Below are 72,089 nucleotides of genomic sequence, written 5' to 3'. Positions count from 1 at the left end.
GCTGCTCCTTTGCTCTGCTTCTCTGCTGAAAAAAGATGCATAAGAAATACTTAATACAATAAACATGTTAAATCATTTTTTTGTATGTATTTTTCAGTAGGTTTTTTAACATATGTATTGTATTATGCATTTTTCAGCAGAGAAACAGAGGACGAGCAGAGCAGAGGACAGGCAGAGGAGCAGAGCAGCTGAGCAGGAGCAGAGAAACAGAGGAGTAACATTTTTTAGGTAGGTTTTTTTTAACCCATGTATTGTATTATGTTGCTGATGCATTCTTTTTTTTTCATGCATGTTTGTATTTCTTTTTTAACATTTTTTCTTTTGCTTTCTTTTTTTTGTGCATTTTTGTTTCTTTTTTTACCTTTTTTCTTTTGCATCTTTTTCTTTTTTTCATGCATGTTGGTATTTCTTTTTTTTAACATTTTTTTTCTTTTGCATCTTTTTCTTTTTTTTCATGCATGTTGGTATTTCTTTTTTTTTCTTTTTTTCATGCATCTTTGTATTTCTTTTCTTTTGCATTCTTTTCTTTTACTCCTCTGCAGAAAAAAGGATGAAAAAAAAACACAATACAGTACATTGGTAAGAAAAAAACCTACATTCAAAGATGATTCTGCTCTGCTTCTCTGCTCCTGCTCTGCTTCTCCTCTGCTCTGCTTCTCTGCTGAAAAAAGATGCATAAAAGATACTTAATACAATATACATGTTAATGCATTTTTTTGTATGTATTTTTCAGTAGGTTTTTTTAACATATGTATTGTATTATGCATTTTTCAGCAGAGAAACAGAGGACGAGCAGAGCAGAGGACAGGCAGAGGAGCAGAGCAGCTGAGCAGGAGCAGAGAAGCAGAGGAGTAAGATTTTTTAGGTAGGTTTTTTTTAACCCATGTATTGTATTATGTTGCTGATGCATTCTTTTTTTTTCATGCATGTTTGTATTTCTTTTTTAACATTTTTTTCTTTTGCATTTTTTCTTTTTTTTGTGCATTTTTGTTTCTTTTTTTTACCTTTTTTCTTTTGCATCTTTTTCTTTTTTTCATGCATGTTGGTATTTATTTTTTTAACATTTTTTTCTTTTGCATCTTTTTCTTTTTTTTCATGCTTTTTTGTATTTCTTTATAAAGATTTTTTGTTTTGTATTTTATTCTTTTTTCATGCATTTTTGTATTTCTTTTTTAGGTAGTTTCTTTTTTTCTTTTTACATAATTGCAATATGTAACGCATCTTAGGCCGCAGCCCGCACACCGAAACTCCAATTGACACAATTTGGTACACATGTGCAGGCAACTGTGTTCTACAAAAAAAGCCTCTTGTTTTAATAATTTTTTGGGAAAATTTAATATTTTAGTGTACAGTATCCAAAGGCGTTTTAATTAAAAATCCCACAGTGAAAAATTCTGTAAGTTTGTGAGAAGATACTAGGGCTGGACGATTAATCGAATTTTGATCGGGAGTACAGTTAGAAAACAGGCTTCAAGACACCTGTCAACATCAGTACAGTTAGCAACCAGGCTTCAAGACAGCGGTCAACATCAGTGCAGTTAGCAACCAGGCTTCAAGACACCGGTCAACATCAGTACATTTAGCAACCAGGCTTCAAGACACCAGTCAACATCAGTACTGTTTGCAACCAGGCTTCAAGACACCAGTCAACATCAGTACAGTAAGCAACCAGGCTTCAAGACAGCGGTCAACATTGGTACAGTTAGCAACCAGGCTTCAAGACACCAGTCAACATCAGTACAGTTAGCAACCAGGCTTCAAGACACTAGTCAACGTCAGTACAGTTAGCAACCATGCTTCAAGACACCAGTCAACATCAGTACAGTTAGCAACCAGGCTTCAATACACCAGTCAACATCAGTACAGTTAGCAACCAGGCTTCAATACACCAGTCAACATCAGTACAGTTGGCAACCAGGCTTCAAGACACCAGTCAACATCAGTACAGTAAGCAACCATGCTTCAAGACACCAGTCAACATCAGTACAGTTAGCAACCAGGCTTCAATACACCAGACAACATCAGTACAGTTAGGAACCAGGCTTCAAGACACCAGTCAACATCAGTACAGTTAGCAACCAGGCTTCAAGACAGCGGTCAACATCAGTGCAGTTAGCAACCAGGCTTCAAGACACCGGTCAACATCAGTACATTTAGCAACCAGGCTTCAAGACACCAGTCAACATCAGTACTGTTTGCAACCAGGCTTCAAGACACCAGTCAACATCAGTACAGTAAGCAACCAGGCTTCAAGACAGCGGTCAACATTGGTACAGTTAGCAACCAGGCTTCAAGACACCAGTCAACATCAGTACAGTTAGCAACCAGGCTTCAAGACACTAGTCAACGTCAGTACAGTTAGCAACCATGCTTCAAGACACCAGTCAACATCAGTACAGTTAGCAACCAGGCTTCAATACACCAGTCAACATCAGTACAGTTAGCAACCAGGCTTCAATACACCAGTCAACATCAGTACAGTTGGCAACCAGGCTTCAAGACACCAGTCAACATCAGTACAGTAAGCAACCATGCTTCAAGACACCAGTCAACATCAGTACAGTTAGCAACCAGGCTTCAATACACCAGACAACATCAGTACAGTTAGGAACCAGGCTTCAAGACACCAGTCAACATCAGTACAGTTAGCAACCAGGCTTCAAGACACCAGTCAACATCAGTACAGTTAGCAACCAGGCTTCAAGACAATGGTCAACATCAGTACTGTTAGCAACCAGGCTTCAAGACACCAGTCAACATCAGTACAGTTAGCAACCAGGCTTCAAGACACCAGTCAGCATCAGTACTGTTAGCAACCAGGCTTCAAGACACCAGTCAACATCAGTACAGTTAGCAACCAGGCTTATAGACACCAGTCAACATCAGTACAGTTAGCAACCATGCTTCAAGACACCAGTCAACATCAGTACAGTTAGCAACCAGGCTTCAATACACCAGTCAACATCAGTACAGTTAGCAACCAGGCTTCAATACACCAGTCAACATCAGTACAGTTGGCAACCAGGCTTCAAGACACCAGTCAACATCAGTACAGTAAGCAACCATGCTTCAAGACACCAGTCAACATCAGTACAGTTAGCAACCAGGCTTCAATACACCAGACAACATCAGTACAGTTAGCAACCAGGCTTCAGACACCAGTCAACATCAGTACAGTTGGCAACCAGGCTTCAAGACAGCGGTCAACATCAGTACAGTTAGCAACCAGGCTTCAGACACCAGTCAACATCAGTACAGTGAGCAACCAGGCTTCAAGACACCAGTCAACATCAGTACAGTTAGCAACCAGGCTTCAAGACACCAGTCAACATCAGTACAGTTAGCAACCAGGCTTCAAGACACCAGTCAGCATCAGTACTGTTAGCAACCAGGCTTCAAGACACCAGTCAACATCAGTACAGTTAGCAACCAGGCTTCAAGACACCAGTCAACATCAGTACAGTTAGCAACCAGGCTTCAAGACACCAGTCAACAGTTAGCAACCATGCTTCAAGACACCAGTCAACATCAGTACAGTTAGCAACCAGGCTTCAAGACACCAGTCAACATCAGTACAGTAAGCAACCAGGCTTCAAGACAGCGGTCAACATCGGTACAGTTAGCAACTAGGCTTCAAGACACCAGTCAATATCAGTACAGTTAGCAACCACGCTTCAAGACAGCGGTCAACATCGGTACAGTTAGCAACCAGGCTTCAAGACACCAGTCAACATCAGTACAGTTAGCAACCAGGCTTCAAGCAACCAGGCTTCAAGACAGCGGTCAACATCAGTACAGTTAGCAACCAGGCTTCAAGACACCAGTCAACATCAGTACAGTTAGCAACCAGGCTTCAAGACACCAGTCAACATCAGTACAGTTAGCAACCAGGCTTCAAGACACCAGTCAACATCAGTACAGTAAGCAACCAGGCTTCAAGACAATGGTCAACATCAGTACAGTAAGCAACCAGGCTTCAAGACAGCGGTCAACATCAGTACAGTTAGCAAACAGCCTTCAAGGCACCAGTCAACATCAGTACAGTTAGCAACCAGGCTTCAAGACACCAGTCAACATCAGTACAGTTAGCAACCAGGCTTCAAGACACCAGTCAACATCAGTACAGTTAGCAAAGAGGCTTCAAGACACCGGTCAACATCAGTACAGTTAGCAACCAGGCTTCAAGACACCGGTCAACATCAGTACAGTTAGCAACCAGGCTTCAGACAGCGGTCAACATAAGTACAGTTAGCAACCAGGCTTCAGACAGCGGTCAACATCAGTACAGTTGGCAACAAGGCTTCAAGACACCAGTCAACATCAGTAGAGTTGGCAACCAGGCTTCAAGACAGCGGTCAACATCAGTACAGTTAGCAACCAGGCTTCAGACACCAGTCAACATCAGTACAGTTGGCAACCAGGCTTCAAGACAGCAGTCAACATCAGTACAGTTAGCAACCAGGCTTCAGACACCAGTCAACATCAGTACAGTTAGCAACCAGGCTTCAAGACACCAGTCAACATCAGTACAGTTAGCAACCAGGCTTCAAGACACCAGTCAACATCAGTACAGTTAGCAACCATGCTTCAAGACACCAGTCAGCATCAGTACTGTTAGCAACCAGGCTTCAAGACACCAGTCAACATCAGTACAGTTAGCAACCAGGCTTCAAGACACCAGTCAACATCAGTACAGTTAGCAACCAGGCTTCAAGACACCAGTCAACATCAGTACAGTTAGCAACCAGGCTTCAAGACACCAGTCAACATCAGTACAGTTAGCAACCAGGCTTCAAGACACCAGTCAACAGTTAGCAACCATGCTTCAAGACACCAGTCAGCATCAGTACAGTTAGCAACCAGGCTTCAAGACACCAGTCAACATCAGTACAGTAAGCAACCAGGCGTCAAGACAGCGGTCAACATCGGTACAGTTAGCAACTAGGCTTCAAGACACCAGTCAATATCAGTACAGTTAGCAACCACGCATCAAGACAGCGGTCAACATCGGTACAGTTAGCAACCAGGCTTCAAGACACCAGTCAACATCAGTACAGTTAGCAAACAGGCTTCAAGACACCAGTCAACATCAGTACAGTTAGCAACCAGGCTTCAAGACAGCGGTCAACATCAGTACAGTTAGCAACCAGGCTTCAAGACACCAGTCAACATCAGTACAGTTAGCAAAGAGGCTTCAAGACACCAGTCAACATCAGTACAGTTAGCAACCAGGCTTCAAGACACCAGTCAACATCAGTACAGTTAGCAAAGAGGCTTCAAGACACCGGTCAACATCAGTACAGTTAGCAACCAGGCTTCAGACAGCGGTCAACATCAGTACAGTTAGCAACCAGGCTTCAGACAGCGGTCAACATCAGTACAGTTAGCAACCAGGCTTCAAGACACCAGTCAACATCAGTACAGTTAGCAACCAGGCTTCAAGACACCAGTCAACATCAGTACAGTTGGCAACAAGGCTTCAAGACACCAGTCAACATCAGTACAGTTGGCAACCAGGCTTATAGACACCAGTCAACATCAGTACAGTTAGCAACCAGGCTTCAATACACCAGTCAACATCAGTACAGTTAGCAACCAGGCTTCAATACACCAGTCAACATCAGTACAGTTGGCAACCAGGCTTCAAGACACCAGTCAACATCAGTACAGTAAGGAACCATGCTTCAAGACACCAGTCAACATCAGTACAGTTAGCAACCAGGCTTCAATACACCAGACAACATCAGTACAGTTAGCAACCAGGCTTCAGACACCAGTCAACATCAGTACAGTTGGCAACCAGGCTTCAAGACAGCGGTCAACATCAGTACAGTTAGCAACCAGGCTTCAGACACCAGTCAACATCAGTACAGTGAGCAACCAGGCTTCAAGACACCAGTCAACATCAGTACAGTTAGCAACCAGGCTTCAAGACACCAGTCAACATCAGTACAGTTAGCAACCAGGCTTCAAGACACCAGTCAGCATCAGTACTGTTAGCAACCAGGCTTCAAGACACCAGTCAACATCAGTACAGTTAGCAACCAGGCTTCAAGACACCAGTCAACATCAGTACAGTTAGCAACCAGGCTTCAAGACACCAGTCAACAGTTAGCAACCATGCTTCAAGACACCAGTCAACATCAGTACAGTTAGCAACCAGGCTTCAAGACACCAGTCAACATCAGTACAGTAAGCAACCAGGCTTCAAGACAGCGGTCAACATCGGTACAGTTAGCAACTAGGCTTCAAGACACCAGTCAATATCAGTACAGTTAGCAACCACGCTTCAAGACAGCGGTCAACATCGGTACAGTTAGCAACCAGGCTTCAAGACACCAGTCAACATCAGTACAGTTAGCAACCAGGCTTCAAGCAACCAGGCTTCAAGACAGCGGTCAACATCAGTACAGTTAGCAACCAGGCTTCAAGACACCAGTCAACATCAGTACAGTTAGCAACCAGGCTTCAAGACACCAGTCAACATCAGTACAGTTAGCAACCAGGCTTCAAGACACCAGTCAACATCAGTACAGTAAGCAACCAGGCTTCAAGACAATGGTCAACATCAGTACAGTAAGCAACCAGGCTTCAAGACAGCGGTCAACATCAGTACAGTTAGCAAACAGCCTTCAAGGCACCAGTCAACATCAGTACAGTTAGCAACCAGGCTTCAAGACACCAGTCAACATCAGTACAGTTAGCAACCAGGCTTCAAGACACCAGTCAACATCAGTACAGTTAGCAAAGAGGCTTCAAGACACCGGTCAACATCAGTACAGTTAGCAACCAGGCTTCAAGACACCGGTCAACATCAGTACAGTTAGCAACCAGGCTTCAGACAGCGGTCAACATAAGTACAGTTAGCAACCAGGCTTCAGACAGCGGTCAACATCAGTACAGTTGGCAACAAGGCTTCAAGACACCAGTCAACATCAGTAGAGTTGGCAACCAGGCTTCAAGACAGCGGTCAACATCAGTACAGTTAGCAACCAGGCTTCAGACACCAGTCAACATCAGTACAGTTGGCAACCAGGCTTCAAGACAGCAGTCAACATCAGTACAGTTAGCAACCAGGCTTCAGACACCAGTCAACATCAGTACAGTTAGCAACCAGGCTTCAAGACACCAGTCAACATCAGTACAGTTAGCAACCAGGCTTCAAGACACCAGTCAACATCAGTACAGTTAGCAACCATGCTTCAAGACACCAGTCAGCATCAGTACTGTTAGCAACCAGGCTTCAAGACACCAGTCAACATCAGTACAGTTAGCAACCAGGCTTCAAGACACCAGTCAACATCAGTACAGTTAGCAACCAGGCTTCAAGACACCAGTCAACATCAGTACAGTTAGCAACCAGGCTTCAAGACACCAGTCAACATCAGTACAGTTAGCAACCAGGCTTCAAGACACCAGTCAACAGTTAGCAACCATGCTTCAAGACACCAGTCAGCATCAGTACAGTTAGCAACCAGGCTTCAAGACACCAGTCAACATCAGTACAGTAAGCAACCAGGCGTCAAGACAGCGGTCAACATCGGTACAGTTAGCAACTAGGCTTCAAGACACCAGTCAATATCAGTACAGTTAGCAACCACGCATCAAGACAGCGGTCAACATCGGTACAGTTAGCAACCAGGCTTCAAGACACCAGTCAACATCAGTACAGTTAGCAAACAGGCTTCAAGACACCAGTCAACATCAGTACAGTTAGCAACCAGGCTTCAAGACAGCGGTCAACATCAGTACAGTTAGCAACCAGGCTTCAAGACACCAGTCAACATCAGTACAGTTAGCAAAGAGGCTTCAAGACACCAGTCAACATCAGTACAGTTAGCAACCAGGCTTCAAGACACCAGTCAACATCAGTACAGTTAGCAAAGAGGCTTCAAGACACCGGTCAACATCAGTACAGTTAGCAACCAGGCTTCAGACAGCGGTCAACATCAGTACAGTTAGCAACCAGGCTTCAGACAGCGGTCAACATCAGTACAGTTAGCAACCAGGCTTCAAGACACCAGTCAACATCAGTACAGTTAGCAACCAGGCTTCAAGACACCAGTCAACATCAGTACAGTTGGCAACAAGGCTTCAAGACACCAGTCAACATCAGTACAGTTGGCAACCAGGCTTCAAGACAGCGGTCAACATCAGTACAGTTAGCAACCAGGCTTCAGACACCAGTCAACATCAGTACAGTTAGCAACCAGGCTTCAAGACACCAGTCAACAGTTAGCAACCATGGTTCAAGACACCAGTCAACATCAGTACAGTTAGCAACCAGGCTTCAAGACACCAGTCAACATCAGTACAGTAAGCAACCAGGCTTCAAGACAATGGTCAACATCAGTACAGTAAGCAAGCAGGCTTCAAGACAGCGGTCAACATCAGTACAGTTGGCAACCAGGCTTCAAGACAGCGGTCAACATCAGTACAGTTAGCAACCAGGCTTCAAGACACCAGTCAACATCAGTACAGTAAGCAACCAGGCGTCAAGACAGCGGTCAACATCGGTACAGTTAGCAACTAGGCTTCAAGACACCAGTCAATATCAGTACAGTTAGCAACCACGCATCAAGACAGCGGTCAACATCGGTACAGTTAGCAACCAGGCTTCAAGACACCAGTCAACATCAGTACAGTTAGCAAACAGGCTTCAAGACACCAGTCAACATCAGTACAGTTAGCAACCAGGCTTCAAGACAGCGGTCAACATCAGTACAGTTAGCAACCAGGCTTCAAGACACCAGTCAACATCAGTACAGTTAGCAAAGAGGCTTCAAGACACCAGTCAACATCAGTACAGTTAGCAACCAGGCTTCAAGACACCAGTCAACATCAGTACAGTTAGCAAAGAGGCTTCAAGACACCGGTCAACATCAGTACAGTTAGCAACCAGGCTTCAGACAGCGGTCAACATCAGTACAGTTAGCAACCAGGCTTCAGACAGCGGTCAACATCAGTACAGTTAGCAACCAGGCTTCAAGACACCAGTCAACATCAGTACAGTTGGCAACAAGGCTTCAAGACACCAGTCAACATCAGTACAGTTGGCAACCAGGCTTCAAGACAGCGGTCAACATCAGTACAGTTAGCAACCAGGCTTCAGACACCAGTCAACATCAGTACAGTTGGCAACCAGGCTTCAAGACAGCGGTCAACATCAGTACAGTTAGCAACCAGGCTTCAGACACCAGTCAACATCAGTACAGTGAGCAACCAGGCTTCAAGACACCAGTCAACATCAGTACAGTTAGCGACCAGGCTTCAAGACACCAGTCAGCATCAGTACTGTTAGCGACCAGGCTTCAAGACACCAGTCAACATCAGTACAGTTAGCAACCAGGCTTCAAGACACCAGTCAACATCAGTACAGTTAGCAAAGAGGCTTCAAGACACCGGTCAACATCAGTACAGTTAGCAACCAGGCTTCAGACACCAGTCAAAATCAGTACAGTTGGCAACCAGGCTTCAAGACAGCGGTCAACATCAGTACAGTTAGCAACCAGGCTTCAGACACCAGTCAACATCAGTACAGTGAGCAACCAGGCTTCAAGACACCAGTCAACATCAGTACAGTTAGCAACCAGGCTTCAAGACACCAGTCAACATCAGTACAGTTAGCAACCATGCTTCAAGACACCAGTCAACATCAGTACAGTTAGCAACCAGGCTTCAAGACACCAGTCAACATCAGTACAGTAAGCAACCAGGCTTCAAGACAGCGGTCAACATCGGTACAGTTAGCAACCAGGCTTCAAGACACCAGTCAATATCAGTACAGTTAGCAACCACGCTTCAAGACAGCGGTCAACATCGGTACAGTTAGCAACCAGGCTTCAAGACACCAGTCAACATCAGTACAGTTAGCAACCAGGCTTCAAGCAACCAGGCTTCAAGACAGCGGTCAACATCAGTACAGTTAGCAACCAGGCTTCAAGACACCAGTCAACATCAGTACAGTTAGCAACCAGGCTTCAAGACACCAGTCAACATCAGTACAGTTAGCAACCAGGCTTCAAGACACCAGTCAACATCAGTACAGTTAGCAACCAGGCTTCAAGACACCAGTCAGCATCAGTACTGTTAGCAACCAGGCTTCAAGACACCAGTCAACATCAGTACAGTTAGCAACCAGGCTTCAAGACACCAGTCAACATCAGTACAGTTAGCAACCAGGCTTCAAGACACCAGTCAACAGTTAGCAACCATGCTTCAAGACACCAGTCAACATCAGTACAGTTAGCAACCAGGCTTCAAGACACCAGTCAACATCAGTACAGTAAGCAACCAGGCTTCAAGACAGCGGTCAACATCGGTACAGTTAGCAACTAGGCTTCAAGACACCAGTCAATATCAGTACAGTTAGCAACCACGCTTCAAGACAGCGGTCAACATCGGTACAGTTAGCAACCAGGCTTCAAGACACCAGTCAACATCAGTACAGTTAGCAACCAGGCTTCAAGACACCAGTCAACATCAGTACAGTAAGCAACCAGGCTTCAAGACAGCGGTCAACATCGGTACAGTTAGCAACTAGGCTTCAAGACACCAGTCAATATCAGTACAGTTAGCAACCACGCTTCAAGACAGCGGTCAACATCGGTACAGTTAGCAACCAGGCTTCAAGACACCAGTCAACATCAGTACAGTTAGCAACCAGGCTTCAAGCAACCAGGCTTCAAGACAGCGGTCAACATCAGTACAGTTAGCAACCAGGCTTCAAGACAGCGGTCAACATCAGTACAGTAAGCAACCAGGCTTCAAGACACCAGTCAACATCAGTACAGTTAGCAACCAGGCTTCAAGACACCAGTCAACATCAGTACAGTAAGCAACCAGGCTTCAAGACAATGGTCAACATCAGTACAGTAAGCAACCAGGCTTCAAGACAGCGGTCAACATCAGTACAGTTAGCAACCAGCCTTCAAGGCACCAGTCAACATCAGTACAGTTAGCAACCAGGCTTCAAGACACCAGTCAACATCAGTACAGTTAGCAACCAGGCTTCAAGACACCAGTCAACATCAGTACAGTTAGCAAAGAGGCTTCAAGACACCGGTCAACATCAGTACAGTTAGCAACCAGGCTTCAAGACACCGGTCAACATCAGTACAGTTAGCAACCAGGCTTCAAGACACCAGTCAGCATCAGTACTGTTAGCAATCAGGCTTCAAGACACCAGTCAACATCAGTACAGTTAGCAACCATGCTTCAAGACACCAGTCAACATCAGTACAGTTAGCAACCTGGCTTATAGACACCAGTCAACATCAGTACAGTTAGCAACCATGCTTCAAGACACCAGTCAACATCAGTACAGTTAGCAACCAGGCTTCAAGACACCAGTCAACATCAGTACAGTTAGCAAAGAGGCTTCAAGACACCGGTCAACATCAGTACAGTTAGCAACCAGGCTTCAGACACCGGTCAACATCAGTACAGTTAGCAACCATGCTTCAAGACACCAGTCAACATCAGTACAGTTGGCAACCAGGCTTCAAGACAGCGGTCAACATCAGTACAGTTAGCAACCAGGCTTCAGACACCAGTCAACATCAGTACAGTTGGCAACCAGGCTTCAAGACAGCGGTCAACATCAGTACAGTTAGCAACCAGGCTTCAGACACCAGTCAACATCAGTACTGTTAGCAACCAGGCTTCAAGACAGCGGTCAACATCAGTACAGTTAGCAACCAGGCTTCAAGACACCAGTCAACATCAGTACAGTTAGCAACCAGGCTTCAAGACACCAGTCAACAGTTAGCAACCATGCTTCAAGACACCAGTCAACATCAGTACAGTTAGCAACCAGGCTTCAAGACACCAGTCAACATCAGTACAGTAAGCAACCAGGCTTCAAGACAGCGGTCAACATCGGTACAGTTAGCAACTAGGCTTCAAGACACCAGTCAATATCAGTACAGTTAGCAACCACGCTTCAAGACAGCGGTCAACATCGGTACAGTTAGCAACCAGGCTTCAAGACACCAGTCAACATCAGTACAGTTAGCAACCAGGCTTCAAGCAACCAGGCTTCAAGACAGCGGTCAACATCAGTACAGTTAGCAACCAGGCTTCAAGACACCAGTCAACATCAGTACAGTTAGCAACCAGGCTTCAAGACAGCGGTCAACATCGGTACAGTTAGCAACCAGGCTTCAAGACACCAGTCAACATCAGTACAGTTAGCAAACAGGCTTCAAGACACCAGTCAACATCAGTACAGTTAGCAACCAGGCTTCAAGACAGCGGTCAACATCAGTACAGTTAGCAACCAGGCTTCAAGACACCAGTCAACATCAGTACAGTTAGCAAAGAGGCTTCAAGACACCAGTCAACATCAGTACAGTTAGCAACCAGGCTTCAAGACACCAGTCAACATCAGTACAGTTAGCAAAGAGGCTTCAAGACACCGGTCAACATCAGTACAGTTAGCAACCAGGCTTCAGACAGCGGTCAACATCAGTACAGTTAGCAACCAGGCTTCAGACAGCGGTCAACATCAGTACAGTTAGCAACCAGGCTTCAAGACACCAGTCAACATCAGTACAGTTAGCAACCAGGCTTCAAGACACCAGTCAACATCAGTACAGTTGGCAACAAGGCTTCAAGACACCAGTCAACATCAGTACAGTTGGCAACCAGGCTTCAAGACAGCGGTCAACATCAGTACAGTTAGCAACCAGGCTTCAGACACCAGTCAACATCAGTACAGTTGGCAACCAGGCTTCAAGACAGCGGTCAACATCAGTACAGTTAGCAACCAGGCTTCAGACACCAGTCAACATCAGTACAGTGAGCAACCAGGCTTCAAGACACCAGTCAACATCAGTACAGTTAGCAACCAGGCTTCAAGACACCAGTCAGCATCAGTACTGTTAGCGACCAGGCTTCAAGACACCAGTCAACATCAGTACAGTTAGCAACCAGGCTTCAAGACACCAGTCAACATCAGTACAGTTAGCAAAGAGGCTTCAAGACACCGGTCAACATCAGTACAGTTAGCAACCAGGCTTCAGACACCAGTCAACATCAGTACAGTTAGCAACCATGCTTCAAGACACCAGTCAACATCAGTACAGTTGGCAACCAGGCTTCAAGACAGCGGTCAACATCAGTACAGTTAGCAACCAGGCTTCAGACACCAGTCAACATCAGTACAGTTGGCAACCAGGCTTCAAGACAGCGGTCAACATCAGTACAGTTAGCAACCAGGCTTCAGACACCAGTCAACATCAGTACAGTTAGCAACCAGGCTTCAGACACCAGTCAACATCAGTACAGTGAGCAACCAGGCTTCAAGACAGCGGTCAACATCGGTACAGTTAGCAACCAGGCTTCAAGACACCAGTCAACATCAGTACAGTTAGCAACCAGGCTTCAAGCAACCAGGCTTCAAGACAGCGGTCAACATCAGTACAGTTAGCAACCAGGCTTCAAGACACCAGTCAACATCAGTACAGTTAGCAACCAGGCTTCAAGACACCAGTCAACATCAGTACAGTTAGCAACCAGGCTTCAAGACACCAGTCAACATCAGTACAGTTAGCAACCAGGCTTCAAGACACCAGTCAGCATCAGTACTGTTAGCAACCAGGCTTCAAGACACCAGTCAACATCAGTACAGTGAGCAACCAGGCTTCAAGACACCAGTCAACATCAGTACAGTTAGCAACCAGGCTTCAAGACACCAGTCAACATCAGTACAGTTAGCAACCATGCTTCAAGACACCAGTCAACATCAGTACAGTTAGCAACCAGGCTTCAAGACACCAGTCAACATCAGTACAGTAAGCAACCAGGCTTCAAGACAGCGGTCAACATCGGTACAGTTAGCAACTAGGCTTCAAGACACCAGTCAATATCAGTACAGTTAGCAACCACGCTTCAAGACAGCGGTCAACATCGGTACAGTTAGCAACCAGGCTTCAAGACACCAGTCAACATCAGTACAGTTAGCAACCAGGCTTCAAGACACCAGTCAACATCAGTACAGTAAGCAACCAGGCTTCAAGACAGCGGTCAACATCGGTACAGTTAGCAACTAGGCTTCAAGACACCAGTCAATATCAGTACAGTTAGCAACCACGCTTCAAGACAGCGGTCAACATCGGTACAGTTAGCAACCAGGCTTCAAGACACCAGTCAACATCAGTACAGTTAGCAACCAGGCTTCAAGCAACCAGGCTTCAAGACAGCGGTCAACATCAGTACAGTTAGCAACCAGGCTTCAAGACAGCGGTCAACATCAGTACAGTAAGCAACCAGGCTTCAAGACACCAGTCAACATCAGTACAGTTAGCAACCAGGCTTCAAGACACCAGTCAACATCAGTACAGTTAGCAACCAGGCTTCAAGACACCAGTCAACAGTTAGCAACCATGCTTCAAGACACCAGTCAACATCAGTACAGTTAGCAACCAGGCTTCAAGACACCAGTCAACATCAGTACAGTAAGCAACCAGGCTTCAAGACAGCGGTCAACATCAGTACAGTAAGCAACCAGGCTTCAAGACAGCGGTCAACATCAGTACAGTTAGCAACCAGGCTTCAGACACCTGTCAACATCAGTACAGTTGGCAACCAGGCTTCAAGACAGCAGTCAACATCAGTACAGTTAGCAACCAGGCTTCAGACACCAGTCAACATCAGTACAGTTAGCAACCAGGCTTCAAGACACCAGTCAACATCAGTACAGTTAGCAACCAGGCTTCAAGACACCAGTCAACATCAGTACAGTTAGCAACCATGCTTCAAGACACCAGTCAGCATCAGTACTGTTAGCAACCAGGCTTCAAGACACCAGTCAACATCAGTACAGTTAGCAACCAGGCTTCAAGACACCAGTCAACATCAGTACAGTTAGCAACCAGGCTTCAAGACACCAGTCAACATCAGTACAGTTAGCAACCAGGCTTCAAAACACCAGTCAACATCAGTACAGTTAGCAACCAGGCTTCAAGACACCAGTCAACAGTTAGCAACCATGCTTCAAGACACCAGTCAACATCAGTACAGTTAGCAACCAGGCTTCAAGACACCAGTCAACATCAGTACAGTAAGCAACCAGGCTTCAAGACAATGGTCAACATCAGTACAGTAAGCAAGCAGGCTTCAAGACACCAGTCAACATCAGTACAGTAAGCAACCAGGCTTCAAGACAACAGTCAACATCAGTACAGTAAGCAAGCAGGCTTCAAGACACCAGTCAACATCAGTACAGTAAGCAACCAGGCTTCAAGACACCAGTCAACATCAGTACAGTTAGCAACCAGGCTTCAAGACACCAGTCAACATCAGTACATTTAGCAACCATGCTTCAAGACACCAGTCAGCATCAGTACTGTTAGCAACCAGGCTTCAAGACACCAGTCAACATCAGTACAGTGAGCAACCAGGCTTCAAGACACCAGTCAACATCAGTACAGTTAGCAACCAGGCTTCAAGACACCAGTCAACATCAGTACAGTTAGCAACCATGCTTCAAGACACCAGTCAACATCAGTACAGTTAGCAACCAGGCTTCAAGACACCAGTCAACATCAGTACAGTAAGCAACCAGGCTTCAAGACAGCGGTCAACATCGGTACAGTTAGCAACTAGGCTTCAAGACACCAGTCAATATCAGTACAGTTAGCAACCACGCTTCAAGACAGCGGTCAACATCGGTACAGTTAGCAACCAGGCTTCAAGACACCAGTCAACATCAGTACAGTTAGCAACCAGGCTTCAAGACACCAGTCAACATCAGTACAGTAAGCAACCAGGCTTCAAGACAGCGGTCAACATCGGTACAGTTAGCAACTAGGCTTCAAGACACCAGTCAATATCAGTACAGTTAGCAACCACGCTTCAAGACAGCGGTCAACATCGGTACAGTTAGCAACCAGGCTTCAAGACACCAGTCAACATCAGTACAGTTAGCAACCAGGCTTCAAGCAACCAGGCTTCAAGACAGCGGTCAACATCAGTACAGTTAGCAACCAGGCTTCAAGACAGCGGTCAACATCAGTACAGTAAGCAACCAGGCTTCAAGACACCAGTCAACATCAGTACAGTTAGCAACCAGGCTTCAAGACACCAGTCAACATCAGTACAGTTAGCAACCAGGCTTCAAGACACCAGTCAACAGTTAGCAACCATGCTTCAAGACACCAGTCAACATCAGTACAGTTAGCAACCAGGCTTCAAGACACCAGTCAACATCAGTACAGTAAGCAACCAGGCTTCAAGACAGCGGTCAACATCGGTACAGTTAGCAACTAGGCTTCAAGACACCAGTCAACATCAGTACAGTTAGCAAATAGGCTTCAAGACACCAGTCAACATCAGTACAGTTAGCAACCAGGCTTCAAGACACCAGTCAGCATCAGTACTGTTAGCAACCAGGCTTCAAGACACCAGTCAACATCAGTACAGTTAGCAACCAGGCTTCAAGACACCAGTCAACATCAGTACAGTTAGCAACCAGGCTTCAAGACACCAGTCAACAGTTAGCAACCATGCTTCAAGACACCAGTCAACATCAGTACAGTTAGCAACCAGGCTTCAAGTCACCAGTCAACATCAGTACAGTAAGCAACCAGGCTTCAAGACAGCGGTCAACATCGGTACAGTTAGCAACTAGGCTTCAAGACACCAGTCAATATCAGTACAGTTAGCAACCACGCTTCAAGACAGCGGTCAACATCGGTACAGTTAGCAACCAGGCTTCAAGACACCAGTCAACATCAGTACAGTTAGCAACCAGGCTTCAAGCAACCAGGCTTCAAGACAGCGGTCAACATCAGTACAGCTAGCAACCAGGCTTCAAGACACCAGTCAACATCAGTACAGTTAGCAACCAGGCTTCAAGACAGCGGTCAACATCAGTACAGTTAGCAACCAGGCTTCAAGACACCAGTCAACATCAGTACAGTTAGCAACCAGGCTTCAAGACACCAGTCAATATCAGTACAGTAAGCAACCAGGCTTCAAGACAATGGTCAACATCAGTACAGTAAGCAACCAGGCTTCAAGACAGCGGTCAACATCAGTACAGTTAGCAACCAGCCTTCAAGGCACCAGTCAACATCAGTACAGTTAGCAACCAGGCTTCAAGACACCAGTCAACATCAGTACCGTTAGCAACCAGGCTTCAAGACACCAGTCAACATCAGTACAGTTAGCAAAGAGGCTTCAAGACACCGGTCAACATCAGTACAGTTAGCAACCAGGCTTCAAGACACCGGTCAACATCAGTACAGTTAGCAACCAGGCTTCAGACAGCGGTCAACATCAGTACAGTTAGCAACCAGGCTTCAGACAGCGGTCAACATCAGTACAGTTGGCAACAAGGCTTCAAGACACCAGTCAACATCAGTACAGTTGGCAACCAGGCTTCAAGACAGCGGTCAACATCAGTACAGTTAGCAACCAGGCTTCAGACACCTGTCAACATCAGTACAGTTGGCAACCAGGCTTCAAGACAGCAGTCAACATCAGTACAGTTAGCAACCAGGCTTCAGACACCAGTCAACATCAGTACAGTTAGCAACCAGGCTTCAAGACACCAGTCAACATCAGTACAGTTAGCAACCAGGCTTCAAGACACCAGTCAACATCAGTACAGTTAGCAACCATGCTTCAAGACACCAGTCAGCATCAGTACTGTTAGCAACCAGGCTTCAAGACACCAGTCAACATCAGTACAGTTAGCAACCAGGCTTCAAGACACCAGTCAACATCAGTACAGTTAGCAACCAGGCTTCAAGACACCAGTCAACATCAGTACAGTTAGCAACCAGGCTTCAAAACACCAGTCAACATCAGTACAGTTAGCAACCAGGCTTCAAGACACCAGTCAACAGTTAGCAACCATGCTTCAAGACACCAGTCAACATCAGTACAGTTAGCAACCAGGCTTCAAGACACCAGTCAACATCAGTACAGTAAGCAACCAGGCTTCAAGACAATGGTCAACATCAGTACAGTAAGCAAGCAGGCTTCAAGACACCAGTCAACATCAGTACAGTAAGCAACCAGGCTTCAAGACAACAGTCAACATCAGTACAGTAAGCAAGCAGGCTTCAAGACACCAGTCAACATCAGTACAGTAAGCAACCAGGCTTCAAGACACCAGTCAACATCAGTACAGTTAGCAACCAGGCTTCAAGACACCAGTCAACATCAGTACAGTTAGCAACCATGCTTCAAGACACCAGTCAGCATCAGTACTGTTAGCAACCAGGCTTCAAGACACCAGTCAACATCAGTACAGTGAGCAACCAGGCTTCAAGACACCAGTCAACATCAGTACAGTTAGCAACCAGGCTTCAAGACACCAGTCAACATCAGTACAGTTAGCAACCAGGCTTCAAGACACCAGTCAACATCAGTACAGTTAGCAACCAGGCTTCAAGACACCAGTCAGCATCAGTACTGTTAGCAACCAGGCTTCAAGACACCAGTCAACATCAGTACAGTTAGCAACCAGGCTTCAAGACACCAGTCAACATCAGTACAGTTAGCAACCAGGCTTCAAGACACCAGTCAACAGTTAGCAACCATGCTTCAAGACACCAGTCAACATCAGTACAGTTAGCAACCAGGCTTCAAGACACCAGTCAACATCAGTACAGTAAGCAACCAGGCTTCAAGACAGCGGTCAACATCGGTACAGTTAGCAACTAGGCTTCAAGACACCAGTCAACATCAGTACAGTTAGCAACCAGGCTTCAAGACACCAGTCAACATCAGTACAGTTAGCAAAGAGGCTTCAAGACACCGGTCAACATCAGTACAGTTAGCAACCAGGCTTCAGACACCAGTCAACATCAGTACAGTTAGCAACCATGCTTCAAGACACCAGTCAACATCAGTACAGTTGGCAACCAGGCTTCAAGACAGCGGTCAACATCAGTACAGTTAGCAACCAGGCTTCAGACACCAGTCAACATCAGTACAGTTGGCAACCAGGCTTCAAGACAGCGGTCAACATCAGTACAGTTAGCAACCAGGCTTCAGACACCAGTCAACATCAGTACAGTTAGCAACCAGGCTTCAGACACCAGTCAACATCAGTACAGTGAGCAACCAGGCTTCAAGACAGCGGTCAACATCGGTACAGTTAGCAACCAGGCTTCAAGACACCAGTCAACATCAGTACAGTTAGCAACCAGGCTTCAAGCAACCAGGCTTCAAGACAGCGGTCAACATCAGTACAGTTAGCAACCAGGCTTCAAGACACCAGTCAACATCAGTACAGTTAGCAACCAGGCTTCAAGACACCAGTCAACATCAGTACAGTTAGCAACCAGGCTTCAAGACACCAGTCAACATCAGTACAGTTAGCAACCAGGCTTCAAGACACCAGTCAGCATCAGTACTGTTAGCAACCAGGCTTCAAGACACCAGTCAACATCAGTACAGTTAGCAACCAGGCTTCAAGACACCAGTCAACATCAGTACAGTTAGCAACCAGGCTTCAAGACACCAGTCAACAGTTAGCAACCATGCTTCAAGACACCAGTCAACATCAGTACAGTTAGCAACCAGGCTTCAAGACACCAGTCAACATCAGTACAGTAAGCAACCAGGCTTCAAGACAGCGGTCAACATCGGTACAGTTAGCAACTAGGCTTCAAGACACCAGTCAATATCAGTACAGTTAGCAACCACGCTTCAAGACAGCGGTCAACATCGGTACAGTTAGCAACCAGGCTTCAAGACACCAGTCAACATCAGTACAGTTAGCAACCAGGCTTCAAGACACCAGTCAACATCAGTACAGTAAGCAACCAGGCTTCAAGACAGCGGTCAACATCGGTACAGTTAGCAACTAGGCTTCAAGACACCAGTCAATATCAGTACAGTTAGCAACCACGCTTCAAGACAGCGGTCAACATCGGTACAGTTAGCAACCAGGCTTCAAGACACCAGTCAACATCAGTACAGTTAGCAACCAGGCTTCAAGCAACCAGGCTTCAAGACAGCGGTCAACATCAGTACAGTTAGCAACCAGGCTTCAAGACAGCGGTCAACATCAGTACAGTAAGCAACCAGGCTTCAAGACACCAGTCAACATCAGTACAGTTAGCAACCAGGCTTCAAGACACCAGTCAACATCAGTACAGTTAGCAACCAGGCTTCAAGACACCAGTCAACAGTTAGCAACCATGCTTCAAGACACCAGTCAACATCAGTACAGTTAGCAACCAGGCTTCAAGACACCAGTCAACATCAGTACAGTAAGCAACCAGGCTTCAAGACAGCGTTCAACATCGGTACAGTTAGCAACTAGGCTTCAAGACACCAGTCAACATCAGTACAGTTAGCAAATAGGCTTCAAGACACCAGTCAACATCAGTACAGTTAGCAACCAGGCTTCAAGACACCAGTCAGCATCAGTACTGTTAGCAACCAGGCTTCAAGACACCAGTCAACATCAGTACAGTTAGCAACCAGGCTTCAAGACACCAGTCAACATCAGTACAGTTAGCAACCAGGCTTCAAGACACCAGTCAACAGTTAGCAACCATGCTTCAAGACACCAGTCAACATCAGTACAGTTAGCAACCAGGCTTCAAGACACCAGTCAACATCAGTACAGTAAGCAACCAGGCTTCAAGACAGCGGTCAACATCGGTACAGTTAGCAACTAGGCTTCAAGACACCAGTCAATATCAGTACAGTTAGCAACCAGGCTTCAAGACAGCGGTCAACATCAGTACAGTTAGCAACCAGGCTTCAAGACACCAGTCAACATCAGTACAGTTAGCAACCAGGCTTCAAGACAGCGGTCAACATCAGTACAGTTAGCAACCAGGCTTCAAGACACCAGTCAACATCAGTACAGTTAGCAACCAGGCTTCAAGACACCAGTCAACATCAGTACAGTAAGCAACCAGGCTTCAAGACAATGGTCAACATCAGTACAGTAAGCAACCAGGCTTCAAGACAGCGGTCAACATCAGTACAGTTAGCAACCAGCCTTCAAGGCACCAGTCAACATCAGTACAGTTAGCAACCAGGCTTCAAGACACCAGTCAACATCAGTACAGTTAGCAACCAGGCTTCAAGACACCAGTCAACATCAGTACAGTTAGCAAAGAGGCTTCAAGACACCGGTCAACATCAGTACAGTTAGCAACCAGGCTTCAAGACACCGGTCAACATCAGTACAGTTAGCAACCAGGCTTCAGACAGCGGTCAACATCAGTACAGTTAGCAACCAGGCTTCAGACAGCGGTCAACATCAGTACAGTTGGCAACAAGGCTTCAAGACACCAGTCAACATCAGTACAGTTGGCAACCAGGCACCAAGACAGCGGTCAACATCAGTACAGTTAGCAACCAGGCTTCAGACACCTGTCAACATCAGTACAGTTGGCAACCAGGCTTCAAGACAGCAGTCAACATCAGTACAGTTAGCAACCAGGCTTCAGACACCAGTCAACATCAGTACAGTTAGCAACCAGGCTTCAAGACACCAGTCAACATCAGTACAGTTAGCAACCAGGCTTCAAGACACCAGTCAACATCAGTACAGTTAGCAACCATGCTTCAAGACACCAGTCAGCATCAGTACTGTTAGCAACCAGGCTTCAAGACACCAGTCAACATCAGTACAGTTAGCAACCAGGCTTCAAGACACCAGTCAACATCAGTACAGTTAGCAACCAGGCTTCAAGACACCAGTCAACATCAGTACAGTTAGCAACCAGGCTTCAAAACACCAGTCAACATCAGTACAGTTAGCAACCAGGCTTCAAGACACCAGTCAACAGTTAGCAACCATGCTTCAAGACACCAGTCAACATCAGTACAGTTAGCAACCAGGCTTCAAGACACCAGTCAACATCAGTACAGTAAGCAACCAGGCTTCAAGACAATGGTCAACATCAGTACAGTAAGCAAGCAGGCTTCAAGACACCAGTCAACATCAGTACAGTAAGCAACCAGGCTTCAAGACAACAGTCAACATCAGTACAGTAAGCAAGCAGGCTTCAAGACACCAGTCAACATCAGTACAGTAAGCAACCAGGCTTCAAGACACCAGTCAACATCAGTACAGTTAGCAACCAGGCTTCAAGACACCAGTCAACATCAGTACAGTTAGCAACCATGCTTCAAGACACCAGTCAGCATCAGTACTGTTAGCAACCAGGCTTCAAGACACCAGTCAACATCAGTACAGTGAGCAACCAGGCTTCAAGACACCAGTCAACATCAGTACAGTTAGCAACCAGGCTTCAAGACACCAGTCAACATCAGTACAGTTAGCAACCAGGCTTCAAGACACCAGTCAACATCAGTACAGTTAGCAACCAGGCTTCAAGACACCAGTCAACATCAGTACAGTAAGCAACCAGGCTTCAAGACAATGGTCAACATCAGTACAGTAAGCAACCAGGCTTCAAGACAGCGGTCAACATCAGTACAGTTAGCAACCAGCCTTCAAGGCACCAGTCAACATCAGTACAGTTAGCAACCAGGCTTCAAGACACCAGTCAACATCAGTACAGTTAGCAACCAGGCTTCAAGACACCAGTCAACATCAGTACAGTTAGCAAAGAGGCTTCAAGACACCGGTCAACATCAGTACAGTTAGCAACCAGGCTTCAAGACACCGGTCAACATCAGTACAGTTAGCAACCAGGCTTCAGACAGCGGTCAACATCAGTACAGTTAGCAACCAGGCTTCAGACAGCGGTCAACATCAGTACAGTTGGCAACAAGGCTTCAAGACACCAGTCAACATCAGTACAGTTGGCAACCAGGCTTCAAGACAGCGGTCAACATCAGTACAGTTAGCAACCAGGCTTCAGACACCAGTCAACATCAGTACAGTTGGCAACCAGGCTTCAAGACAGCAGTCAACATCAGTACAGTTAGCAACCAGGCTTCAGACACCAGTCAACATCAGTACAGTTAGCAACCAGGCTTCAAGACACCAGTCAGCATCAGTACTGTTAGCAACCAGGCTTCAAGACACCAGTCAACATCAGTACAGTTAGCAACCAGGCTTCAAGACACCAGTCAACATCAGTACAGTTAGCTACCAGGCTTCAAGACACCAGTCAACATCAGTACAGTTAGCAACCAGGCTTCAAAACACCAGTCAACATCAGTACAGTTAGCAACCAGGCTTCAAGACACCAGTCAACAGTTAGCAACCATGCTTCAAGACACCAGTCAACATCAGTACAGTTAGCAACCAGGCTTCAAGACACCAGTCAACATCAGTACAGTAAGCAACCAGGCTTCAAGACAATGGTCAACATCAGTACAGTAAGCAAGCAGGCTTCAAGACACCAGTCAACATCAGTACAGTAAGCAACCAGGCTTCAAGACAATGGTCAACATCAGTACAGTTAGCAAAGAGGCTTCAAGACACCGGTCAACATCAGTACAGTTAGCAACCAGGCTTCAAGACACCGGTCAACATCAGTACAGTTAGCAACCAGGCTTCAGACAGCGGTCAACATCAGTACAGTTAGCAACCAGGCTTCAAGACACCAGTCAACATCAGTACAGTTAGCAACCAGGCTTCAAGACACCAGTCAACATCAGTACAGTAAGCAACCAGGCTTCAAGACAATGGTCAACATCAGTACAGTAAGCAAGCAGGCTTCAAGACACCAGTCAACATCAGTACAGTAAGCAACCAGGCTTCAAGACAATGGTCAACATCAGTACAGTTAGCAAAGAGGCTTCAAGACACCGGTCAACATCAGTACAGTTAGCAACCAGGCTTCAAGACACCGGTCAACATCAGTACAGTTAGCAACCAGGCTTCAGACAGCGGTCAACATCAGTACAGTTAGCAACCAGGCTTCAGACAGCGGTCAACATCAGTACAGTTGGCAACAAGGCTTCAAGACACCAGTCAACATCAGTACAGTTGGCAACCAGGCTTCAAGACAGCGGTCAACATCAGTACAGTTAGCAACCAGGCTTCAGACACCAGTCAACATCAGTACAGTTGGCAACCAGGCTTCAAGACAGCAGTCAACATCAGTACAGTTAGCAACCAGGCTTCAGACACCAGTCAACATCAGTACAGTTAGCAACCAGGCTTCAAGACACCAGTCAACATCAGTACAGTTAGCAACCAGGCTTCAAGACACCAGTCAACATCAGTACAGTTAGCAACCATGCTTCAAGACACCAGTCAGCATCAGTACTGTTAGCAACCAGGCTTCAAGACACCAGTCAACATCAGTACAGTGAGCAACCAGGCTTCAAGACACCAGTCAACATCAGTACAGTTAGCAACCAGGCTTCAAGACACCAGTCAACATCAGTACAGTTAGCAACCAGGCTTCAAGACACCAGTCAACATCAGTACAGTTAGCAACCAGGCTTCAAGACACCAGTCAACATCAGTACAGTAAGCAACCAGGCTTCAAGACAATGGTCAACATCAGTACAGTAAGCAACCAGGCTTCAAGACAGCGGTCAACATCAGTACAGTTAGCAACCAGCCTTCAAGGCACCAGTCAACATCAGTACAGTTAGCAACCAGGCTTCAAGACACCAGTCAACATCAGTACAGTTAGCAACCAGGCTTCAAGACACCAGTCAACATCAGTACAGTTAGCAAAGAGGCTTCAAGACACCGGTCAACATCAGTACAGTTAGCAACCAGGCTTCAAGACACCGGTCAACATCAGTACAGTTAGCAACCAGGCTTCAGACAGCGGTCAACATCAGTACAGTTAGCAACCAGGCTTCAGACAGCGGTCAACATCAGTACAGTTGGCAACAAGGCTTCAAGACACCAGTCAACATCAGTACAGTTGGCAACCAGGCTTCAAGACAGCGGTCAACATCAGTACAGTTAGCAACCAGGCTTCAGACACCAGTCAACATCAGTACAGTTGGCAACCAGGCTTCAAGACAGCAGTCAACATCAGTACAGTTAGCAACCAGGCTTCAGACACCAGTCAACATCAGTACAGTTAGCAACCAGGCTTCAAGACACCAGTCAGCATCAGTACTGTTAGCAACCAGGCTTCAAGACACCAGTCAACATCAGTACAGTTAGCAACCAGGCTTCAAGACACCAGTCAACATCAGTACAGTTAGCAACCAGGCTTCAAGACACCAGTCAACATCAGTACAGTTAGCAACCAGGCTTCAAAACACCAGTCAACATCAGTACAGTTAGCAACCAGGCTTCAAGACACCAGTCAACAGTTAGCAACCATGCTTCAAGACACCAGTCAACATCAGTACAGTTAGCAACCAGGCTTCAAGACACCAGTCAACATCAGTACAGTAAGCAACCAGGCTTCAAGACAATGGTCAACATCAGTACAGTAAGCAAGCAGGCTTCAAGACAGCGGTCAACATCAGTACAGTTAGCAACCAGCCTTCAAGGCACCAGTCAACATCAGTACAGTTAGCAACCAGGCTTCAAGACACCAGTCAACATCAGTACAGTTAGCAACCAGTCTTCAAGACACCAGTCAACATCAGTACAGTTGGGGGGGGTTTAGCTCAGGAGGGTTTAGCTCAGGAGGTAGAGCGGGTTGGCTGGCAACCGCAAGATTGCCGGTTCGATCCCCGGCTCCTCCTAGCTGAGTGCCTGGTGTCCCTGAGCAAGACACCTCACCCTAATTGCCCCTGACGAGCTGGCTGTCGCCCTGCGTGGTTGACTCTGCCGTCGGTGTGTGAATGTGTGAATGAATGGGTGAATGTCAGTCATTGTTGTAAAGCGCTTTGGACAAAAGCGCTATATAAATGAGGCCATTTACCATTTACAGTTAGCAACCAGGCTTCAAGAGTCAAGACACCAGTCAAAATCAGTACAGTTAGCAACCAGGCTTCAAGGCAGCGGTCAACATCAGTACAGTTAGCAAGCAGGCTTCAAGACAGCGGTCAACATCAGTACAGTTAGCAACCAGGCTTCAAGATACCGGTAAACATCAGTACAGTTAGCAATCAGGCTTCAAGACAATGGTCAATATCAGTACAGTTAGCAACCAGGCTTCAAGACAGCGGTCAACATCAGTACAGTTAGCAACCAGGCTTCAAGACAGCGGTCAACATTAGTACAGTTAGCAACCAGGCATCAAGACACCAGTCAACATCAGTACAGTTAGCAACCAGGCATCAAGACACCAGTCAACATCAGTACAGTTAGCAACCAGGCTTCAAAATTAGTACAGTTAGCAACCAGGCTTCAAGACAATGGTCAATATCAGTACAGTTAGCAACCAGGCTTCAAGACAGCGGTCAACATCAGTACAGCAGTCAACATCAGTACAGTTAGCAACCAGGCTTCAAGACAGCGGTCAACATTAGTACAGTTAGCAGTCAGCAGTTTTCTCATGAAACATCATTGAATGAAGATGGTTTTTGGCATCATACTCTGAAAAGCCATTTATAAACAGCAATATCTGGAAAACCATCTCACCTGTGGCCTTCATATTTTCTACAGTGTATATCTGTAATAGCCTCCAGAAATGGAATATCAGGGGTGTAGCTCAATGATAACTTAGTATGTTAGGTACTTAAAATATGGCTTGTCGAAATGAAGTAGCAAATTTGAAGAGTGGCTGAGCTCCTATTTTTGAAGATAAAAGACTTCCATCACTTCTGCCTCTATCTCTGGTGTTAGCTTAAACATTCTACAAAATATGGTCCCTCTTAGATGATTAGTTGCACAGATATGAAGGCTCAAAAATGGAAGTGAACACATCTTTGCCCAACTTCAGAGCCAAAATTCCAAAAAAGTATCAGGTCCAAACTTACTTTTTTTAAAAGATCATATTCTTGTTAAAATCATATAAAAAATCAGGAGGGTGTTTTGCCTCAATTTGTTGCAGTGATTTTTTTAAATCCTGATATTGGTGGGGTTTTTGTGGCCGTTTTTGGTACTGCATGTCCTAATAGTCTACTAGTAAACATCACAGCAGGGCAATTCAATTGTGTTTTTTACCATTTACCAAAGACTTACATGTGACTAAATGCTACTGATAAATTTAGTCTTACGAAAACATTAAAATGTAGGACAGTTAAGAAATCCCACAGTGAAAAATTCTGGAAGTTTGTGAGAAGATACCTGAAGTCTTGTAGAATGCACCTGAAGTGAAATTAGTCATTGGAAACAGGCAGCTTAATTTGAATTATTTTTAAGATAATGTAATATTTTACTGCACAGGAAATATCCAAAAGGCATGTTATTCTGATATTCCACAGTGAACAGTTATGTGAATATTATGCAATCAAACTTATTTCCGTATTTATCCTGGATATGAGCTTGGTTGTGCAACACTTTATTCTGAAATCTTCCTTCACGTCAGCTCCTCTGAGCAGTTGCAATGAATTTACCATAATTATCACAATACGGGCGCACTACAAATCTCCCGGCGGCTGGTTTGACTTCGGAAAAACGAATGACGGCTCACTCGACCGAAGTTCAGGGTCGCATCGTGCCCGGCTTCACTGCACCTGTACGCCGCGTCCTGACGTTCGGCCTGACGCCCGCCCTGGCGTTCGGCCCGAACGTTTCTATGGTGGAACTAAAACACCTGTTTGGCATTTTATGAAATATGGCCCCGGCGCCATTTTTTCACAAATCGTCATGTCAGTGGTTTTGGTTTGAACTGAAGGCGCCTTCAGTTCAAACCAAAACAACTTCAAACCACACAACTTCCCGACCACCACACTTTCTATAACGACACTCCACGGTCTCCAGCTATATTTAACACATTCTGACCCACAAATATTTAATTTACACGAAGACATCCTGGAGCGAGTGTCTGCTTTCACCAAATGTGGGTTTTCCCACCAGTCCTCATGAACTGATATGAACTGTCAAACAGTCAAACTCCAACACTGATTTCTGGACTTTGGGCGTCTTTAAGGGATAAATCAACAAGTAAAACGCAAAAACCAAACCACCAAAGTTGTCTTACCCCCGATGCCGTGGTTCAGATCCGGGACCTGCTGGGGCTGCTCCTGGATCGGCAGCCCGGAGGGGCTTCCTCGGATCTTCATTCCCGCAGTAGCTCGTTGACGATCCTCTCGTGCGGCTTCCTAGCAAAGATGCGTCCAGGGTCCTTTTTCTCCAGGTTTGAAACTCTACCGTTCGCGTCAACTCTCCAGTTAAAACCAAGTCGTGTCAAGTCCAAGCGCAAAAAGAGTACACAAAATGGTCGATAGCCCTTTTATACCTGCTCTGGGGTCATCGTTCTGTTTCCACGACAACTACTGATGTGCATTGTTTGACTCATAAATAAAATTAATAATAAATCATCCAAACTGCATTTTCTTTTTCGTCTTCAAGACTGCTCATTTTGTAACTTAATTCAAATGAAAAAGAAAAGGACATTAACGTCGTATTTAGATTTAATTTTTATAGGATGCCCCAGCAAATAGTTACCAACATTCAATTTGAAATATCCAATTTGAAAATGAAAATGCATTAGCAGAAAGGCGTTTTCATTTCTATGTCAAAGCTGTGTTATGTGACTCATAAATCAAATGAGTAATAAATCATCCAAAATGCATTTTCATTTACTTCTTCAAGACTGCTCATTTAATGACACAAATAAAAACACAAGCTCCTTGATTGGCTCTGCCGTTTCTTGTGTGATTGGCTGTCCCCGCTGTCACACACTGGGAGTTTGTTCTGCCTGGTTCACGTCAGCTAGAAGGATTGTAATATCAGAGATTTCATTTACATCAACGTTTGAATCGGTGTCCATGTGCGTGCGTGCGTGCGTGTGTGTGCGCGTGTGTGTGTATGTGTGTTTGGTAATTAGACGCAGACAGGATGTCTAAAAAAGAAAAGTGGACATAAGAGACTTCTTTAGAAATCAAAGTGTAAGTTACTCAAAGAAATGCGTTACACCCATCCTGCACCGTCACTGGTTCCCAATAAAGCAGCATATCCTCCTCAAGATCCGCCTCATCATTTACAAAGCTCTCAATAATCTGATAAATAAAATGTATTATTATTGTTGTTGTTATTAATACCATTGGATTAGAATTGGCTGATCGTGTTTTGCTACATGCTTTACAACCACTCAAACCAAAAAAGGGAACAGTAAACTTAAAAGTAGCAATAGAAAAGAACTACTAGAAAACACAGTGAACTGAAAGAGTTAGTTTTATTAAAAATAGTCGTGTCCCCCCCACCTCTGAAATCAAAATGTCATCCTTTGTCTTCCTCCTTTGTCAAAATGAGGAATGTTGAGCATCGTGTGAAGTTATACAGTATAAGTTTAGGCACCCCGTGCCTAACCTTAGTTATGCTAAAGAGGAATACAAAAATCATCTTTTGTGAATTGATCTTAATGCCTTAATTAAACAGAACATAGATTGATTAGAATAACAAGAATGGGGGCGGCCGGTGGCGCAGTGGTTAGGGCAGCCGCCCCATGTACAGAGGCTCAATGTCTTCGACGTGGTGGTCCCGACGCATTTCCCGCATGTCATCTCCCTCTTTCTCTCCCTGTTTCCACACTGTCTGAAAAATGAATAAAAGGCGCTCTAGCCAAAAAATAATCATAAAAAATATATATATATTTCACAGGCAGTACTTTATCTCCAGAAGACTACCATCTCACTGGCTGAGAAGTATGAACTCAATAAACTCTCGAAACCATCCAATCATGCAGAGAGTTTGTGTGTCGGGAGGGGACGGCTCATTCTGCAGCAGCATATTTTAGCTGCAGATACAGCAAAGGACATTTTCAGCTTTCAGGTGCTGGGACTGCAAACAGAAGTTTACTCTAAAAAACTTTAGGTAAGTTAAGTCATCTCTGTTTGATCTCAATCACTTTGTTATCAGTACAGTATTAGGAAATATCAGCTGCTACTTAGGTCAGTAGCTTCTTTGTAAGGTATTACCTTGAAATTCAGTGAATTAAAATGCCCTATTGACCGATTCAATTCCTTGTGGTTTTCCAGTTATATCCTTATTATGTTACTATAAAGGTGTGTCTCTTCAATTGGAGATTTCATATTGTAGTGTTGTCCTTTCTCTTTCCATGCTATCGCTGTATACATGTCAACCTTTACTCTATTTTCTCATCCGAATCAGTCTTAAATCAAAAGATTAACTGTTTTTGAATTGTGGCCACTGCCATACCATTGATAGATACACTAGAACTTTTTATTCCTCTTTCTATGATTTATTCCTTTATAGCTTATGTTTGTCTTCTATTTTATTTCATTTCATACTCATTCATATTCCATTGTGTTTCTTTTATATCTTGTATTATTACATTTATATGGCTTAAAGTGAAGCACTTTAAATTACCTTAAGAAGATGCTATTCTACAAAAAACTTTCCTTCAAGGAAAACGATATTTCTGTCTAAAACATAAGTCTAACTGGGGATTATAATTTAAATTTTTAAGAAGGGAAATGAGAGGTATTTAAGTACAGATATCTAAATCCTTATTTATCCACTTGCAGGGTGTTTTGTGGTGGTTTCATGGCTCTCCTCACCAATATGACCATCCTGCTGGTCCTGGCTTGTATTTCCCATCAGCTGATTTTGAGCAGCTGCCAGAAGAGCCATGGACGGCGGGGAAAAGGGGGTGACAGAGGACAACACAAGGACAAGACAGGGCTGAAGGTGGGCAGCCAATCCAAAGCTGTCTCTGCACAGCCCATTAAGGGCAAAATGGTCACCAAAGACAAGTCTGAGTGCACCTGGGCAGCAACAGGCGAGGACTTATTCATCCTCGGGGTTAACTGCAAGAAGGGGGACCGGAGCTTCAGCTGTGAATACATAGCCAGACCGGCTGTCTGTCCCCAGTATTCTTCCAATGCCAAGTTTTACTGGAAGCAGATCACCAGGGCACTGAAGAAGCAAAAGAGTTTGTGCCAGGACAGTAGTGCGTTGGTCAAGGCAGGTGTGTGCAGAAGAGCTGCCAGGGAGGCTCATTTTAGACTTCATAATACTCAGAGGAAGATTGACCCGTCTTCTACTCCACAACCAGCACCCAAACCTGTCAAATCCTGCAAACCCAACAACAGGAAGCTGGCTGAGGAGCACTGCAATGACTCCTGGTCGAGTTTCTGCACGTTCTTTTTTACTATGGTGCAGGATTATGATTGCTGAGGCAGAAAAGGAAATAACTTAAATGAATTCAGCTCTCTCTATAGTTATATCAATACTTGTCTTTATATAGATCATTTATTGATGTATTCCTCCACAAGTTAACAGTGATTAAAATCCCTGAATAAACACTTTTCTATCTATACTTTAATGTTACGCCCTATAATTTGTCAATTTGGGAGACATTGATTTGCTTTTTAAGAAAATGCTTTGATTGTTCCATCTTGGAGACACATTACACAATGTATGTACATGCAGCCTCACTGTATGTCTAGAATGTGATTTCATTTAAAGGCGTTTGTTTTCCATATTAATTTCATCCTACATTCAAAAAACCTATATAAAAACAAGAAAATCCAATCTTGTCCTCCATGTCAATGCTCTTCTGTCTTTCCCAAATATGCACAGTCCTGCTGAAGGTGTTTGCTGGGATTATGAGTTTGACCATGTCTATTTATACAGTAATTTAATCAGAGGGAGTGTGATTTTTAGAAAAGCTTGGCCTGCATATTTTGGCACTGACAAGTCTCAATTCACACAGGCTCAACTTGCAAAAACAAAGTCCAAGGGCAGCAGGGTCTTGTTAACAACAAAAGATATTTGGCAGATTAAACCAACGGCTACATTATGTTTGGCATTTAAACAGGACCATTGGGCCGCTACATGCACTTGACTAATGCTCTCCAATTGCAAGTTGGCTGAAACAATGCAACTTTATTAATTTATAATGACATTCACTCAGCAAAATGTTTGCAAGTTGAATTCACTACTTCGTTCAGTGGTGAAATTAGATAGAGATTAGATTTGAATTTTAAAGTAAAAGTAGCATAAAAAATACTCCATTGCAAGGATAAATCTCTCATTCTAAACTTCACTTAAGTAAATGTACAGAACGTTTAGCAACAAGATATACTTTAAGTAAATAACTGGATCATTATTATTGATGAATTAACTTGTAAGCAGTAGATTAATGCATCCAGAGGTCAAGGTGGAACTAATTTCAACTTTCCCTTTGGTCTGAAACAATGGATCATATTTCATAAACTGATGTTGTAAATAAAGTCAATTCGAAAATGAACACTATAGCTCTTAAAAAATATTGCGATGTGAAAAGTAAAAGTACAAATACCTCAAAACTGCAAAACTATTACTCAAGTACAGCTCTTGATTTACTTTATGTTCCACCATGGCTAATGTTAACGTAGGGAGTACACATTACACTGTGACATCTCAGAAAAATGTATGTTAGCAGTACTCTCTTGTCTGTTAAGAGCTAAATTTGAGCTGCCAATCCGACTAAAGTTATATATATATATATATATATATATATATAAAGTCATATTTTGCCAATTCAAATCCTTAGTTGAGAAAATTGAGGCAGCAAAGGTAAAAGAATAAAGTTCCTCACAGCTAAAAACAGTTGCAATTTGTCAATCCTCTCTTACAGAATGTAAATGTGTTGTTTAGTATATGTGTCATCTTCTTCCTGAAGTTAACAGGACAAATGGTTGATAATGTGAGGCAATATAACGTCAAGACTTGACAAACATTAAGTGTCAGTACCAACATTCAGCAATCATGAAGAGCTTTTCACATAAGAGGCAGACAACTTTCTGCACCCACAGCAGCTCCATCAGACCATAACAGAGCAGCCTAGAGGCATGCTGGGATTTGACAAAGGCAAATGAGTCTCATTTTTCTAGATGATTTCAGCTTCATCTCCTGCTGTAACATAAAGCGTTACCCGGAGCTGAAATCCATTAAACTCACAGACTCTCAGCAGGTAACATTCTGGACCATATAGGAAAGGGCAAGAATTAAAGTTAAAGTAGAGGGCAGTGAAAAGAAATAACTGCAGGGATGCAATGAATATCGTTATATCTAGGGATTCGTTTTCCCGTCAAGCTCTATTTTGAAACACCAGGTAATATTGCAACTGAGCACATACCCGTTCTCCTCGACGTGCCGTTATTACGTAACGTTTGTACGCTGCCGCCAGTCTGGGTTAAGTTAGCCATGTTAGTGCAGCATAGCTAGCCCAGTTTTAACGCGTTGTTGTCCTTCTGCTTTCATGTCCGTTAATACTCTCAGAAACAGGGTTCAGATATTGAAAGCATGTTCTTCACCATACCATCCATTCCCTCCGAATAACCCGCACGGAAAGCATAAACAGCGTCTTCTCCGACAAGCTAGCTTGAGCAGTTAACATTCGCCATTTTGTCTGGGGGAATCACTCCACGTCAATTGTGCCTGTTTTTTTGCCCGGTTTGCTTTAGAACTATAACCCGCAGCTGGGGGCCACAGAGGTTCATGGGGACAGCAGTTAGCATTACTATCTTGTTAAAAGATAGCAACCAACAACTAGCCATGAAGACGACACCGTACTTGGTAAACGGCCAATCAGATTGCAACGGGACACTGGACAATCACCTTTGGGCATGCGCAGTGATGTTTCCCCACACAAGGCCACTTGACGTTGAGGTAGGAGTCTCCTGAACCAACTATTATATCAGACACTGAACTTAAAGTGTTAAAATGTGATGTATTTATTAATTAAAGTTACTCACTGCCAATAAAACCAGACTTTTATGTGCTGCCAGCAGGCGGGGCTGTTCTCCACTTGTATGCACTGTGATACCGGAGCACACTCGGATAAATGCAACCAGTTTATGGAATGACAGCATTATTATGTTTGCAGCATTGTGATTCATCTAGCTATTTAAATCCTCTGAAAAACAAGACTGTCAATGGTAATCCTTCTCCCGACTGTGAAACTCCAGTTGGTGAAAATAGTTATTTGTGTTGAAAATGTATCTGCTGACTAAGCATCACTCACTCTGCATTGTTATTCGCTATTCTTTCAGGTTTGGTACTTCATACTGCTTTAAATCTCTTCATATCCTATTACAGGCTGAAACCAAACATCCATCCTGAGTGAGCTGTGGATGATGTGGACTTACAGGTGGCCTGACTATCTGTGGCTCCTGATTGGCTAAGAAATGTAGGCCTTTCTATGGTCAAACTGAAAGTAGAGAAAGCACCCGGTACTAGCGACTCTAAGGAGATTTGTGCGTGTACAATTAGGCTTACACACTCCTATGAATGCCTTGGCATTTGCTTTATAAAGAGCTTTCTGCACAGTGGCGCCAAGATTAAAAAGAACTGAAGGGAATTAATGAAACACCACAAATATTACATTGTTAGCGTGAAATGAGACTGATAAGTGGAGCACTGGCTGCAGGTCTGGACCAAGCAACCAAGAAACCAGCCTCCACAAGTAATCAAGATAAAATGGCCTATAACTGATGAAGTCACATTTTGAAAACAGTTGAGTGAGCAACTGAATTCACCTGAAATCTTAACTTATACAACCATCCTCAACTGTGATGCGTCATCTTTATTACTGGAGAATGAAATGTGATGGTGGAGGCTGGTTTACAGCATTTCCCTGTGGAAATGAGCATCCAGCACAGAGCACATGATTTATGAGTCAGAACTTGTAGCTGCTGGCCACATAAATGCTGAGTCACACTTATTAACAATTATATCAGTCACCCAAACTGTAGACATATTTATTATATCACAAAACAGTTGAGAACTTAGTGATTGCACCTGTTTAAAAAGCAAATTAATGGAGGAATAACATTGTTTAGGGTTTGTTGTTATTTGTATTCTGAGTTTAACTGTTAGGGTATTGTGGTTTCAATAAAAACTTCATAAACTAAACTTGGTCCTATGGGGTCAGTTCATTCTCATTAATAATGAATGCACAAAGATGGATTCACAAATGTATTTTGTTATTTATATATAAATGACTCTCTTCACACAAATACATTTCGTTTTAAATAAATGTCATATAAATCCATAAATATATGAATTTAAAAAATATTTGCAATTTTCATCAAAAATGTATTTGTTACATTTATATACAAACTGTTAAACTTGAATTTAAAAGACGCTTTTCATTTGTGAAACAAATGAAACATTGTGAAAGTTTCATTTGTGAAACTCTCTCTACAGAGAGTTCCTTGTTGAAAAAAAGGCATTTGTGAATCCAGCCACGTCAGGAGAGTCTCAAAAATCCACAAATACAGACCAGTTCACGAACAAATGCAAACAAGTTCACAAATGAAAAGCGTCTTTTAAATTCAAGTTTAACAGTTTGTATATAAATGTAACAACATACAAATACATTTTTGATGAAAATTGCAAATATTTTTTTTTATTCATATATTTATGGATTTATATTACATTTATTTAAAACGAAATGTATTTGTGAGAAAAGAGTCATTTATATATAAATCACAAAATACATTTGTGAATCCGTCTCTGTGCATTCATTATTAATGAGACTGAACTGACCCCATATGGTCCTGATGAACTCCCTTAATAAAGAGTCACTGAAATGTGTCCAATCTGAGAGCATTATAATGCCTCCACTCGGGCAGGAGGCTGGTTTACCGCCTTTAAATAAGTGGATCGCTATCAACAGCCAAATGCAGTTAATACTGGATTTCATTATCTGATGAATGCCACATGCATAAATTTAAACTTTTCCAATGATTTCCTAATATATATATATATATATATATATATATATATATATGAGGTTCTTTATATCAGTGGTGTTATAAGGATTTTTGGAAAGTCCATTAAAAACAGACATTTCTGAAGTAGGCCATAATGTGTGTGTGTGTGTGTGTGTGTGTGTGTCATTTTTTTAAGACCAGTCATCAAACTTCACTACTTAACATAATATTCATTGTATCTCTCCTGTTTTATTGTATTTTTATTTTTGGTGAAAAACATTCATCTGCCCTTGTTTCGTCTATTTTACATTTGTGTACTACTTATTTTTTTTGATTAATTGCATTTAGTCTTGTCATTGTGTAATCAATAAATATATTTATTTGCAAAAACATAATTCTACTTAGGTCACATAATATATAGAAAAAACTAATATAGCTGCAAAAAAGGGCAGACAGCTGCAGCTCCTTACCTGAATCTCAAACTACAGAGTAAAGGTAAAGTCAATCTGCGATTCATGTAAAATTGGACACATCTGCAAAGAGAACATGAGCCTCTTAGGGAAAGCAGGCCAATACATGAAAACATTTTCCAAGTTTAACCTTCAGGTGGTTTTTGACGTCTGGCAGACAGAGATTTGATGAAGATAAGGAGAGGCTTGAAAACCACAGGGAGTGGTCGATAAATATTCAGGTTTATTTTCTGACATGTACGCCTGTGTCTAAGTGATTTTTAGGATGAATGAAATCAATCTCAGATTTCAGCAGTGATTGTTAAACATGTTTGGTGTTCTAACTCACTCAAGCTTAAAAAATAATGCATTAGGGCCTTAAAAGTGCATATTTTCTTTTGGAAATCAGGGGCGACTCCTCTACTTGCAACAATAAGTCAGATTATATTGAGGTCTATGAGAAAATTACCCTACTTCTCGCTTGGTTTATTAACTTTGTAAACTTGAGTTATAAATGGCAGTCCATAAATCAAAGGTCTGTCTGAACATTACATTAAGTCAAACCGTTCATGTGACTGAAAAACAAATAATCTAAACTCATACAGTGGTAAGTAAATAATACCAAATAAGTGTTGGACTGTGAAGCAATTAGAGATTTTTGAAAACCTGGTACTTAAGTCCCTGTGATGCAAGTGCAGTGTGGAGAAAGAGTGATGCTGCCACCCAGTGGTACCAGTCCAGCAAAGTGAGGTCATCTCCCATCTATTGATCTAAGGACCCAATTAGTTTGACATCAAGACTCTTCATGCAGAAAGACATTGAGGCAGTAGATGTCAATGTATGAGTCAACAAATGTCTAATAGTGTCCCATTACTTATTGATCACAGCTGCATTGTAATTCAACTCCGGATCAGCAGTTCATTTGTAATTAATGGGAGAGCGGTAGAGCTGTCGACACGTAGTGTTTAATAATTCAGCAGCAGTATTGTATTTTCTAAGTTGCATTTAACACATGTTGTGAGCACTAAATACATGCTTACATAAAACAGCACTACAGCAAAAACAATTTAAGTGTTTAAAAATGACCAAATATTGAATTATTTCAAACATTGCTACTATTATCTAAATCAAAACTGCACCTCTACTGATACCCGAGTGGTTTAAATTATGTCAGATATGAAAAAAACTTCATATCAAAAAATTGCTGCTCATGTAGAGGGGCACTGTCATACATCAAATATGACATGTGGATAATTAACACTAATTCAATTGATAATAAGCTAAAGTCAACTTCAGATCAATAACCTCCTCTCACATGTAGCAGCATTGTGAGGGCTCATGATTCAGGCTGTGGGAATTAATCATTCCCACCGCAGAGGTAGAGTAAAGCCTTCTGGTAATCTCCAGTTGTGTCCTCCTGCAAAAATGAACAGACAAAGAAATCTTTTATACATCTTATAAAAATCACAAGGTTTCTCATCTTGCTAAATCAACCCTGGATCAATATATCAGAACTCATTTTGGAAGTCGGAAGGTGCTTAGTTCATTTTCCATTGTAGATTTATATTTCATAATGGTCTATTGATGTTCTTGCCAATTACAATTGTATGTCACCCAGTTATTCTTTGCATGTGGGCGGTTGGAGCTTGGGTGATTACCTCGCCTGCTCCTCCTCCCCACATGTCGAAGTTTCCTTAAGCAAGACACTGTATGCCAAATTGCTCTGTGTTGTCATTGTCACTCTTGACAAGTGTCTGCCAAATGGCTGTAAGGAATGTTGTCGTCAGTAATCTCCACACCCTCGCCTTTCAGTTGATCACATGTCCCCAGCATGAATAAGCAAATGCTGGCAAAATGGAGCTTACTAGCTCACATTAGCAAGCTTGTGTTGTGTACCCAATTACTCACTGTATTTATTTATTTATCCATTCAACAGTGACAATGTGCATTAATCAGCATTATTTTGGCCGTAAATGTCTGGATTTTATCTAAATGGTTGGTTTTCATTTGAAGTCCCCTGACATCAAAGTGTTAATTATAGCATCCTGTACAGAATTGTAATTCAAAGACACCCCAGTGAAAGACTTCAAACTCTAATGCTGCATTCATATCATGTTAGCAGAAAGTAAAAAATAACCCTCACATTATTTAAAAATGTTTAATCCAACTGTCTACGTCATTTAAAGGCGCAAGATAAGGGTGTGGGAGCTACTTTTTTTTTTTTTAAATGGCGAAAATGCTGACAGACCTCACAGTGTTTACCTCAGGGGGACCTGGAGAGTGAGCTCACGTGCACTAACATGCACTAAAAGCATGCACATGATTTCTAGCTCGCTAGTAAAGAAGTGAAAAATACAGACTGATATTAAAAATACAGGATACAAAATAAATGTTATGTATATATGTATGTATATATATATATATATTTATATTTATTAAGATTAAGATTATTTGACAAAATATGAAGTTCCATTTAAGAGTTTGAAGCATATTTTGATGATGATCAGGATAATAATACAATATTGTGAATTGCAATTACTTTGGCCAGGATAATGGTGAAATTAATGTTTTCATATCGTCCCATACTCCACTCTGTCTTTTCTAGGGATAGGACGATCAAGTTGATCGTGGTGAATTTCCATTATCGGGATAATCCGAGACACCGTCATCACACATCATAGAACAAAACATTAAAATCGAATAAAATAAATAAATAAAATAATAAGACGCTTGTGTTAACCACAGACCTTATTTCAGGCATCTATCAAAAAACCCATTGAATTTGAGATGAGGGAGCCAGAAGTGCAAAAATGCTGACTCATTTGTGGGTTTTAGTACTCATTCCTGCAGCACTCGGCAAAATCCTTTGTCAGACCCTGAACCACATGACGTGAACAGTTGTTTCCATTCAGCAGCTGATAATTTTAGTCCAAATCATATGACATATAAATAGCAAAATGGTCGTTTCTTTATTCAGGCTTTCTGAAACAGGAAGTAGCTGGCAGATGTAAAGTGTGTTAATTAGCCTGATGGATTGGATCTGTTGATGGGTCAGGATGCAGGAATTGAGACATACATTTAGTTTATTTGCTCATTCACATGATGTGGGGTGGAAAGTATTTGCAGCGTTAACAATATAAAACAACACAACATACATCTATAATAAACATGGATTCAGTTACTTTGTATGACCGAATTTGACTGACATAGTTTTGCTGTTTCAGGCACTAGTGGGTTTATGTGAATGCTGCATGCAAGTGAGAAACTTGTAATTATGGTACCGCCTGTAAAACATGAACACGGCATCTTCACAGGTGGAACTAATAACAATAATTATGGCTCTGGCTCATTTCAAAGAGCCAGTAAGCTATGACAAGTAAGTCATCAGGCCAGCATCATGGAAATGAAATACCTGCATATGGAAAGCAGCAATAATTAAGGTTATTCTTTACAGCTGTGACTGATGGGTCACTATATCAGCTGGGAAAATTGTCTGTTAGCAGCCATAAAAAGTCACTGGCAAAATACCACTATGAAATACGAATGAAGTAATAATTGCAGTCGTTGATATAATAAAATAAAAAGAGAAGTCGTATTTATCTATTCAGTGTTGGCCACTTCTACAGGAGGATGGCAATAACTCTTCCCTGCAGGAACATCTGCCCCCCGAGAGAATAGATTAATTCACTTCGGCTTGTGTGAAAAGCAGGGAAGCGTCATCTCATCTCAGTCTCATCACACTGAACAAGGCATTTAAAGTAAAAGCACTAATCTCCACTCCATCACTGCGCTGACGTGAATGGTTTATAACCGGCATAACCGCAGTACACCCAGCTGGTCTCTTCAAGCACGCAGACAGATAGATGAGCGTGTTTAGAGCATCAGGGGGAAACTGAAGGGAATGATATCAAGTCTAACAGCAATACATTCATTTTCTTCTGACTAGTTGTCTTTAAAAATAGACACTGAGAAGGTTGAAAACAACGTTGCGTTTGAGTGAGCAGTACCTGGATTGTGGTGTACAGAGTTGTTCCATACATCTTTTTGAAGCTGGCTCTGATGTCCAACATGTCCACCTCACTCCTCGACACCATGATCCTCATCAGGGTGTCGTCATCAGTTCCAGCACGCTAAACATAACAACAGCAAACATTCAGCAGCTGCACTTAATAATGTACAAAATCACATCTTCAATCAGCTTTATAGTTTAGACAGCTTTCCTTTTGGTTCTTTCAGGCACTACAGTTTTATTGTTTTCATTAGATCCACAGACATAACCTATAACATTATTTCATATTGTGTGGTATTACTTTCCTTTGAAACATGTCTTCTTTCATAGCGTCGTTGACAGAAGACATCCAACATACACATTCAGGTATTTCTTTAATTACTTTTTCTGTTTGCATTTGTTGCAGATTTCTCCCAAATTCACCCACAATTAGCACAAGATAATGCCTCATTAATACACTTAAACATAATACATATTAAAATGTCCATACTTTGAGCCCTTCTATACTTACAGTGGGGTTTGTTCATATAATATTTATAGCCTGATTTATACAACATTGTATGGCTAAAACATGGCAGGAATTGTGTGTGTGTTTTTTTTTAACATCCTGATTTATAGAGTGATAAAAAGAGATATCCAAAACCCCTTCTGTGAAAACCGGTGACTCCAGTAAGTCAACAAAATGAAACAAGAATTTTGAACCTGGCTTTTTCCAATTTTTAGATTTCTGTTCTGGAAATTAGTAGGTTATTACAGGACAGTCAGCCTAACTGTCACCATCTGTTTCCAGACTCTGCTAAGCTTAGGTAACTGACTGCAGCTTTATATTTACCTAGAAAAACAAGAGTATAATCAATCTTCTACTATCATCAAAAAATTGAACAAAAATATTTCAGAAAATGTTGAACTATTCATTTAAACTACATTACTACACAAATCCATGCAGACTTGACACGCATTGTGATGGATTATGTAAAAGTCTGGGTCTCCCAACTGATTCTCCTAATGTATGGATATTAATTGAATCAAACACTGGTATGCGTCTTTGAAGCAATAGTCGAGACATGGGGGAAAAAGCTACTGTTCAAAGAAAGTCTGTCCTCCAGCAGCTCTACAGCTCCCTAATTAACACTTTATATCTCATTTGTTCCATTCAAGTGGAAACACGACACGTTGTAGTTTCATAGGGGACTATTGCTTGACGAGGTAAAGCAACTTCCTGGAGTCTTGTTGGCACTCTGACGTTGCCGGTACCAGGGGAAACGGTGTATTTCCTGAAATGCTGAACTACAGGACCCAAGGGGCATGCAAGGCACCAATTAAATCAAACATGTTCCATAATATCTTTTAGATATCTGTTAGAAATATTAGTTTTTTTCCCGTGGTACTTGAAGTCTCATTTTGGAATAACATAAACCCTTAAGCACCAGAAGTACGAAGAACTCCAGTGTGACACCTACCCTCATAGATTTATACAGGCTTTCAGCAAAAAAGTCTGGAACACTCCTGGCACATTTCACTGTGGAGACAAAAAGACATTTCTGTTCAAGACGGTTCTGTGTGAAACTGAATTTTTGTCTTGTTAATCTAACATGGCATTGGCATTGACTTCTCCTGCAGAGTGTTATCTTCTGCTGCATTTCATTCTAACATGCAAGCCGCATTCTTCGCTGCCTGTTTGTGATCTCTACCGTGTCATCCTGATGAATCTGAGTTCTTACCAACAGCTAACAGCAAGTTCTCCAAGTTCCCAGCAGTTTCTCCTTCAATGCTGTCCTCTATATCAGAGCCACAGAGCTTCTTGTAGGCATCAAACACTGAAGAGAACAAAACAACCACAGCGACAAATTGATCTAGAATTAAACCTTTTCAGCATGTAAAAGGTTGCACCATTTTGACTTCAGGGCAAATCTACAACGGCGTATTCGTATGGGGTCAGTTCAGTCTCATTAATAATGAATGCGCAGAGAAGGATTCACAAATGTATTTTGTGATTTATATATAAATTACTCTCTTCTCACAAATACATTTCGTTTTAAATAAATGTAATATAAATCCATAAATATATGAATTAAAATAATATTTGCAATTTTCATCAAAAATGTATTTGTATTTTGTTACATTTATATACAAACTGTTATACTTTAATTAACAAGACGCTTTTCATTTGTGAACTTGTTTGCATTTGTTCGTGAACTGGTCTGTATTTATTTGTGGATTTCTGAGACTCTCCTGACGTGGCTGGATTCACAAATGCATTTTTTTAATGAGACTGAACTGACCCCATATATTCGGGCCATTGTAGGACAAAAAAGTTGCAGATTTTCTACTTTATTACAATGGTAACAACTGGCATTTATGCTCGCTTAAGTCCCATGAATGTTGCATTTATTTTATTTGGGCCAAATGGGTGTTTATTGATCGTGCAGTTAATGCTAGCGGTAGCTTTCACTGGTTGTCAGAGCGACGGCAAACATCCGGTCAAGCAACGTATTAACTTCCTCTATGACCGCAATAATAAAGTACTAGCAAATTTGCGACTTTTTATATAATAAAGAATCTTGCCCCCTCTCTTTTCTTTTGGCATATATTCACGTGTACATTTAGCCGATATAAACAAGTTGCTTGGATCCTAACACATCCGGAATTCACAGGGAACATAGCACACAGAAATAACAAAAGCAAAAATAAATAATTACAAAACAAATGAATAAAAACAAAACACAGCACAGATAAAAACATGAAAGCTTAGACAACGGGTGCAAGAGTGGGTTAGTGGAAGGCATCGTGGAAAAGTTTGGTTTTTAGTCTGTATTTAAAAATGGGGATGGTGGGAGAGGTCTTGATGTCAATAGGAAGACGGTTCCAGAGGCGGACCGCATAGCAACTAAAGGCTGCCTCTCCCTGCTTGGTGCGGGCGCTGGGTTGTACCAGTTGAAGTTCACCTGCTGATCTGAGTGATCTTGAGAGGCTATATGTTTCAAACATTTCTGCTATATAGAGAGGGCCTTGGCCATTTAGTGATTTAAAAGCAAGTAAAAGGACTTTAAAATCAATTCTGTAGGTCACTGGTAGCCAGTGTAGGGATTTTATTTACCCCAACGGCGGATCAATACATACAACACCCATAAGATGACAGTTTGGCCTCATATAAATAAAACCACCTATTACCATCAACAGCCATCACCCTAAGGACCTTAACGAGGTGTTTTCACAGGTTGTGATGCATAAATTAGAAAAATTGCAGGTTGTTAGCATCATAATAAAATAGCAAATCTGCAACTTTATAAAAGTAGCAGCAAATAACTAGCCAATTTGCTATTTTTTTTCTCTGAATATTGCACAAATGTCACTTTATCACTACACCATTTGATGATATATGATGATATAAGCTATACCTATCACTTAGCTGAAGTGCAAATGCAATCAAATTAATTGAGGGTGAATTTTTGAAAACGGCCGCCTATAGTCGTTTGGATTTTACTGCCACAACTTGGCACATGGATGTGCATAAGGCCCACAGCCCACACATAATAGATTATGAATGGATGAATAAAATACCGTGATTATGAGACCTATGTCAGCGGCTTATTGAAGCCTAAAGCATACCATTCCGCTATATTTTAAAAGCTCTATTGCATCTAGATTCAGGGACATTAGAGTCATCCAGCTGTGAGATGGGGAGTACCTCATGTTAAAGGGAATGCAGAAGAGACATGTCTCAACCGACATTCTTGTTTCCCTGAAGAGTAACGTCTTGTTGTCTGGAGAGTTAGTAGTGTTCTCTCATGGTAAATTATTTGAGGCAAGATTGGATGATTGGGTAAACAAAAAATGTGATATATTTATATATAGGTTTGGTCATCTTGAGGAACCTGCTGCATCATTTAGGCTCAATGAAATGACTGAATGGATTTTTTACAGTAATTGTGTCAGATCAACCTATAACTATTATTTTCTGGACCTTATTTCTTCTATTTCGCTCTTTCCATGTAAAACACTTTGTAACTTTTGTTTTGAAAGAAACAATACAAACTAATACTTAATTATTATGATTCCAGTTGCATAAAATGTAACCATATATATCATTTTTGCAATGATTTTATAGGTGATTAAGAAAGGATTAAGACTCTATTTTCATGTTTAGCTACGCGGAATCTCTGCTGACTTTTGATGAAGTTGCTCCGACGGCTGCTCATTGACGATTCTTGTTGGTGATCACGTTCCCTTTCACTTCATCTAACCCTGTCAGTGTTTCTTGCTGTTCGAGTCCAATGCCTTTAATTTTTCAGTGAGTCGTGCCTTCAGTCTGGGCGTCTGGCTCACTAACCAGCTTGAATAAATCACGCCATTTTCCTCTGTTGCAGCGAGACTTTTGTGGATTGCCACCGGGCTTGGGGTTGTTGTTTATCACACCTCCCCTTAATAAACTCTTCAAGCTCCTTCTTTAGTCACGATCTCCCCTTGTGTGTTTAAGTGGGCTTGTACTCTTGTTTCCGAGACGTTTTCCCTGATGTATTTGTCAGCAACAAGTTGTTTAAGTCACTCATACGGATACATTTCTTACAATTATTTATTATTATTTAGGTGAATTAATGAATAACATTATTGGGAGAGAGATATTGTTTGCAACTTTTGATGTTGCTGGCTTCAGCAGGTAGCTAACAAATCACACATCTGCACATTACAACCTTCAGATATGCTGGCACAAACACACTCACCTTTTCTGAGGTGCTCTGAACTTCTGTTGCCAAGAATTGTGATGAATTTTTCCTCCTCTGTTCCAAACTTGCCCTCACCAGCGGCGTATAGTTCCTGTAATGACAGTTACACACTGAAAAATTCACACACAGAGCAAACCTTTTGTAGACGTGCCTTATTTGGAAACACACAAGCAGAGCAGTAATGACAACACGGACTTAAAACCTTGTGCCGAAGCAAGACAAATGGTTTTTATTTTCTCATTTTGTCTTTGCTTTGAGAGAGAAATTTCAGATTTCAGGTTCTTTCAGCTATGTTGAAATTTGAAATCTCTTGATGACTGTTTTCATTTCAGCAAATGAACAAATAATGATTTCATACAATTAACGAGGTGGTGCATTTCTGACAAGTTGAGGACCAGAGTTTGAAGGCAAGTGCTACTTTATACTGTAACTCCTCCACACTTTAGAGAGAAATATTGTAATTTATTCTCCGCTATATATATTTGACAGTTACTAGCTACTTTTAACATTTTAACAACATGCTTATATGAACCAACCAATCAATCAAGTATGGTCTTACATGTGCTTGTTGGTGATAAAAATGGATAATAAATAACAATAAAATATCTATAATAGTATAACATGTAAAAGGAGCCATTCTGCAAAATTAGTACTTTTACTTTTGATACGTTAATTATATTTTGCTGATAATACTTCTGTTAGTAACATTTTGAATTCAGGACTTTTACTTGTAATGGGAGTAGTCTCAGAATTCTACTTTTAAATGAACCTCTTCCACCGGTGTTGATGACAGAGCACTTTATCACAGAAGTGCTATGATCTGTCGAGGAGGACTGGCGTCTTGACAGTTTGTTGTACATTCAGATAGGTAAAGGATAAATTAAAGTTAATCATTATTAGATCCCAATTCACAACTCAATACAGTAATTAGTACATAATGGTCTATAGGAAACAAGATTCCCGAAGGTTGAAATGGTTTAATTCGTTTATCCTATTGACTATTCATCCAAGCTTATGGCCTTTAGCTGCACTTTGGGGAGCAGCCTTACAAATTTGATTACATTCACAACATGTTGACATTTGAATGTAGATGTTGCTCAGAGGTCATTGTCAGGGTTGCATGCAGGATCTTTGTTGTGTTTTAAATTTCTAAAGCTCTGTCTATGTTGTATTTTATAATCACTGATTACCGTATTCATTTCAAGACAATGGCTGCAAACAATAAAACCACAGCAGGTTTAAATGATCTCAAGGTTTCAGTTTTTCAGTCGAGCCACCAAATCGCAGAGCTTATGTGCCGGACTATTTCTCGTCTCGGAGCAGTTGCCAGGCAACCAGCAGTTGTGGAAGAAGTCAAATATTTTACCTGAGTATAAGTAATATTGCCATAGTGTAGAAATATTTTGTTACAAGTAAAAGTCCTGTATTAAAAATGTTACTTAAAGGGGCCCTATTATGCTATTTTTCCACAAGTTAATATAAGTTATTGATGTCTCCAAACCTGGTCTTTGAATTCCTCAACTGGAAAAAACAATCGGAACATGTATTTCGGAGTGGATCACACTCCTCATTTTCAGCTTTTTTGCCCCACTTTTTCAAACGGGTGATTCTGTCAGGGGTGTAGCCTTATGCTAATGAGATGACCCCTGACCCCGCTCCTACTGAGGAAGTGGTTGTGTCTCTCCGCCCCGTGCTGTCCGCGTCCAGCTTGTTGCCATGGTTATGGTTCTACGCTACAAACTAACAGCGGTCCAGCCGTACCGCTTCGAACCGGACTCCGACCCAGAACCAGGACCAGCTCCTGTAGAAGTTCTACGCCGCGGATGCAGCAGGACGTTTCTGAATGGTTAGTTAACATGTCTGTGTAACGTTTTGGACGATGTGTGTTAGCGTAGCTAGCGCTAGCCACAATGACGCTAATGCTGCGTTCTTCGCTCTTTAAGTAACGTATCTGTGAGCTATTTTCGGCAACAATTAATATCGTTAGTAGTGCTTTGTTGTTGACAGTTCACAGTTGCATGTTTTCAAATGGGGACGCAACATTATATTTAAACGGATGAAAACCCGATGAAAACAGCGTCCTGTATGCGGGCAGTTTGTTTACATCACATTAACGGGATTAAAAACTTGATCCTCTACACACATAAAGATATACAAGGAACAGGGTTTGGACAGTATCATGTCGTCCTCCAGAATTATGTGCTGAATTGTGAATTATAGGCTGTGTGCTGTGTTTTATAAACGTGATTGTGCTCCATCTCAACATTACGTGCTAAACTTACTGTTACAAAATTCAAACATGAGGTTTACACCTCAGCCGTCCGTCAGGTTACCATATTAACAAGATGTGTTGTTGAAATGCTCAAATTCTATATTCATCTAGGTGACTAAGTGGGCCTTCAGACACCGAACACGTCTGCTGCATGGAGACACCACAGGTAATGTTACTTTGTTACACCAAGTTGTCTGTTGAGATTATTATTCATATAACATGACGATTATCATGATTCACACTAGGTAAGAAGACGGATGCAGCAGCTGGAGGAGGAAGAGGCTTGCATGGTGGGACATCCTGGTCGTCTGTCTGAATGTTCTCTCTCCAAAACGCATGAAATATATATACAGCTGGTTATGGTGCTTTACACGTAAGAGGAATACAGCAGTCTGTTGTTTGTTCATCAATTGTGTTTTATAAAAAATAAAACCCTCTATGCAACATAATATGCCGTCTTCCTGGCCATTACTTCAGTAATATTAACCATGACACATTTTACAATTACTGTAAAGACTTTATTGTCAAATTAATCCGCAGTTGAAGTTCACAGTTATCTCAGAACACAAACGCAAACTGTTTGTGGCCGACTCTGCAGGGTCATATCAAGCTCTTCTGAAGTCAGGGAAGAGCTGCCCTCCAAAGTATCCTTCTCCTCTACCGGGTCCAGGCGAGCTCTCTGTGATGGTCTCCTTATTGGAGTGGTTGTGAAACAGGTCTGGAACCATGGCTGTGCCAACACCAAAGTCCTTGCAGGACACAGTAGCTGTAAAAGAGTTGTATGGAGGAATGAAACCCATGATATCACATAATAGAAATACACATCTGCACAACTACTAGTAGTTGCTGTTAAACCTGATCTAAAGTAGGCTACATGTCGGGCTACACACCTTTACTTGGGTAAGGAGCCTGTAGTCCTCCTAGACAGGTGACTGCCAACAGTAGCTGTGGTGGGTCGCTGTGGGACGCTGATGGGAGCTGCTGCTCTGTAAGCAGACAGACAGTCAGACAGACAGTCAGAGTTTACCACTACATCTGAAATGTGGAACACGTTACTATTTCACTATAACTGATGTGGTGACGCGCCAATAGCTCGTAAAATCCCTTCGTTAGCGGTTTGGTGACGTCGTCTTTGCATCGGCGTGTATAAACAAACACCGATCAGCTGCTCTTGCTGCCGCATTCAAGCTACAAAACGTTCCCAAGCAAACTGATGTCTAGCGTTATTTTACAGGTTTGGGCCCCCGCAGTACTACGTATCGTTAACGGTCCTCAATATCAATACAATGGAAGCGTTTAACGCAACACGCCAATGCTAACTTTAGCGCAACACGCCAATGCTAACACACCAATGCTAAGAAAGCAACGGTAAACTGTAACACGGCATATTACATACTATTTAGTAACTTACCGCTTCAGTGTCTATGGTTGGCTCTCGGACTGTCGGTACTGATCCAAACTTTAGCCCCAGGTTAGAGGCATATCCTGAGCTGTAGCGACCCATGTTGTCAAAGCTCCTGTCGGTGAAGTGCGTCGCACACACAAACACACATTTACGGACGCGTGTGCGCACATTTCCATCTAGATGCTCCGACGATGCCAGTAAATATCAGCAGTTGGACTGCCAACTGCTTTCCGTTGATTTTGGCATTTTGGTCCACTGGTTTGTATGTACATCACACTGACAGCAACAGGTATGGGATTATGTGGGCGGGACCACACAGGTGGAGCGATTCTAATGAGCCGAGATGACCCATATAAGGCACAGCAAAATTCGGTGCTGACGTCATTTAGTGGACATTCTGCAAACCGTTCGTTTATCGGGAGGATTTCTTTCAAACTGAGAAAGTGAAACAGGGAGATGGTGGTCTTTTCTGATACTGTGGGGACTTATTGACACCCCAGGGACCCATTTTAGGGTTGAAAAACATGGAAAAGTCGATTTTTCATAATAGGGCCCCTTTAAGTTAAAGGACAAAAGTACTCATTGAGCCAAATGGCCCATTTCAGAATAATCAATATTGTTGGATTATTGATGCTTGTTCATTACTTTAATGTTGGAGTAAATTGAATGTACTTAATACACTTCTATTTTATGAATTGCCCTCCTTAACTTATCTTAAGCTATTAAAACACATTTTAAAACATTTTAGTTGTCGGCTGCTGTATATTTTTGATTATTATTTAGAATCTGTTAAGTAATTAGTTGCTGAAATGATCAAGTTAAAAGGTATAATATGCAAAAATTCCCAAAAAAGAATCCCTCTCCATCCTCACTTATGATTATGGTGTCTGTCTGCATGGAGCCTGCCCTCTGCCTGTGTTTTCTCTTTTCTTCTTAATTAGCTGTGTTCGGGACTCTTGGGTGTCAGAAAAGGAGTATTTGGCCCTGATTTGAGTGTGTAACTCCCAGCGAATAAGGAGAAGGTGCAGCCCATTCTCATTCAGGTCAAACACAGCTACTTTGTCACGCCCCCGGCGTACCGACGCTCACAGACCTCACAGACCTGACACAGAGGGAGCAGACAGGTCACAACAGGTTGAAGCCAATCAACACCTTGCCGCAAAGCTGTGAGGAGGTGTGGACGTTTATATTTGTGCTTCATAAAATACGCTCTATTCTTCTGATTCACAGCTAAACTAATGCCGTTCCCCACTCGACCACCACTTCACTCCCCCCCCCCCCCTCTCTCTCTCTCTTTCACTGTGAATTGTGAATGCTGCATTTACAAACGGCAACCTCCAATGACTTAAAATCCTAACTTTAGTACAGTGGCATAAAAAGTACAAAATTTCCATCATAATTGTTGTGGAGTAGGAGTATAAAGTAGCAGAAAATGGAATTCCTCAGGTGAAGAAGTACATCAAACTGTACAGTAGTTGAGTACATTTACTTTCCACTTCTGGCTTTTGGGTTATTTGTTGAAAATGCTTTGAGTTCTCTGATGGTTTTTATATATTTATTTATTTTTCTCTCTTACCTTAGCATCTTTGTTGATCTTCTCCTCGTCTACTCCCACCTCCCTGCTCCCCTTCACAGCCGGACAAGTGGCCAACCAAACAGAGAAACAGGCAGGAAGAAAGACAGATGAACACATGGGCAAACAGTAGAATCAGGTCAGAGTGGATGAACAATGAGCTCAGCTCAACTCAGAACATGATCTCCTAAACATCCCAGAACCAAGGAGATTACATTTCTGTCTGTAAAACAAAACACGTTTGAGAAATCAACTGTGTTATTGTGCTGTCATCCCAGGCTCCCACTTCCCACACATAGACCCCTCATGACTGTGTAATGGCATCACCACAGGATCTCATTATCAGGAAAGGAAACACAAGTCGTACAGCAGCCCCCTTCTGTACCTGCAGGAGGATCACCAGTAGTTTCTGATAGTGACCTGAGGTGTCACCACAGATATCTTTCTCCAGCTTTCCGTTGAACTCTGGAGGAAAGGGGAGAAGGGGGACAGAAGATTGCTTACACTTGCCTTCCACGACAGTCACTAATGGTTGCAATCGACCCTAGTGTGTTGTCCTCCATTCTGCAGGAGATTTGATTAGTCGGCGAATGTACAGCATGGCCTTCTCTTTTGTCCAGATCAAATAAACTGGCCTCTTTGCCTTTGGGCCCTGTTGCCTTTGTTGGCACAGATTATTTTCTATTGGGGTTTGGTGTCATTTGAATCAGAATCAGAATTCCTTTATTGTCCCTCAACGGGGAAATTTGTTTGCCACAGCAGCCAAAGGACAGTATGTTACAAAAAACACAAGCGGGTATGTTAGAGACATTCTTACTGCAACACATTTGAGTGGTAAAGGTGATAATAGACGTACACTATATTAATTACACCAGTGAGAGAACTCCTCCACGCTATAGTGGGAAACCATACTGAAAATGTTGTACCAGGAAAAAAAGTCATATACATATTTTACTCACTGGAGAAAATACTATAGATAGTAGAAATCTATATAAAGTAAGACAAGAATGATGTTACTTTTTTACAAGCATCAGCTAACTTTGTTTGGTCCTATATATCAATAGAAAGTAGTTTTCCTTGAAATAAAAAGGGTAAGTTGGTCTAAAATGTGTCCAAAATAATAACCGATATGTGAAAGATGAGGACAAGTAAAAATACAAGTAAACCAAATAATCTTAATTCAGGTATTGGATTTGTTCCTTCTCAGTCCCTGACACTGATGTTCATTTAACATCATGATTATTTTTTCAGGATTTTCTGATTATTTTTTAAGAGTCAAAGAATAACATTATAGGCTGGAAAGCAGTCCTTTCTCTGAAAGTAAATATCGTTTTCAGCATCGGTTTTTTGCACCTGTAACCTCACCCAACACTGATGTCATGGTGTACTGAGGCATCCTGGAGTACACTTCTGCATCACAGCAGGGAGGTGAGAAGCTAAACCATTGAAGATCGGTATTATATTCTCAGCTGGTGTTTAGTTACTCTTTAAAGGTACGATATGTTACATTTGCCAGTTGGTGTTTGTAAACACAGTGTTCAAACTTGGCTCCTCCTCTATGGGGTCAGTTCAGTCTCATTAATAATGAATGCACAGAGAAGGATTCACAAATGTATTTTGTGATTTATATATAAATGACTCTTTTCACAAATACATTTCGTTTGAAATAAATGTAACATAAATCCATAAATACATGAATTAAAAAAATATTTCATCAAAAATGTATTTGTATTTTGTTACATTTATATACAAACTGTTAAACTTGAATTTACAAGACGCTTTTCATTTGTGAACTTGTTTGCATTTGTTCGTGAACTGGTCTGTATTTATTTGTGGATTTTTGAGACTCTCCTGACGTGGCTGGATTCACAAATGCATTTTTTTCAACAAGGAACTCTCTGTAGCCAATCAGATGCCTCCCTCGTTTTCAGCCAATCACATGACTGCATTCCCACGAGGGGTACCTCACCATGGCCAGAGCACAGCTTTTTCACTGCGCATTTTGCGTTGCTTTTCGGTAAAAGAAACAAAAAGTATTTTAAAAAGTGATTTTATTCTCTCTCTAGCCAACGATAGCTTGTTTGTAGCTAGCTAAATCCATTAGCTAGCTAACGTTAGCTAGCTCTTATAGTCAGCACTTTGAAACCAATGTAGTAAGCAATTTACCTATTAGTTATTATGGTTTGCTTGTAACATATTTTTGCATGCATTAACAACAGGTAAGCTTTAGCAAGCAAATGACCGATATGGTTATGTTTTCTGATGTTAGTAGGATCATATTATGCTAGCTAACTTAGCTTATGATCCGTTGTCTAAAAGCATTATGGCTAACTAGTTAGCTAACGCAAATGCGCAAAATGCGCAGAGAAAAAGCTGTGCTCTGGCCATGGTGAGGTACCCCTCGTGGGAATGCAGTCATGTGATTGGCTGAAAACGAGGGAGGCATCTGATTGGCTACAGAGAGTTCCTTGTTGAAAAAAATGCATTTGTGAATCCAGCCACATCAGGAGAGTCTCAAAAATCCACAAATAAATACAGACCAGTTCACGAACAAATGCAAACAAGTTCACAAATGAAAAGCGTCTTGTAAATTCAAGTTTAACAGTTTGTATATAAATGTAACAAAATACAAATACATTTTTGATGAAAATTGCAAATATTTTTTTAATTCATATATTTATGGATTTATATTACATTTATTTAAAACGAAATGTATTTGTGAGAAGAGAGTCATTTATATATAAATCACAAAATACATTTGTGAATCCTTCTCTGTGCATTCATTATTAATGAGACTGAACTGACCCCATACTCCTCCACATCTCACAATCAAACATATAGAAACATCAGTCAAACTAACAGTCACAGCAACATGTTTATCTGCTTGTGTCTCTCTTTTTCAGTGAGTAAACTCACCTTTCTTGTACACTTTGATGATATCTTTAATCTGTTGGCCGGGCCTGGAGGCCAGGATCTCAATCAGCACGTCGTCATCAGTCCCAGCACCCTGAGAAAATAAGTAATATGAGACAACATGGATTTGTGTGGCAGTGCCTTTTCGTTGATCTTGTCTTATGTTTGGTAAAGAGTACTATCATTGATTAAAATAGACAAGAGTTAAATAAATGTTAAAGAAAAATGGTATTCAGTGAAAAAGTAAAAATCAGTATAATTATTCAGCACCACACACCATTGAGGTATGCAATTAGAGAATGAATAAACTCACTTGAATACTTCAAATAAATCCCCCTCTCTTTGCTGTAACTGTCGACGGAAAATGTCTGACATGACAAACAAATGGAGCAGGTGTGATGAAAATGTCGAGGCCGAGTCCCAAATGCTTTGCCTTCACTTTGATTGATTTGATTTGTGCTGGTAATACAAATGTAAATGGAATTAAAGAATAATGACAACAAAGAAAATCCATTTGTAACCACTAAGAGGATCCAGAGGTTTGGTGAACCTATTTTCCTTCCTTCAAACCTTCTGAGCCTGCCGTGTGGCATAAAAAGCAGCAGGTGCTATGTGTCAAAGCAATGAGATCTGAAATATTAATCATTTATAAAACTCTAAAATAAATTGGATAATAAATCTAGCCTACAGCACCAATAAATATGTATCAGATCCACATTCAGAGTCACATTAGAGGTGCAGTAGATAGAGATGAAGAGGACTCTAATACACAACACCGTTCTGTCACCTTCACCTAGAACCAAAGACAAAACACATGATGGGAAGCAGTCGCAAAGTTTGTACTGTATCTCGCAAGTAGCTAACACAAGAACCAGCCTTAGCTTCTGACATCGGATGAATTTGAAGCAGACACAGAGAAATTTACACGATATGGGAGATGATTTTCACTGTACATTGACCATAATGTACTGTAATGACTCTTTGGCTCACATTGTAATATGGTTCCAGCAGGTTGTTTCTTATGGAAGTGTATTGGTGCCACACCAGAAAAAGAAGAATGAATCACTATCATGTTATAACATGAAACGTTTTTGAAGTTAGGTTGAGGCAACAAAACCACTTACTTACATCTACATTTACATTTAGGGCATTTAGCAGATGCGTTTGTCCAAAGCGACTTACAATAAGTACATTTGTCAAAAGAAAGAAACCACAACATATCATTGCCGATAAAGTAAGAGCTAAAAAACAAGTGTTAGGTCTTCGTCTGAGTAAAGTAGTAGCTAACAGCAAACATACCTTAAGAACAACAGTGCTATGCTCAAAGTGCTATAGGTAAGAACATAGAAGTGCTAGGGGGTGTTAGTGGGTCATGCTATGCAGAGTTGCCTTACATTGTAGCTGCTCAGGTGACTAACAACTCAGGTGACTAACAAAACTAACAAGTCATGTGACTGTCTACTCAGGTGACAAAATGTCAAATTTGATATGCTTATATAGGTGATCATTGGAAAATGATGGTTTCTCTAGAGAGTTGGACTCATTCTTCCTGCTGTACATCCCCATGCCTTTTGAAATCCTTCTTAGTGTATGCATTCTTATAATAATAATATACACCATGCTCAATAACAGCAGAATCATGCAGAAGTTTAAAGTACTGGAGAAAAAAGTATAACATTTGCCTCTGAAATGTGGTAGTCAAAGTACAAAGGAGCAGAAACTGGAAATACTAGAATAAAGTACAAGTATCTCAAATTATACGATCAAGGATTTTTCTAGTCTTTCCGACTACTCAAAGCGCTTTACATTACAATAATGAACAGTTAACCACTGACAAACACATTCACAGACCAATGGTACAGCCTTCACTGGGTTCAGTATCTTGCCCAAGGACACTTCGACATGTGGACTGGAGGAGAAGGGGATTAAACTCCTACGATTGGAAGACGACTCACTCATCCTCTGTGCCACAGCCAATTATTAGCCAATAATGAACAATTAATGTAATTTTCCAATTTCACTTGAAATGCTATGTAAGCTGCTGTAATTTTACCATAGATAGCAATAAAACATTTATTCTCCTATGTGATCACAGGCGAAACTGATAACATCAACAATAGTTGAGTTCCATTTATGTGGATTAATGCTTGGATACTGGTATTGTGGTTATATTCTGGTTTATTGGTTGATGTAAATGGAACGGACCCTTCAGCACTGTTTTCCTGCTATGACAAGTTGAAGTCAGTGTCATTAAAAAGGTCTATTGCCTGTCAGTTGTACAATTACCACTGTATAAAATGTACTGTTTGTGGGTTTCAACACGTATAAGACCTGCAAATAAGAGGAGCATGGGAAACTTTGATTAGTTACCTTGATAGCTTTGTGCAGTTGGGAAGCATCATACAAGGTAGGCGGGGTCATCAAGGCCACAATCAGATTCTCAAACAGCCCACCGATCTCCGATTTCAGTGCGCTGACCAAGTCCTGATGCAAGGAAGAGATGATTAATGACGACAGCAACAAAAATAATAATGATTGCGTTTGTATTGAGCTTAACTTTGCATAATTTAAATGCTGTTAAACATTAAAGCAATCAGCTATCTGGTGCGTTTCACTCCATTCCAAATACAGTATTTACTTTGTCACATTTCCTGAAACTACCAGCTAATCAAACAGCACATATTACTCACAGACAGCTTTAGTGTTTCTGTATGCAATGAATCACATACTTGGGCTCTGCTGTGAGAACTACCTGAGTAGTGTCTGTGACAAGAGTTAGTAAGAGCATCTTTGTGTATATCTGTATACACCCAAGGGATCCTAGAATATACTGTACTTGACAGTTCAATGTACATCACTCAGACTAGGTCGGTGGTTCTGATTTAAAAAAAGAGTGTGCTCCAATAATCAGGATATCACACTGGTCAGCCTCCCCAGGAAAGTTTATTTTACAGGCTGGAAAGGAAGCTCTGGCTGATTGTCGAACCTCAGATCCAGGAGGAGCAAAGTGGACTCAATCATGACCATGGAACAGTGGAGCCGATGGCTAAAGAGCTGGGCTGTTGGAGGGGTCATGGGAGTTGCCTATCCAGTCTGCATGAGTTTTGAGAGTGTGACCCCTGTGGAATCATGTGGGAGCAGAGTAAAGGGGCGAGCCAGTCTGAGTATAACCAAAGTGTATACTGTGTCTGTATACTTTTCTCGTAGGTGTTAGGATCGGTAGCAAGGGACAACCTTGGCAGACACCGTTTTTTATGGAGAGGATCTCAAGGCGCAGACTGGGGGAAGATAGTGTCCAATTTGAGTGTCAAAATTGTGTCTCTGCTTTTTGCAGATGATGTGATCCTGTTGGCTCCTTCAGAACGTGAGCTTCAGCAGCAGGGCAGTTTGCAACCGAGTGTGAAGTTGTCGGGATGTTAGTCAGTACATCCAAGTTTGAGGTTGGCAGCGATTTCGTACGTCAAGCAAGGGAGTTTAAGTATCTCATGTGTGGGGCTAAAATGGAGCATGAGTTGGATAGGAGGTTCAGTACAGTGCCAGCAGTGATGCAGAGACTGAGGGGAGCTGAGCCGGAAGGCAAAGCTCTCGATTTATTAGAACATTTATGTCCCCCATCCTCCCCCATGGTCATGAGCATTAGATAGGATAGAAGAAAGCTGCTCAAGGTGGCCCAGGTGTCTGAAAACGATGCCCCCTGGACGACTCCTTTTAGAGGTTTTCCAGACATGTTCAAGTAGAGGCCACAGGCGAGAAGACGCTGGAGATGTTCCATATCTCATTTAGCCTGGGAACGCCAGGATCCCCCAGGAAGACCTGGTCAACGTTGCTGGGGAGAGGGACGTCTGAAATATCCTGCAAAGCCTGCTGCCCACACAACCCGGCCCCAGATGAGCAAAAGAGATAATAGATGGAAAATAATGAAAGGACACTCTATAACAGCTGAATATGTGAGATCTCTAACAGGAAATCTCCTTATTTTGAGATAACATAATTCATCTCTCTTTTCAGACAACAACCTGTTTCCATTTCAAATGAACTTCCAATCAAAGTTGTGTCAAGAAGTACAGAGCCGAAATGACACACTGTAGCAGTAAAATGTTGTAGTAAAATGACACTGCTATCAGAGAAATAAGACCATGCATTCTGCAAGAGATATGACTGTTAAGATATAAGTTTTTTTCTTTACTTTTTGGCTTTTTGGCTCCAACATTTCAGATGTTATTGCAAATGAGTGGGAATATTCTCTAATACCCAATGTAAGTGGTTTTAGCTCATGAGCCATTCCCGTTACCATGTTATGGACTGACTGAGATTCAGAAGCTTTGTGACCTGGCAGTGTCACTACATTTTATTACATGTAATAGGAGAAATAATGATAAAAACAAATAGGCTCATTTAGATAAAATACTGTAATATTCAGAGATACTCCAGGAGGTACTTGATGTTCCTGATGTACTTTTTGCTCTCCAGCTGTCTCATCTAGTTGTGATATTTGCTTTTCAACAAACCTTCACAGAAAGCAAATTAACCTTCTATCAATCCACAGGTGGTCATAAAATAACTTTGGTTAGAGCAGGAGAGCGTAAAATGCCCAGGTCTTGTATAACTTCACTGCACTCTGGTCCACAGAGTCTGCAGGAAATTGGTCTTCCTGCCCCTTCTTATATGAATTTGTCCCTGTATGACTGTTGAATTATAATCACATTTTTATTTTGATTATTGGTCTTAATGAAAGAAAAACTTATTGGTTGAATGCCTTTTAAACCTGAGTGTAGCTGAGGCAGCCAGTCAGTCAAATCCTTTACACTAAGATGCTGTTTACAGGATTGGGAGAATTTCTATTGCCTCCCAATAGCTTTCAACATGGCGATGGCTGAGCTGGCAGCTCGCAGCCAAGTAACAGCGCTTATACTGCAAACTACAGTAACACTGCCAAGACTGCCAAGGGTGTGTGCAATGTTTCCGCAACAACGCTGTTTCTCTGGACGGCATTGTAACCACCGTAAGAGTTCAGTACAAAGCCGGGGCTGTGAGCAAGCCAGCGAAGCACGCTCACATGCACTAAATGCACTCCCGGCCCAGCTACGTCTGTCTTTAAATAGCAAATAGTTGTCTGCTGCTATATAAATACTCTGAATTCCATATATATTGCACCTTTAAATAAAAGTAGCAAGAATGTAGAAAATACTATGCTATATTACAAGAAAAATTCCTTATTAAGTAGTAGAACAGAAGAATGCTGACTGTAAAAGTACTTGTTTCAGAAAAAAATGCACTTCTGCAGATATCTCTGTGCCTTTGAGCATCATCCAGGTGATGTAGGTGAGTAAGGAGGACACAGCAGCACACTGACATGACCCATGCCGGTTGTCAGCAGTTCTCCATTTCATTCCCAGCGGCCCGGCTTACCTTTCCATAGGCCTTTTTGTATGCTGCCTTAATCTGCTGGCGTTGATCGTTACTGCGAGCTGAGAGAAGCATGAGGATCACATCTTCATCCGTACCTGCACCAGAAGTCAAACGAGCATTAAATAACACATATATCACAAACACACACCAGCACATATCAGATAAAGCCTAAAATCAACTTTATATTTCAAATGATCCTTTTCTTAAAGGGCTAGCAAAACATTATTTTGTCTGCATTCATCCTTTAACAGAAGCGTTGTCTCACTCGTAAAAGCTGATTGAGAATAATTGACAGCATGCAATATACTCCTAAATGAAGAGTCGCAAAGTCAATGATCTAACAATCAATAGCTCCTGGAAGTCACTAGCACCTCAGAGAAACCAGTTCCAATAGACAAACAGGCTAAACACTAGCTCGTGTTATTTCTTATGAGGGATAAAATAAATTAGTTCAAAGTAATTATGGCACAAAGCCTCGCTGATCTGTAATGACAGCTCTGACAGATGTCTTCCTGGGTCAGCATTATGCCCCTTGCTTTTACTTTTTCCATATTCCACATAATTGCTCTTATTTTTAAAGTACTCCACTCTCTGGGAGCAAGAATATGACATCAAACATGAGAAAAGGTGCTGATTGTCAGGAAGGTTATATTTAGGAGGAGAAGCATCGGTTTTAATGGTCACACCATGGTCCTGCAGTGCACCTTTAATTTGATGATTGTCATCGGGCCCATTGATTTGCACTAATGACTGCAGAGGGATGTTTTCATTGCAATTTCCCATTTTGTATCCCTGCAATTAAATACAATCAGCTGAGAGAGAAAAATTGTGTCAAAGGTCAGACTATTAAAAAGCAATCTAAATTAAACCAATCAGCCTTCAAACAAAGTTATAAATTACGTGGCACTACATGGCACATTCTTTAAATTATTCATCACTCACAAATGCCCACTAGGTCAACAGATTTCTGACACGTTCGTGCTCTTAGTATGCCGTCTGCAAGTAAAGCATGTATACTTTAATGGGGGATGTTGGCTGAATTAGATAGCCTCAAACAATAAATACATTTTAAACCTGAAGTGAAGAGAAATCTGTTTTAAAAGGGAAAATACATACATTTTCAGTTTAGTAACACCTATACAGTATTTTGTCTGTATTATCATTTGAACACGAAGCCTATATACAAATATTTCAAACCATTATAACCTTCTCATGTTGTTTACTAGTCCACCATCTGCATCTGCCATGACATTATAGAGCTTTCTAGAGCTTGGCGGTCTAGTCAGCATTCATTACTGTGGTGTTTCTGCTGAACACTATGTGGAAGTGACTTGGTGCTGGGTTGCGTCTTTGGAAAATTTACTGTAAAGTTTAATTGTAAAACTTTATGATACTCAGTTTGTCTTCTAATTAGACCAAACACACTTGGGAAAGTGTATTATTTCCGATGACACTAATTGTTAAGACCAGCTTCCCTGACAGCTGTGTCATCATTACTGTTTTCAGAGAGGAGCAGAACTAGCATTTAATTGCATAGTAAAAATATTTCTTATTATGATAAAAAATGATGCAATGCATTTATGTGTACTAATGACTATGAATAAAACACAACAACAAGACACAAACTGTCATTTGTGGGTGCAAATAAATCTTCTGTAGCTTAAATGTGTGAAAAAGTGACTATATTGTTGAATGTGCTAGACAGTAACTATATTATATGCAGCTCCAACATGAAAAAGGCTTTCCATTGTGTATGTACAGAATTTAGATATGCTAAAGTGGCATAACGTGTTGAAAGTGAGTGGAAAACATAAACAGTAGGATAAAAGAACTGACCAATTCCTTTCATGGCTTTATGAAGAACTTCAGCATCATGTTTGGCATTGAAGTTGACAAAAGGCCTCACACTGCCTCTGTACGCCTGTGGAAAGAGAGCAACACAAATGCATAATGAATACATTTTTAAACAGTCGTATTGCTCTGCCCTGGTTTGCTCTGAGAAACTCTCATTGTCACTTGGAATGTAGACAACAAACTGCAAATGTAATAAAATCATTTTACACGACTCAATGTAAAGGGACAGCGTGTGGGATTTAGTGGCATCTAGTGGTGAGATTGCATTTTGCAGCCATCTGAAACATCGCTCGCCAAGCGTGTAGAATAATAAAAAAGGCTGATGTGAAAACGTGGCTGTCCCTATTGAGAGACAGTTTTTACAGTACAATATAGTGAAGATGCCCCGCTCCATATGTAGACACAAACTGCTCATGCTAAGCTAAGGAAAACACAACGATTCTTAATTTCATGTGATTATACACTAAAAAAAAACATGTTTATTAATATTACATTTCATTTACTCCAATAGATACCCTAAATGATACACACTGGACCTTTACAAAATACTGTAGTTGATTGGGTTGCTGTACTGTTAAAAGGACCATACCAGCGTTACTATATGTCATTCTCCATCGACAACATCGGCCACCTAGCATACATAAAGCTCTACCATGTTTAACACAAATGCGTGATTTTGGAGATAAACGTTACAGAATGTACCTGAACATGTTTGTCAAGGTTAGTTAAAACTCACCTCGTCATTCAACTCGTCCTTCTAGCTCAAATTCCAGATTGAAATGCAGTTCTTGTAAGAAACTATTTTTCAAAGTAATAACATTCAGCTCAACGGCTGTCTCGGCTCTGTTGTGATTGACAGCTGAGAGGGCGGAACCAAAGTATAAAAGAGGTCAACGATTGGCTGAGCAGTATCTCAAACTAGCATGTATATCGCACCGCTTCCTGGTTAGAAAGTCCAATCAGAGGCAGCCAGAAAACTTGTGGCCAATGGGATGCGGCCAAGGGAACATGTGATCACTGTGCCGAGAGAATGTGCTTGATATTTCGACCAGCGTACGCCGAAATGTCTTGAACTCGATATTACCGGCTAACTCCACCAGGACCTCTTACGTAAACTGGGAGCAACCGTACGTAAACAACAAGTGCACCCAGAATCTGCTTCTAGCTTCGGACGCAGCCAAATGTATGATTTTTATAGTAAGTAATAGGTAGTTTTAGATCAAATAAACAACGCGATGGTTTTTGGCTGTGAACTATGGCAGTGGATAAAACAGGTGTGCTGAGCTCTACTAAAGTTTTCACTGCAGACACTGATGCACACAAGATGTGTTGAAGATGGGTGGGATCTCTGCAGTTCTGAGTCAGAACTAGACCGGTATGGTCCTTTGAGAGATGCTAATATAAAATGCTTGCTGACCAAATAAAAATAAAACCATGGCCCATGGGCATAAAATACATAGATTATTGCTGCAAATGACATGTTGGTAGCTGCATCAAAACCCACCTTGGTTTGAACGTCATCTATCCAAACTCTGGAGGCAAATAAGTACCCCAAATCAAGTCTAGCTGCTGCTTTGTGTCATGCAGGCAATTTTAAAAAATGTGCCGTGTCTTACTTGTAGATTGTTCTCTAGAGAAAATCTCATCAGTACAAAAAGCAATAAAATATCTACATCAGCTGCAGCCTTGTAGCAAACTGAGCAGGTGGAAGAAGTGAAAGCATATTGCCTCCCCTCCTTTCAGTAAAGGTTGCTGCTTTATTATTTATTATCTTTTTTTGTTGGTTTTCTGTTTTCAAAAGAACAGCCTCTTCTTACAGCATGCCGATCTTTATCTTGAAGTCTCACTCTAATACATCACCGTCACCACTTTGATCCTGTCTCCATGCTTTAAGAAACTGGCTAAAACGCATTAAATATAATACACTTTTTTTTTTCTTAAGAGAAGTCATGAGCTATTTTTAAACTAACATTCATTACTTGAGTCAACACTTATTGTTCATTAAAGATTCTTTCTCTTGACAGCATGTAGTCTTCATCTTGAACAAAGACATCAGAGTTCAATGTCAAACTGTTGTGCTAACGTTGTAATGTAAAACACCACTTTGGTTCAGACTGAAATGTCTTCATAACAATTGGATTTTCTCATGCAGTGTGGAACACACATTTTAAGGTCACCATGACTTCTAATCTAGTGCCACCAGCAGGTCTGAGCCAAACTTGAGCTGTGCACTGCTGTTGGGGGAATAGGGGAGGAACGGGCCAGCGAGCCCACATCTTGAGAAGTATAACGATATTTTTTCCCAATTAATGGGAAACTTTTTTGCACGTTTTAGTTTTGGTTAAATAACAGTCAATGTTAATCTCAAAGAAGAAAGACTGTTTTATGAACCTTTTAAGTGCCATCAGGGAACATTATGTCCCTATCGTCTTTTGATTAAACTGTAACCTGGTGGGGAAACAATTAAAAGACACACATACCTGCAGTCTCCATTCACATATTACAATAGTTAGACCACCATATTTAACTGAAACCGAGTTCTTCATCACTTTAATGCATATCCAATTTCAACTCATAAGACTCTCTCAACCAGCTTGAGAAGATGAAATCAAATCAAGGATATCAAATGAAGCTGCTGCTGCTTCTCTTTTGTATAAATGCAAGTATACTCCGTCTCATGCAGTACTAATGCTTTAATGTTGTACTAATACATTCCTGTCAGTGAATGAAAAGATTATCTATCTGTTTTCAGTGTAGCAGAATTGGGGGTTGGGGGGATAAACATTTTTGGAAATATAAAGTGTCTAGGGTTACATGCAAATCAGAGGCTGGAGCTGACAGTTATTCATGATGTGTATTGTTTCAGACCAATCATGCAGCACATTTCTCAGTGTGGCTTGAAAAGGCACTGACCTTTCAGGAGTCAAAACACACTTCAATGAACAAACATAAATTAGTTCTGGTGCTCTTGACAGTACTAGTTTTTTTTTTTTTCAACAATTTTGTGCAAAACAAAGTTGTATCTTGGTATTACTCATGGCCTTTACTTTACATACTTTGATTATATTAAGCAGTAAATAACACAATGAATGGAAGCACTTACCATCCTTTTTGCTGATTGAAGACAGATGCTGTTAACTGAAAGAAAGGTGGAACAGATCACTCATTGAAATAGGCAGGGATAGGAATGTAACTAAGTACATTCACTCAAGTACTGTACTGAAGTACATATTCAAGATGTTTTTACTGCTCATTTGACTGATCGTTTTTTTATACCGTACATCTCTACATTTGGTGATTTTTAAATGTAATGTTTGTGATAAACTGAAATGTTCCTGTGTGTTGAAAAACCTCTCTTACCTCTGAAGCTAAATAAACTATATAAAAAGCCTCTTGGATCAGCTGGGAAAATGCATCATCACAAAGCTGAAAACCATTGTTTTGCTGAGCTCATGAAAAGTTGACTTTGTTGAAGTATGTTGTTCTCGAAGGACAGCGATGCATCAGTGGATTGATGTTGATTAAACGAGACAACATAAAGGAGGGAAGATATCTACAGCTGTTAAATGTAACAGAAATTTTGTATGTAGGACTTTTACTTGTAGTGGAGTATTTCCAGTGTGCTATATTGTTTTTTTTTACTTAAGGAAATTATCAGAATACTTCTTAAACCAGTTTGTAATATTCTAAAAACCAAGCATCAACAGAGAGGAAGTAAGTCTTCTTACCAACAGGTGTGTTTCTCCTCTGTGGCGCAGGTAGAAGCTCATTCCTTTCTGCCCCTGACTCCTGTGTGAGGCTGCAGCGTCACAAGGGAAAGCTTACAAGACACACTTCCTCCTCCGCATGCGGTGTTGTCTTTCACCTGCTGTCAGTCACACAGGAGATCATGGCCCCGTGCACTCTGTTGATTTGTTTCAAGGGTTTCTCTGGAAGTAAGTGTCCACACGGCCGAGGGCTGTTGCCATTTAGACCGCTTCAACAGAATTGCATTGCTAGGCAACAGCTTGGGTCTGCCTTTACTTCCTCGTTCACATACACTGCAACGCAAGGAACCTTTACATCTTTTATAGGGTCCTTGTTGCAGCGTGACAAGAAATAAACTGGGACACGTTTGGAATGTTTACGTCAACTGTGAATTTTGAACATGTGTATATCCTTTCCAGCAGTGTTTCTTAAATGAACGATAAAGTGATTCCACAAAGGTTAACTATGGTGGTCAACGCAAATGGCCAGTGTTTGTCCATTCTGAGCTACTGTTGAAACCATGCTGGCTGGTACATGTTATTTAAATGTGTGCCAAAGTAAATGAGTAAATGCACTTCGTTACTTAGCACCACTTAATTAACCTTTCTAAGCAAATGTCAGACATCTGTGAAAGAGGTTGTCATTTTTTTTAGATGGCTTTTACCTTTTGCCCTCCACATCATTCAATTGGTTTCATTTTTCAAATGTGTTTTCAGGCTTGGTTAAACGTGTTTATGGCAAACGAGACAAACAGGAGATGCGCAACGCCTGATAGGAGTGAACAGATCAGCAGAGCGAAGCGCAGCTCACATATCATCATGGCTGTCCTCGGCCCAGCAGACCTTAATTAAAATGAGCACTTGTAAGGATATGAGAGTGTGAACTCCGTCTCTCAGGTCATCCAGTTACAGATGCTCAGTGTTTCATCTCACAGCCTCCAAAATTGATGTGGAGCCAAGGTCCTTTAATTGCTTATAAGCAACAAATGTATCAGTTAAGGTCAAGATTTATTCTTTTCCACATAATTAAGCAGTCATTTAGTGCACAAGCGTCAGGACTGATAATTCTGAATTTGGTATTCAATGTCAAAATATCATTTTAATATTCATTATCATAAATCTTTCTATAATATGGAAATTTTCCTTCCAACTCAAGTAGTGGGGTAATTCCTTTAACCCCATCCAGACATCTTACTCCACTTCAACAAAATAAGTAATTGAAAATCTCAGCAATCCCTTTAATGTTTGTTTCCCCACATGATGAAATCATTGGTTTAAGAGCAGCTTAGCTCCATTTTTAGACTCCTTCACAAAACCTAAGAATGCATTACAAGTAACACTAAGAAGGGGTGTTTTTTCTGCTGTAGTACTTCTACTACTCTCAATTGCACGTTCTCACTCACTAATGTGTCAAATAACGCAGCTTGGTCAGCGCTCCAAAGCTTCGAACTATGATCCTCTACATTCCCCTCAGGCCGGCAATTAAAGCTCATATTTCACAAACACAATTTCATTTTTTGGACAGAAAAAAACATGGCATTCATTAAAATGTTACACCGATTGCACCCATTGGAGGCACTATTCATACACATACAACACACGAAGCACAAACTGCTTGTCTTGTAAAGTACTAATTTATCTAACATAGAACTTCTATAGCCATTCTGTTGCCAGGCAGGGGTCCACAACCCTTTTTGATAAGTGCCAGTTTTACATTTTCTTATAAACCAGTGTGCCAAGTCAGCATTGAGGTTAACATTAAATGTAATTATAACGCCACATCAAAATTTAATTCTCCAATGTATTTGTAATTGTACTGTATTTCATCTGCATAGGCTATGCGCATGACAATTTTTTCTCCCATAATCAGGACATTGTGATTACATATGACAGCACTATACAGGCTGCAATCCTCATAAAAAAACATCCACATCTGAGTTAAAATCATTAATCCTAACAACCTTCCACTAATCATTTTCATAAGCAATACACTTTAATTCTGACAGTTAAGAAGACAATGAATACGAGCAAATCAGAGGCAGAGGGTGGGCTTTCACAAAATGCAGGTTGGGAAATTAAAACTACTTCATCAAACTACCATAAATAACAGGCTGTGCAACTGCCAATGGATGTGAAAGGTAATTTGGCATGCGGATAAGTGAGTACTTCCAAAAACCTCAATTGCACACTTATTGCTAATGTGCCACTACCACGTGCGACCATTGCTAATCTGTTGGTATTCTCTTGTAAAAGAACATCTTTGTTATCAATAACTGACTCACCTATCTGTTAATTATATTTAATAACATCCAAAGGGGCTAACATTAGCCAGCTCTCTCTATAATGTTTCCATTTATTGATCAAGATCTTGGCCTTTACAGTTACTTGTTACTTTGTTCATCAATTAACTTAACTAGCATTTGTACTTTGTTGAGATTACATTAGCAAATATCTCTGTTGAAACATCTTACATTAATTCTGAGATAAAACCATTTATGGTAAGAAAAAATCCTTGTGAAGGTGTAAGAGAAACATGGAGCTGCTGAATGTTACAGCCTCTTTAGCTCAATGGCTGATTGTGTGCTAGCTAACAATATAAACTGGATGACAAGCACAAATGTAAGTATCTGAGGCAAACTGAGACCAGTCCTAGTTACTCTGACAGACCAAATAATTAGCTCCTGCCAGTTCTAAACAGAGCCATCAATAAATGGATCTGGTTATAATTGCAGTCTGGTCAGCAATAGTAGTTTGGTGATGTATCATGATGCAGCTATGTTGAGATCAGCTAACTGTTACTGACAGAGCCATGATCTGTTATCTGTTATAGACCAGTAACAAGGAAAACAAATATCCATCCATCCATCCATCCATCCATTTTCTACCGCTTATCCTGTATTTAGGGTGGAAAACAAATATCAGATTTAGATTTTAGAAAATCATTCAACATCACATCATGTGTTAGCCAAAGATAACAACACGGGTATGATGGGCTATAGTGGCGTGCACCCCTATTAAGGTTAATAGAACTGCCACCAATGCAAAATTAGAATGCTGTCATGATGACGTAATGAATTCCTTCTTTTATAGGTTCCTTGGTAGCTGACAGGAAGGACAGAAAGCTGTTGCCATAGCAACAGAATGGCAATGAAAGGTCTATAGTGATTTGAAAAATGACACGTTGGTCTTGTCAATAGTGGCTCTGTAACTGATTTACATAAAATAGAGTTAACTCAAGTGAAAATCCTCTATACCTCCATTAGTAGCCATGCTGCACTGAAAACCATTACAATAAATCTTTATGAACTCTAGAACAGCTGGGTATTGAGGTAAGATTTTTTTTGGTCAAATTCAGTTTCAAGACTGAAGTTTGAACCAATACGTTTCAATAAGAAAAAAAAGGAACAGCTCCCGAGTGCTTCCAACTCAAATAAGCCATATCAGTGAGGCTGCAAACAGCTGACAGTTGCTTTTAGCTCCTTCTATCATCCCTGAGTTGTCCGTTTCCAAAGTAAATTACTGTGAGTTTTTCATTCATGACCAGAGCGCCATGGGACAGCCTGGTATACAGAGCTTTGAACGGCTCAATTTGTCAGGTACTGACTGACAGACAATAAGCTCCATCATCAATCAAAGGGCCTACCCAGCACCACTGGCGGGCTGTGTTCGTTATCTTCCTCTGTGCTGAGGGCAGGTGTTATCGAAAGCAAATGGCTCCATTTCAACGAATATTACCAGGCTTCATGGACGTTTTGAGAGGGTTCACAACAAGTGCATCATAAATATCTGGGCCAGTTTCTTGACAATATGCTGCCTTTTCTGGTCTACTGCTCTGTTATAAAAATAAAAAAAAACATGCAGCTCCAGATTGAGAGACAGAGTGGATGTATTGTGTCGATATTCCACTGTGGCCATTTTGAATGCAATATTGACTGCTGTCAGACAGAATTACTTCAAAACATAAGAGATGGTGAAATTAGGTATCAGAATAAGGTGCACCAAGAGTAACTATACAGAACCAGTATGAATTTTAGAAAGTATGGAAATCAGATCAATAAGTCTCTCAGTGTTGTATCTATTTTCACATCAAATTCTCTGAAAGGATGTCAATAATTATATTCTGCTTTAATGCTGCATATTCCCAAATAAGCTTTGCAATAAAAACTGGGCTGCTGTACAGCAATGCCAATTAGCAGCATATTTATAGGTCAGTATGTGTAAGTTTTGGTGTGTATATATACTGTATATCATGAATGAAATAAAAGTGTAAAATTCGTATCAAGGACCAAAGTCAAGACTACATTGCCAAAAAATTCAACAAAAATATTTTGATCCAAACCTCCCTCTGTGCTGTTTGCAGGATAAACCCACCAGGATTCTTCATATCTGAGATCATTTGTTTTTTTTCCCCTTTTGGGCCGGCATGTGTGAGCTGTATTTGCAGAGATATGGTGCTGCCTTTATTAGAGGAGGACTGAGAAGCCATGGTCAAAAAGTGCCAGAGGACACATTTAAGTTCAACAACAGAGGTGAAAGACATGCAGTCATGGGATCTATCCACAATGTCAGACCTCATTAATCTGCAGGTCTCTTGCCGAAGGGAGCAAACTCTGAAATGACCCGTGTTCAGAGCTAATGAAGAGAAAAGCCTAAAGATGTCCTGATTTGAGATGTAGACATATAGTGAAGAGTTTTCAGAACGACCATTAAAACAGTCTATCACTGTTTGATTTAATAGTGTTTTCATTTCCTTAAGAAACTGTTTATATTCCCCTCGAGAAATGTTAACTATGCCGAGGCATCACACCCATAGGCACTCGGTCTGAACCACGTTCATGTCGCTCTTTTAGTAAATCAACTGTGGATGTGTAATGAACATGCTCACCTCGGGGCTATGAGGCTATTGATTCCTCTCGAGCTGTTCAATCAAAGCCAGCCCGGCCACCTCTGACTAATGATTGAAGTAAAATGCAAATAAAAGACATAAAGTTAACAAGTCGCAGTGAATAAAAAGCCCCAAATGCCCCTGCCTGTGTATGAACCACTTGTAAATACCTGAGAAATAGTATTAGCCTAAGCCTGTGGGCTCTTGTTATTCATAGATTACTTCTGCCTCAAGCGTCTTTTTTTACTTTCTCGCCAGCCATAGACACAGGGGTAACTTGAGAAGTGGCACACTGTCCCTTTCATATTTGTCATCGGTGGCATATCCTCAATAACCCTCCTGACAACTCACCAATGAGATGAGAGAAGTGCAAATGCATTGCTTTAATTAGCATGAATCAAGATGGAGATTTAATTTTGGCTTGCGCTTTTACTCTCCAATTTAGATGTTTGAGCTTGGCTGTGTAAATTCATCTGAGAGATGAAAAGAAATAGCTGTTGCATAAGAATAACAGTGTCTTTAATTACGTATAAGACTCCCTATTTGTGCATGACAGACATAATGTAGTAGAAACATATTAAGCTGTTAAAAGAACAGACAGTAGTTTCTATAAATAGGAACATGAACAAGTTTTATTAATTTGAGAGGGAATATTGAGTCCAAAGCAAATCATTTTTTGAAGGCATTTTCTTACATGAATCTGCAAAGCAATCCAACAAGCCTCAGTCCTGGCAGTCTTTTGACAGAAGTGTCCCAATTTTTCACACCACGTGCTTTAACCTCTGCTCAAAGCAAGGCTGTCGGAAAGAGCGGGCAGCATGCAGCGTAGATTTTGCCACTGAGTTACTCAGCTGCTTGAGGAGCATCCAGAGAAGCAGCAGCATGAGCACGAGGAGACCGAGGAGAATCCCCACGTACAAGCTCAGGTTCCAGCCCCAGCCCAGTGGTAGGGGCAGCGCGGTGGACGCCACCAGAAATTTTCTGGGGGCAGGCATGGGGTTAGGCAGCAACCCGCCCTCCCCACCTCTTCCAACAACAACAAAAATAATTGTACTTTTCCTACACTTGTGTTTTCTCAGTGGTCACAAAGAAGCTGTGCTGTATCTGCAGGAGCCATTGTTCAAACAGGTATCCAGCTGGTTTGGTTAGGTTATAGAATTCCCATTTGTTCCCATGGTTTAATCCTCCAGTTGGTCACAAATGTGTGCCATCAGTTACAAAGCAAATCTGTTGAGATTGTGTGCCTGGTCTGAGCTGTCCATTCTCCTGAAGAAATCGTGGAAAGCTTTCTGCAGCTGGGCTGTGCTTCCTCTCTCCCGTCAGGCTCCTCGCACAAAGCCAGTCTCCCAATTTATCACGGGAGAGAAGGGGAGCGAGAGCGAGAGAGAGAGAGAGAGAGAGAGAGAGAGAGAAAGACGTGCCTTCTACGCCACCAGCTGCCTTTACTTCACTTTCAGCGAAATTGCTGATTGAGTTTAAAAAATGAAGCCTATTCTATGATTATTGTGCAGACAAGGGAAACCTTTGTTTGCATGCAGGTCTTTACATTTCCATCACCCCACTTAAGGGACCTCAGTGTAGCAGTGGCTTCAATTCATATACTGTCATTTAGGTAATTGTGCAAAGCATGTTACTGCAAATAGAATCTTTACATTTTCCTTCAAGTTAATTCACATCCGAGTTGTTTTACTCTTGTTCCCATTGCCCTAGTTTGAAATTGGTCATGCGGCCAGTCATTTCAACCATCCCTGAAGTGTCATTATAAAGTCCCCTTTTAAATTGGTATTAATCAAAAAGCTATGACATTTTAGAGCACAAGCCACATTTCAGTGATCAACAGCTGGGGTAGCATCAAGTGTCCCCTCCAAATATTATTTTTTTTAGCAAGGATTGTTTTAGTTTAACACTACATAGCACTTCACCGGCCAGTCAAAGTAATAAGATGGATATACAAATACATAAAAATGGTATGACCCTGTGCAGGTCTATGCAAAGGATTTGTCCATTTAGTGCCACCATTTAACATTTCAAGTCCTCATTAAGTCCTCGGGTGCAGTCGAATAGTCTTTTTTGCTTAGGAAGGTTCCTAACTGAAGAAGTGACCCGGAAGTAAACAAGTGGCCGCCATGATAAGAGCTGTTCAGATTCTCTAAATGCAAAGGAAAGGAGCTCCAATGCTTCCTTTCAGAGCTCCTTTAGCATAGGATGCAACAGACCTTCCTATACGAAAGGAAAGGAGATTACGCCGACCCACAATTCTTCGCGAGAGCAACATTTAAAGTGCCGCACACCTCGGCCGTTCATGAAAAACAATATGTGCATTTACATATTTAACAATGACTTTCATGCAGACATAGTAATTGGAATAGTGATAGTGTGTGGACAGTGATAATTGAATGTTTTTTTTTTTTTTTTTAATTGATTTCAATCATGTTACAAATGTTTGACAAAAACGAAACTAAAACCACAAATGAAAAGTAAAACGGTCAAACAGGAAGGAGGAGCTGCTGGACCTGAAGCCGGTCAGTGAACCAGCTGTTGATAAAACCAACATGTGGAGAAGTGGAGATGCGCTTTTTGTAGTCTATTATTGTAGTTTCTCCAGTGCAGACGCACGTCAATCGCCGGTGCCGATCATCAGCTGTCAATCAGCGGCCGCGTTATAATGACGTAGCTTTGTGACAGTCCGGTCGGATTCTCTGAGCACCGCGGCCGTGTTTTCCTAAATCCTTTTGAGTTCTCCTATCGCCTTTCCTTAACCCCGTGACGTTCCCCCCCCCCCCCCCCCCCCCAGAGGTCAAGGAATAGGAGTTAGGACCTTATTTTTTGACTATTCTATTGCACCCCTCATCTGAAGAAAGCCTCCAGGAAAAAAAAGAAACTGGTCCTCTGCTGCCACCATGAGTCCAATGTGACCATAAAGATGTAGACATGGAAGTCTTACGTTAAAGGAATTTATTTACAAGAGCCATATATTACAGTGCAGGTAGTGACTTGAAAAGGTAGTAACATCCAAGAAACCAATGTAATGAGACAGACTCCAATACAGACAAAACACTTTAATCTGCATCCCATGGGGCCCAAAAGGTTGCGTATCTCAAGAGTAACCAGCAACAATAATTGCTATCAATTCAACCTTGAAAGAAAAAAAAGAAAAAAATACTGGGTTGGGAGTACATCAGTTCCGTTTGTGACACTGTAGAGCAAGACATCTACATTTTGTCAGTGATTACAATTAAACATTAAAAC

The 72,089-nt window shown here is 41.6% G+C and overlaps 3 protein-coding genes and 2 long non-coding RNA genes across 6 annotated transcripts in view; 2 read left to right on the top strand and 3 right to left on the bottom strand.

Annotated features, from left to right (window-relative positions):
• The first annotated feature begins 29,635 nt into the window (after positions 1–29,635).
• On the top strand, positions 29,636–31,363 carry LOC311013612 (fibroblast growth factor-binding protein 1-like). The gene is made up of 2 exons (XM_084009723.1): positions 29,636–29,749; positions 30,424–31,363. The coding sequence occupies exon 2, from the start codon at positions 30,443–30,445 to the stop codon at positions 31,073–31,075; it is 633 nt and encodes a 210-aa protein (XP_083865849.1). The 5' UTR covers positions 29,636–29,749; positions 30,424–30,442; the 3' UTR covers positions 31,076–31,363.
• A 4,844-nt stretch (positions 31,364–36,207) lies between these two features.
• On the bottom strand, positions 36,208–69,602 carry anxa5a (annexin A5a). 2 transcript variants are annotated; one of them, XM_084009427.1, is made up of 12 exons: positions 69,535–69,602; positions 60,192–60,276; positions 58,356–58,450; positions 55,317–55,430; positions 52,950–53,040; positions 50,419–50,498; positions 50,037–50,087; positions 44,781–44,874; positions 41,781–41,876; positions 41,520–41,578; positions 40,058–40,180; positions 36,208–37,467 (listed from the first exon to the last, which is right to left on the bottom strand). In XM_084009427.1, the coding sequence occupies exons 2-12, from the start codon at positions 60,202–60,204 to the stop codon at positions 37,408–37,410; spliced, it is 876 nt and encodes a 291-aa protein (XP_083865553.1). In that variant the 5' UTR covers positions 60,205–60,276; positions 69,535–69,602; the 3' UTR covers positions 36,208–37,407. The 2 variants fall into 2 exon arrangements, with proteins under 2 accessions (XP_083865553.1, XP_083865552.1); XM_084009426.1 differs by lacking the exon at positions 69,535–69,602 and adding an exon at positions 60,946–61,086.
• Positions 46,402–47,360, top strand: LOC311013392. Its single transcript, XR_014597122.1, has 3 exons — positions 46,402–46,629; positions 47,167–47,221; positions 47,301–47,360. It is a non-coding gene; the product is annotated as an uncharacterized lncRNA (long non-coding RNA).
• On the bottom strand, positions 47,685–48,607 carry LOC311013393. Its single transcript, XR_014597123.1, has 3 exons — positions 48,467–48,607; positions 47,946–48,041; positions 47,685–47,821 (listed from the first exon to the last, which is right to left on the bottom strand). It is a non-coding gene; the product is annotated as an uncharacterized lncRNA (long non-coding RNA).
• Positions 69,603–71,795: 2,193 nt separating the features above from the next.
• ccna2 (cyclin A2) overlaps positions 71,796–72,089 on the bottom strand; it is a 3,538-nt gene continuing 3,244 nt past the window's right edge. The window contains exon 8 of the mRNA XM_084009798.1: positions 71,796–72,089. This exon is cut by the window's right edge and continues 248 nt beyond it. The gene's annotated coding sequence lies outside the window, so the exon portion shown is untranslated.

The sequence above is a fragment of the Eutrigla gurnardus genome (genome assembly GCF_963514095.1).
Source record: "Eutrigla gurnardus genome assembly, chromosome: 5".
Taxonomy (NCBI): domain Eukaryota; kingdom Metazoa; phylum Chordata; class Actinopteri; order Perciformes; family Triglidae; genus Eutrigla; species Eutrigla gurnardus.
This window is presented reverse-complemented; position numbering and strand designations above follow the sequence as displayed.

Excerpts from the sequence above, each read along its gene's own strand:
- LOC311013612 (XM_084009723.1), top strand. The coding sequence starts at position 30,443 with ATGGCTCTCCTCACCAATATGACCATCCTGCTGGTCCTGGCTTGTATT.
- anxa5a (XM_084009427.1), bottom strand. Across the intron at positions 55,431-58,355 it reads ACAAAAAGGCCTATGGAAAG|GACTTGGTCAGCGCACTGAA; the intron begins GTAAGCCGGGCC and ends TCCTTGCATCAG. Across the intron at positions 40,181-41,519 it reads GCCTGTATAAATCTATGAGG|CGTGCTGGAACTGATGACGA; the intron begins GTAGGTGTCACA and ends TGTTATGTTTAG.